Below are 72089 nucleotides of genomic sequence, written 5' to 3'. Positions count from 1 at the left end.
ACGGTTATGAAATTCAAAAATCTGTTGAAGATTTCAGTGAGGGTTGCTCTGACGATGATACCTGCCAATTCTGGGGAAGATTGGACAAAAATTGTAGGAGAAGTAGCAAAAAAACTTGTTTCCTAAATCTTTATTGTACAAAAAAATCCAATATGGTGGCCGTTATAGGTTATTGAGGCTTTTTTGTTCCTCATGAGAAATAAGGCATATATAATGAATTTCAGAATTTTGGGACAAATGGGATGCGAATGGCATCACTTTGTAAATGGAAAATTGGGGCTTGGCCGTAGCGCCACCTATGGATAATGGTGCGTCATTTGTGGTGTGGTAGTTACTCCTGGCCTATACTATCGGAAACACACTAGATCTAGTGATAACAACTGGACTAAATATCAATAATATTTCAATAACTGATCTACCCCTCTCAGACCATCATTATATACTTTTTAATGTGGAAATTATCCTAACAAAAACCAAAAAAGAATTCTTAGTCCATAGAAGATATTTAGACGATACAGCTATGATGACATTTTCTGAACAATTTGCTCTACATGAGCCGACTTACCATGATTGCTCTCTGAATGAAATGGTAGAGAACCTCAATTATGCACTATTATCTGTGTTAGACTCTGTTGCACCACTGAAAACCAAAAAGAAGTGCACAAGCAGAACCTCCCCATGGCTGAGAAATAAAAATGTTAGTGAAACGAAAAGAAAATGCCGTGCAGCAGAGAGAAAATGGAGGAAAACAAAGATCACTATCCACTACAATATCTACAAAGATACACTAACCACCTTTAACAAAACCATCCGTCTAGCAAGGAGAGAATATTTCTCCAACATTATTACAGAAAATGCCAGAAATTCCAGAGTTCTTTTCTCCACCATTGACCAGCTGCTAAACACTGTCCCTGCCCCACCTCCATCCTCAGCAGTTAAATGTGAAGAGCTTGCTTTGTTCTTCAAGAACAAAATAACTTTGATTAGAGCGAGTATTATTAATAGTGGGGTCGAAACTGACATCAGTAGATTCTGCAACATAACCATGAGCACATTTACCTGTATCACACTTAGTGAACTTTCCAAAATTGTCAGCGAATCTAACTCCACAACCTCAGATATTGATCCTATACCCACAACATTCTTTAAGCGAGTGTTTGATAGTGTCTCAGGTCCGGTGCTAGAGATTATAAACACATCCCTTAGAACTGGCGTCTTCCCAGATGCCTTCAAAACAGCTGTTGTAAAGCCCCTATTAAAGAAACCCAAATTGGATAACAGTCTACTTGCAAATTACAGACCAATATCAAACCTCCCATTTATTAGTAAAGTACTGGAAAAGATAGTTTTAGTCCAATTAAATTATTTTCTTGAAGAAAATAACATCCTGGAAGTCTCGCAGTCAGGTTTCAGGAAATATCACAGTACTGAAACTGCTTTCACCAAAATAATTAGCGACCTCAGACTAAACTCTGATGCAAATAAAGTCTCTATCCTTATCCTGTTAGATCTCAGTGCAGCATTTGATACAATTGATCACGACATCCTAATCAATAGACTGGAAAAGCTTATTGGGTTCACGGATAGTGTATTGAACTGGCTGAAATCATATATCACAGGAAGGAAGTTTTATGTTAGTTTAGGTGACCATAGGTCCAAGAAACATCAGAACTGCTACGGGGTTGCTCAAGGAAGCTGCTTAGGTCCATTACTTTTTTCTCTTTATATGTTACCACTCGGCGACATAATCAGAGAACATAACATAGATTTCCATAGCTATGCGGATGACACACAACTATATATATCCACTGAACCCAACGATGCAACGGCCATCAATTCCATTACAAACTGCCTGTTGGCAATAAACAAATGGATGAATGATAACTTTCTTAAATTAAATGAAGACAAAACCGAAGTCCTACTATGTGGCCCCAAATCCAAAAGAGAGATGCTTATTAAGAATCTTGGAGGCTTAACCCCCTGTCTTAAACCAGAGGTGACGAGTCTCTGCGTAATCCTGGACTCAGATTTGAATTTCAACTCTCACATTAATAAAGTGACCAAAACAGCTTTCTTTCACCTGAGGAATATAGCAAAGGTACGACCATTCATAAACCAAAATGATGCAGAGAAGTTAATTCATGCTTTTATATCCAGCCGGCTGGACTACTGTAACGCACTTTTCACTGGTCTTCCCAAGAAAACCACTGAAAGACTACAGCTCATTCAAAATTCTGCAGCTAGATTATTAACCAAAACTAAAAGGAGAAAACACATTAGTCCTGTCCTAGCTACTTTACACTGGCTCCCTGTTACCTTCAGAATTGACTTTAAGGTCCTTTTTCTCACATACAAAGCTCTACACGGACAAGGACCTAGCTACATTGCTAACTCCTTTATAAACTACACACCAGCTAGAACACTGCGATCATCAAATGCAGGCCTATTAGAGGTCACCAGAAGCAGTCATAAGAAGATTGGTGATTCGGCCTTTGTCAATTACGCCCCAAAACTATGGAACAAATTACCCATAAATATTAGGGAAGCTAACACTCTAGACATTTTTAAAAGACAGCTTAAAACCTACCTTTTTACCGAAGCATTTAAGTAATTTTATCTCAAAAGGGTTTTCCTACTTTTTAAAGTTGTTTTCTCTCTTGAACAGAGATCTTATTGGGATTTTTATTATTGTTTGAATTATTTATCACTTGTATTATTGTTTTTATTGATTTTATGTAAAGCACCTTGAGCTACAATTCTTGTATGAAATGTGCTATATAAATAAAGTCTTACTTACTTACTTACTTACTTACTATCAATGTTTCAGGATTTTGAGAACATTTTCTAAAATGCATTACCATCAAGATCCACAAGGGCCTTCACTTCAAGCCAAGGAATGAGTGGGGGCTTGGTCAGCCCACAATTGCCTGAAATGTTGTGTATGCGTCTCGCCAAGCCCGCGCGTGTGTCAAGGGAAAGGCTGAGTGTGTGAGAATGTGGAGCACGCGCGCGCTGAAGAGCAGGGGAGACATTTCATTGAAAATTTCGTTAGCAATTAGCCAAGCATGCATGTTTCAAATATTCACATAAAATCGACTTTTCATGTTACAGTCAACTTTTCCTCAGATTTGTGTACTAAACATTCTCAAGAGTCTTCATATGAACTTGTGATTGAATCAAAGTATCAGTTTTTGACCGGCGGATGTGTAAAGCATTATTTTAGCGTTAGCGATAAATTCGATTTGCTTTATATCAATCATTTTTTGAGATATGAAGTTGCCTTTGCACATGGTATCATGTTGTAGTGTCGTCCACCGATATACCAAGTTTAGTGTTGATATCTCAAAGATTTGCTGAGATTTGACCCAAGTTCCTGTTTGGTTACTTTTTTGCTGATTTTGATTGGCTGTGCCGGACAAACGGTTTAGAAAATCAAAACGCCATGGGATAACTTTTGTGATGCTTGGTCTGAAGATCATCTCTGGTCATTTTGAAGAAGATATGACAAAAATTGTAGGAGGAGTAGGCTTTCAAAGGTTTTTGATACAACCGGAAATAGCGGAAAATCTATATAACCGGAAATTGACGTCATAGGTTGCGTTGAACTCGTCTTGATTCATGGAATCCAATGGTACCTCATTTTTGAAAATCAGTCATACGGGTCAAAAGTTGCGTGTGTAAACACAAGTCCAACTTTGACCCATTGGTGGCGCTAGAGTGGTCTGATGGGATACATGAAACTTGGTGTAGGTATAGAAGGAACTGTCCTTAATGAGTGTGCCAAATTTAACAAAAAGTTATCCAAGGGTTCTAGGGGCTGCCATTGACTCCCATGGAACTAGAATAATAATAATAATAATAAAACTAACAATAACAATAGGTTTCCTCCTTACGGAGGAATCCTAAATATAACTGCAAGCAGCAATGGCGGATTCCTCCAAACATTGCAAACCACTGAAAAATGTATATTCTTTACAAATAGTCACTGTAAAATTCCATGCCGCAGACTTACCAATGGGATACCAAATATGAAATGCAATACCATCAAGATCCACAGGGGCTTTTATTTAAAGCCAAGGAGTGAAGGGAGGGGGCTTGGTTGAGCCTACCCATTCCAGAAAGCCTTGTATCTTTGTGTATCAGGGCGTGGCCTGTAGCGTCACTTATGGGTGATATTGGGCCATTTGTGGTGTGGTAGTTACTCTTGGCCTATACTATAAATGTTTCAGGATTTTGAGAACTTTTACCATTGCATACAAAATCGGAAATGCAATACCATCAAGATCCACATGGGCCTTTGCTAAAGACCAAGCAATGAGTGGGGGCTTGGTCAGCCCACAATTGCCTGAAATGTTGTGTATGCGTCTCGTCAAGCTTGCGCGTGTGTCAAGGGAAAGGCTGAGTGTGTGAGAATGTGTAGCGCGCGCGCTGAGGAGCAGAGGGAGACGTTTCATTGGAAATTTCCTTAACAATTAGCCAAGCATGCATTTTTCAAATATTCACCAAAATTCAACTTTTCATCTTACAGTCAACTTTTTCTGAGATTTGTGTACTAAACATTCTCAAGAGTTTTCATGAACTAAAGGCAAACAAATCAACAGTTATTGGCCAAAAAACATTTTTGGTTCCTGCGGCCACGCCGATCACATGACACGATCACATGACACCAAATTGATTGGACATCCTCAGAAGACGGTTCCGAGTCATCTTACCAAGTTTGGTGTTGATATTTCAAAGATTTGCTGAGATTTGATCCAACTTCCTGTTTGGTTGCTTTGTTGACGATTTTGATTGGCTGTACCGGACAAACGGTTTTGAAATTCAAAAATCTGTTAAAGAATTCAGTGAGGGTTGCTCTGACGATGATACCTGCCAATTCTGGGGAAGATTGGACAAGAATTGTAGGAGAAGTAGCAAAAAAACGTGTTTCCTAAATCTTTATTGTACAAAAACATCCAATATGGCGGCCGTTATAGGTTATTGAGGCTTTTTTGTTCCTCATGAGAAATAAGGCATATCTAATGAATTTCAGAATTTTGGGACAAATGGGATGCGAATGGCATCACTTTGTAAATGGAAAATTGGGGCTTGGCCGTAGCGCCACCTATGGATAATGGTGCGTCATTTGTGGTGTGGTAGTTACTCCTGGCCTATACTATCAATGTTTCAGGATTTTGAGAACTTTTTCTAAAATGCATTACCATCAAGATCCACAAGGGCCTTCACTTCAAGCCAAGGAATGAGTGGGGGCTTGGTCAGCCCACAATTGCCTGAAATGTTGTGTATGCGTCTCGCCAAGCCCGCGCGTGTGTCAAGGGAAAGGCTGAGTGTGTGAGAATGTGGAGCACGCGCGCGCTGAAGAGCAGGGGAGACATTTCATTGAAAATTTCGTTAGCAATTAGCCAAGCATGCATGTTTCAAATATTCACATAAAATCGACTTTTCATGTTACAGTCAACTTTTCCTCAGATTTGTGTACTAAACATTCTCAAGAGTCTTCATATGAACTTGTGATTGAATCAAAGTATCAGTTTTTGACCGGCGGATGTGTAAAGCATTATTTTAGCGTTAGCGATAAATTCGATTTGCTTTATATCAATCATCTTTTGAGATATGAAGTTGCCTTTGCACATGGTAACATGTTGTAGTGTCGTCCACCGATATACCAAGTTTAGTGTTGATATCTCAAAGATTTGCTGAGATTTGACCCAAGTTCCTGTTTGGTTACTTTTTTGCTGATTTTGATTGGTTGTGCCGGACAAACGGTTTAGAAAATCAAAACGCCATGGGATAACTTTTGTGAGGCTTGGTCTGAAGATCATCTATGGTCATTTTGAAGAAGATATGACAATAATTGTAGGAGGAGTAGGCTTTCAAAGGTTTTTGATACAACCGGAAATAGCGGAAAATCTATACAACCGGAAATTGACGTCATAGGGTGCGTTGAACTCGTCTTCATCCAGGGAATCCAATGGTACCTCATTTTTGTAAATCAGTCATACGGTTCAAAAGTTGCGTGTGTAAACACAAGTCCAACTTTGACCCATTGGTGGCGCTAGAGTGGTCTGATGGGATACATGAAACTTGGTGTAGGTATAGAAGGAACTGTCCTTAATGAGTGTGCCAAATTTAACAAAAAGTTATCCAAGGGTTCTAGGGGCTGCCATTGACTCCCATGGAACTAGAATAATAATAATAAATATAACTGCAAGCAGCAATGGCGGATTCCTCCAAACATTGCAAACCACTGAAAAATGTATATTCTTTACAAATAGTCACTGTAAAATTCCATGCCGCAGACTTACCAATGGGATACCAAATATGAAATGCAATACCATCAAGATCCACAAGGGCTTTTATTTAAAGCCAAGGAGTGAAGGGAGGGGGCTTGGTTGAGCCTACCCATTCCAGAAAGCCTTGTATCTTTGTGTATCAGGGCGTGGCCTGTAGCGTCACTTATGGGTGATATTGGGCCATTTGTGGTGTGGTAGTTACTCTTGGCCTATACTATAAATGTTTCAGGATTTTGAGAACTTTTACCATTGCATACAAAATCGGAAATGCAATACCATCAAGATCCACATGGGCCTTTGCTAAAGACCAAGCAATGAGTGGGGGCTTGGTCAGCCCACAATTGCCTGAAATGTTGTGTATGCGTCTCGTCAAGCTTGCGCGTGTGTCAAGGGAAAGGCTGAGTGTGTGAGAATGTGTAGCGCGCGCGCTGAGGAGCAGAGGGAGACGTTTCATTGGAAATTTCCTTAACAATTAGCCAAGCATGCATTTTTCAAATATTCACCAAAATTCAACTTTTCATCTTACAGTCAACTTTTTCTGAGATTTGTGTACTAAACATTCTCAAGAGTTTTCATGAACTAAAGGCAAACAAATCAACAGTTATTGGCCAAAAAACATTTTTGGTTCCTGCGGCCACGCCGATCACATGACACGATCACATGACACCAAATTGATTGGACATCCTCAGAAGACGGTTCCGAGTCATCTTACCAAGTTTGGTGTTGATATTTCAAAGATTTGCTGAGATTTGATCCAACTTCCTGTTTGGTTGCTTTGTTGACGATTTTGATTGGCCGTACCGGACAAACGGTTTTGAAATTCAAAAATCTGTTAAAGAATTCAGTGAGGGTTGCTCTGACGATGATACCTGCCAATTCTGGGGAAGATTGGACAAGAATTGTAGGAGAAGTAGCAAAAAAACGTGTTTCCTAAATCTTTATTGTACAAAAACATCCAATATGGCGGCCGTTATAGGTTATTGAGGCTTTTTTGTTCCTCATGAGAAATAAGGCATATCTAATGAATTTCAGAATTTTGGGACAAATGGGATGCGAATGGCATCACTTTGTAAATGGAAAATTGGGGCTTGGCCGTAGCGCCACCTATGGATAATGGTGCGTCATTTGTGGTGTGGTAGTTACTCCTGGCCTATACTATCAATGTTTCAGGATTTTGAGAACTTTTTCTAAAATGCATTACCATCAAGATCCACAAGGGCCTTCACTTCAAGCCAAGGAATGAGTGGGGGCTTGGTCAGCCCACAATTGCCTGAAATGTTGTGTATGCGTCTCGCCAAGCCCGCGCGTGTGTCAAGGGAAAGGCTGAGTGTGTGAGAATGTGGAGCACGCGCGCGCTGAAGAGCAGGGGAGACATTTCATTGAAAATTTCGTTAGCAATTAGCCAAGCATGCATGTTTCAAATATTCACATAAAATCGACTTTTCATGTTACAGTCAACTTTTCCTCAGATTTGTGTACTAAACATTCTCAAGAGTCTTCATATGAACTTGTGATTGAATCAAAGTATCAGTTTTTGACCGGCGGATGTGTAAAGCATTATTTTAGCGTTAGCGATAAATTCGATTTGCTTTATATCAATCATCTTTTGAGATATGAAGTTGCCTTTGCACATGGTAACATGTTGTAGTGTCGTCCACCGATATACCAAGTTTAGTGTTGATATCTCAAAGATTTGCTGAGATTTGACCCAAGTTCCTGTTTGGTTACTTTTTTGCTGATTTTGATTGGTTGTGCCGGACAAACGGTTTAGAAAATCAAAACGCCATGGGATAACTTTTGTGAGGCTTGGTCTGAAGATCATCTATGGTCATTTTGAAGAAGATATGACAATAATTGTAGGAGGAGTAGGCTTTCAAAGGTTTTTGATACAACCGGAAATAGCGGAAAATCTATACAACCGGAAATTGACGTCATAGGGTGCGTTGAACTCGTCTTCATCCAGGGAATCCAATGGTACCTCATTTTTGTAAATCAGTCATACGGTTCAAAAGTTGCGTGTGTAAACACAAGTCCAACTTTGACCCATTGGTGGCGCTAGAGTGGTCTGATGGGATACATGAAACTTGGTGTAGGTATAGAAGGAACTGTCCTTAATGAGTGTGCCAAATTTAACAAAAAGTTATCCAAGGGTTCTAGGGGCTGCCATTGACTCCCATGGAACTAGAATAATAATAATAATAATAATAATAATAATAATAATAATAAAACTAACAATAACAATAGGTTTCCTCCTTACGGAGGAATCCTAATAAATATAACTGCAAGCAGCAATGGCGGATTCCTCCAAACATTGCAAACCACTGAAAAATGTATATTCTTCACAAATTGTCACTGTAAAAATCCATGCAGCAGACTTACCAATGGGATACCAAATCTGAAATGCAATACCATCAAGATCCACAAGGGCTTTTATTTCAAGCCAAGGAGTGAAGGGAGGGGGCTTGGTGAGCCGACCCATTCCAGAAAGCCTTGTATCTTTGTGTATCAGGGCGTGGCCTGTAGCGTCACTTATGGGTGATATTGGGCCATTTGTGGTGTGGTAGTTACTCTTGGCCTATACTATCAATGTTTCAGGATTTTGAGAACTTTTTACCATTGCATACAAAATCGGAAATGCAATACCATCAAGATCCACATGGGCCTTTGCTAAAGACCAAGCAATGAGTGGGGGCTTGGTCAGCCCACAATTGCCTGAAATGTTGTGTATGCGTCTCGTCAAGCTTGCGCGTGTGTCAAGGGAAAGGCTGAGTGTGTGAGAATGTGGAGCGCGCGCGCTGAGGAGCAGGGGAGACATTTCATTGGAAATGTCCTTAACAATTAGCCAAGCATGCATTTTTTTAATATTCACCAAAAATCTACTTTTCATTTTACAGTCAACTTTTTCTGAGATTTGTGTACTAAACATTCTCAAGAGTCTTCATGAACTTGTGATTGAATCAGAGTATCAGTTTTTGACTGGCGGATGTGTAAAGCATTATTTTAGCGTTAGAAATAAAAAAGATTTCCTTTATTTCAATCATTTTTTAAGATATTAATTTGCCTTCTCACATGGGAACATGATGTAGTGTCTTTCACGTGACACACCAAGTTTGGTGTTGATATTTCAAAGATTTGCTGAGATTTGATCCAACTTCCTGTTTGGTTGCTTTGTTGACGAGTTTGATTGGCTGTACCGGACAAACGGTTTTGAAATTCAAAAATCTGTTGAAGAGTTCAGTGAGGGTTGCTCTGACGATGATACCTGCCAATTCTGGGGAAGATTGGACAAAAATTGTAGGAGAAGTAGCGAAAAAACGTGTTTCCTAAATCTTTATTGTACAAAAAAATCCAATATGGCGGCCGTTATAGGTTATTGAGGCTTTTTTGTTCCTCATGAGAAATAAGGCATATCTAATGAATTTCAGAATTTTGGGACAAAAGGGATGCGAATGGCATCACTTTGTAAATGGACAATTGGGGCTTGGCCGTAGCGCCACCTATGGATAATGGTGTGTCATTTGTGGTGTGGTAGTTACTCCTGGCCTATACTATCAATGTTTCAGGATTTTGAGAACTTTTTCTAAAATGCATTACCATCAAGATCCACAAGGGCCTTCACTTCAAGCCAAGGAATGAGTGGGGGCTTGGTCAGCCCACAATTGCCTGAAATGTTGTGTATGCGTCTCGCCAAGCCCGCGCGTGTGTCAAGGGAAAGGCTGAGTGTGTGAGAATGTGGAGCACGCGCGCGCTGAAGAGCAGGGGAGACATTTCATTGAAAATTTCGTTAGCAATTAGCCAAGCATGCATGTTTCAAATATTCACATGAAATCGACTTTTCATGTTACAGTCAACTTTTCCTCAGATTTGTGTACTAAACATTCTCAAGATTCTTCATATGAACTTGTGATTGAATCAAAGTATAAGTTTTTGACCGGCGGATGTGCAAAGCAATATTTTAGCGTTAGCGATAAATTCGATTTGCTTTATATCAATCATTTTTTGAGATATGAAGTTGCCTTTGCACATGGTAACATGTTGTAGTGTCGTCCACCGATATACCAAGTTTAGTGTTGATATCTCAAAGATTTGCTGAGATTTGACCCAAGTTCCTGTTTGGTTACTTTTTTGCTGATTTTGATTGGTTGTGCCGGACAAACGGTTTAGAAAATCAAAACGCCATGGGATAACTTTTGTGAGGCTTGGTCTGAAGATCATCTATGGTCATTTTGAAGAAGATATGACAAAAATTGTAGGAGAAGTAGGCTTTCAAAGGTTTTTGATACAACCGGAAATAGCGGAAAATCTATACAACCGGAAATTGACGTTATAGGGTGCGTTGAACTCGTCTTGATCAAGGGAATCCAATGGTACCTCATTTTTGAAAATCAGTCATACGGTTCAAAAGTTGCGTGTGTAAACACAAGTCAAACTTTGACCCATTGGTGGCGCTAGAGTGGTCTGATGGGATACATGAAACTTGGTGTAGGTATAGAAGGAACTGTCCTTAATGAGTGAGCCAAATTTAACAAAAAGTTATCCAAGGGTTCTAGGGGCTGCCATTGACTCCCATGGAACTAGAATAATAATAATAATAATAATAAAACTAACAATAACAATAGGTTTCCTCCTTACGGAGGAATCCTAAATATAACTGCAAGCAGCAATGGCGGATTCCTCCAAACATTGCAAACCACTGAAAAATGTATATTCTTTACAAATAGTCACTGTAAAATTCCATGCCGCAGACTTACCAATGGGATACCAAATATGAAATGCAATACCATCAAGATCCACAAGGGCTTTTATTTAAAGCCAAGGAGTGAAGGGAGGGGGCTTGGTTGAGCCTACCCATTCCAGAAAGCCTTGTATCTTTGTGTATCAGGGCGTGGCCTGTAGCGTCACTTATGGGTGATATTGGGCCATTTGTGGTGTGGTAGTTACTCTTGGCCTATACTATAAATGTTTCAGGATTTTGAGAACTTTTACCATTGCATACAAAATCGGAAATGCAATACCATCAAGATCCACATGGGCCTTTGCTAAAGACCAAGCAATGAGTGGGGGCTTGGTCAGCCCACAATTGCCTGAAATGTTGTGTATGCGTCTCGTCAAGCTTGCGCGTGTGTCAAGGGAAAGGCTGAGTGTGTGAGAATGTGTAGCGCGCGCGCTGAGGAGCAGAGGGAGACGTTTCATTGGAAATTTCCTTAACAATTAGCCAAGCATGCATTTTTCAAATATTCACCAAAATTCAACTTTTCATCTTACAGTCAACTTTTTCTGAGATTTGTGTACTAAACATTCTCAAGAGTTTTCATGAACTAAAGGCAAACAAATCAACAGTTATTGGCCAAAAAACATTTTTGGTTCCTGCGGCCACGCCGATCACATGACACGATCACATGACACCAAATTGATTGGACATCCTCAGAAGACGGTTCCGAGTCATCTTACCAAGTTTGGTGTTGATATTTCAAAGATTTGCTGAGATTTGATCCAACTTCCTGTTTGGTTGCTTTGTTGACGATTTTGATTGGCTGTACCGGACAAACGGTTTTGAAATTCAAAAATCTGTTAAAGAATTCAGTGAGGGTTGCTCTGACGATGATACCTGCCAATTCTGGGGAAGATTGGACAAGAATTGTAGGAGAAGTAGCAAAAAAACGTGTTTCCTAAATCTTTATTGTACAAAAACATCCAATATGGCGGCCGTTATAGGTTATTGAGGCTTTTTTGTTCCTCATGAGAAATAAGGCATATCTAATGAATTTCAGAATTTTGGGACAAATGGGATGCGAATGGCATCACTTTGTAAATGGAAAATTGGGGCTTGGCCGTAGCGCCACCTATGGATAATGGTGCGTCATTTGTGGTGTGGTAGTTACTCCTGGCCTATACTATCAATGTTTCAGGATTTTGAGAACTTTTTCTAAAATGCATTACCATCAAGATCCACAAGGGCCTTCACTTCAAGCCAAGGAATGAGTGGGGGCTTGGTCAGCCCACAATTGCCTGAAATGTTGTGTATGCGTCTCGCCAAGCCCGCGCGTGTGTCAAGGGAAAGGCTGAGTGTGTGAGAATGTGGAGCACGCGCGCGCTGAAGAGCAGGGGAGACATTTCATTGAAAATTTCGTTAGCAATTAGCCAAGCATGCATGTTTCAAATATTCACATAAAATCGACTTTTCATGTTACAGTCAACTTTTCCTCAGATTTGTGTACTAAACATTCTCAAGAGTCTTCATATGAACTTGTGATTGAATCAAAGTATCAGTTTTTGACCGGCGGATGTGTAAAGCATTATTTTAGCGTTAGCGATAAATTCGATTTGCTTTATATCAATCATCTTTTGAGATATGAAGTTGCCTTTGCACATGGTAACATGTTGTAGTGTCGTCCACCGATATACCAAGTTTAGTGTTGATATCTCAAAGATTTGCTGAGATTTGACCCAAGTTCCTGTTTGGTTACTTTTTTGCTGATTTTGATTGGTTGTGCCGGACAAACGGTTTAGAAAATCAAAACGCCATGGGATAACTTTTGTGAGGCTTGGTCTGAAGATCATCTATGGTCATTTTGAAGAAGATATGACAATAATTGTAGGAGGAGTAGGCTTTCAAAGGTTTTTGATACAACCGGAAATAGCGGAAAATCTATACAACCGGAAATTGACGTCATAGGGTGCGTTGAACTCGTCTTCATCCAGGGAATCCAATGGTACCTCATTTTTGTAAATCAGTCATACGGTTCAAAAGTTGCGTGTGTAAACACAAGTCCAACTTTGACCCATTGGTGGCGCTAGAGTGGTCTGATGGGATACATGAAACTTGGTGTAGGTATAGAAGGAACTGTCCTTAATGAGTGTGCCAAATTTAACAAAAAGTTATCCAAGGGTTCTAGGGGCTGCCATTGACTCCCATGGAACTAGAATAATAATAATAATAATAATAATAATAATAATAATAAAACTAACAATAACAATAGGTTTCCTCCTTACGGAGGAATCCTAATAAATATAACTGCAAGCAGCAATGGCGGATTCCTCCAAACATTGCAAACCACTGAAAAATGTATATTCTTCACAAATTGTCACTGTAAAAATCCATGCAGCAGACTTACCAATGGGATACCAAATCTGAAATGCAATACCATCAAGATCCACAAGGGCTTTTATTTCAAGCCAAGGAGTGAAGGGAGGGGGCTTGGTGAGCCGACCCATTCCAGAAAGCCTTGTATCTTTGTGTATCAGGGCGTGGCCTGTAGCGTCACTTATGGGTGATATTGGGCCATTTGTGGTGTGGTAGTTACTCTTGGCCTATACTATCAATGTTTCAGGATTTTGAGAACTTTTTACCATTGCATACAAAATCGGAAATGCAATACCATCAAGATCCACATGGGCCTTTGCTAAAGACCAAGCAATGAGTGGGGGCTTGGTCAGCCCACAATTGCCTGAAATGTTGTGTATGCGTCTCGTCAAGCTTGCGCGTGTGTCAAGGGAAAGGCTGAGTGTGTGAGAATGTGGAGCGCGCGCGCTGAGGAGCAGGGGAGACATTTCATTGGAAATGTCCTTAACAATTAGCCAAGCATGCATTTTTTTAATATTCACCAAAAATCTACTTTTCATTTTACAGTCAACTTTTTCTGAGATTTGTGTACTAAACATTCTCAAGAGTCTTCATGAACTTGTGATTGAATCAGAGTATCAGTTTTTGACTGGCGGATGTGTAAAGCATTATTTTAGCGTTAGAAATAAAAAAGATTTCCTTTATTTCAATCATTTTTTAAGATATTAATTTGCCTTCTCACATGGGAACATGATGTAGTGTCTTTCACGTGACACACCAAGTTTGGTGTTGATATTTCAAAGATTTGCTGAGATTTGATCCAACTTCCTGTTTGGTTGCTTTGTTGACGAGTTTGATTGGCTGTACCGGACAAACGGTTTTGAAATTCAAAAATCTGTTGAAGAGTTCAGTGAGGGTTGCTCTGACGATGATACCTGCCAATTCTGGGGAAGATTGGACAAAAATTGTAGGAGAAGTAGCGAAAAAACGTGTTTCCTAAATCTTTATTGTACAAAAAAATCCAATATGGCGGCCGTTATAGGTTATTGAGGCTTTTTTGTTCCTCATGAGAAATAAGGCATATCTAATGAATTTCAGAATTTTGGGACAAAAGGGATGCGAATGGCATCACTTTGTAAATGGACAATTGGGGCTTGGCCGTAGCGCCACCTATGGATAATGGTGTGTCATTTGTGGTGTGGTAGTTACTCCTGGCCTATACTATCAATGTTTCAGGATTTTGAGAACTTTTTCTAAAATGCATTACCATCAAGATCCACAAGGGCCTTCACTTCAAGCCAAGGAATGAGTGGGGGCTTGGTCAGCCCACAATTGCCTGAAATGTTGTGTATGCGTCTCGCCAAGCCCGCGCGTGTGTCAAGGGAAAGGCTGAGTGTGTGAGAATGTGGAGCACGCGCGCGCTGAAGAGCAGGGGAGACATTTCATTGAAAATTTCGTTAGCAATTAGCCAAGCATGCATGTTTCAAATATTCACATGAAATCGACTTTTCATGTTACAGTCAACTTTTCCTCAGATTTGTGTACTAAACATTCTCAAGATTCTTCATATGAACTTGTGATTGAATCAAAGTATAAGTTTTTGACCGGCGGATGTGCAAAGCAATATTTTAGCGTTAGCGATAAATTCGATTTGCTTTATATCAATCATTTTTTGAGATATGAAGTTGCCTTTGCACATGGTAACATGTTGTAGTGTCGTCCACCGATATACCAAGTTTAGTGTTGATATCTCAAAGATTTGCTGAGATTTGACCCAAGTTCCTGTTTGGTTACTTTTTTGCTGATTTTGATTGGTTGTGCCGGACAAACGGTTTAGAAAATCAAAACGCCATGGGATAACTTTTGTGAGGCTTGGTCTGAAGATCATCTATGGTCATTTTGAAGAAGATATGACAAAAATTGTAGGAGAAGTAGGCTTTCAAAGGTTTTTGATACAACCGGAAATAGCGGAAAATCTATACAACCGGAAATTGACGTTATAGGGTGCGTTGAACTCGTCTTGATCAAGGGAATCCAATGGTACCTCATTTTTGAAAATCAGTCATACGGTTCAAAAGTTGCGTGTGTAAACACAAGTCAAACTTTGACCCATTGGTGGCGCTAGAGTGGTCTGATGGGATACATGAAACTTGGTGTAGGTATAGAAGGAACTGTCCTTAATGAGTGAGCCAAATTTAACAAAAAGTTATCCAAGGGTTCTAGGGGCTGCCATTGACTCCCATGGAACTAGAATAATAATAATAATAATAATAAAACTAACAATAACAATAGGTTTCCTCCTTACGGAGGAATCCTAAATATAACTGCAAGCAGCAATGGCGGATTCCTCCAAACATTGCAAACCACTGAAAAATGTATATTCTTTACAAATAGTCACTGTAAAATTCCATGCCGCAGACTTACCAATGGGATACCAAATATGAAATGCAATACCATCAAGATCCACAAGGGCTTTTATTTAAAGCCAAGGAGTGAAGGGAGGGGGCTTGGTTGAGCCTACCCATTCCAGAAAGCCTTGTATCTTTGTGTATCAGGGCGTGGCCTGTAGCGTCACTTATGGGTGATATTGGGCCATTTGTGGTGTGGTAGTTACTCTTGGCCTATACTATAAATGTTTCAGGATTTTGAGAACTTTTACCATTGCATACAAAATCGGAAATGCAATACCATCAAGATCCACATGGGCCTTTGCTAAAGACCAAGCAATGAGTGGGGGCTTGGTCAGCCCACAATTGCCTGAAATGTTGTGTATGCGTCTCGTCAAGCTTGCGCGTGTGTCAAGGGAAAGGCTGAGTGTGTGAGAATGTGGAGCGCGCGCGCTGAGGAGCAGGGGAGACATTTCATTGGAAATGTCCTTAACAATTAGCCAAGCATGCATTTTTTTAATATTCACCAAAAATCTACTTTTCATTTTACAGTCAACTTTTTCTGAGATTTGTGTACTAAACATTCTCAAGAGTCTTCATGAACTTGTGATTGAATCAGAGTATCAGTTTTTGACTGGCGGATGTGTAAAGCATTATTTTAGCGTTAGAAATAAAAAAGATTTCCTTTATTTCAATCATTTTTTAAGATATTAATTTGCCTTCTCACATGGGAACATGATGTAGTGTCTTTCACGTGACACACCAAGTTTGGTGTTGATATTTCAAAGATTTGCTGAGATTTGATCCAACTTCCTGTTTGGTTGCTTTGTTGACGAGTTTGATTGGCTGTACCGGACAAACGGTTTTGAAATTCAAAAATCTGTTGAAGAGTTCAGTGAGGGTTGCTCTGACGATGATACCTGCCAATTCTGGGGAAGATTGGACAAAAATTGTAGGAGAAGTAGCGAAAAAACGTGTTTCCTAAATCTTTATTGTACAAAAAAATCCAATATGGCGGCCGTTATAGGTTATTGAGGCTTTTTTGTTCCTCATGAGAAATAAGGCATATCTAATGAATTTCAGAATTTTGGGACAAAAGGGATGCGAATGGCATCACTTTGTAAATGGACAATTGGGGCTTGGCCGTAGCGCCACCTATGGATAATGGTGTGTCATTTGTGGTGTGGTAGTTACTCCTGGCCTATACTATCAATGTTTCAGGATTTTGAGAACTTTTTCTAAAATGCATTACCATCAAGATCCACAAGGGCCTTCACTTCAAGCCAAGGAATGAGTGGGGGCTTGGTCAGCCCACAATTGCCTGAAATGTTGTGTATGCGTCTCGCCAAGCCCGCGCGTGTGTCAAGGGAAAGGCTGAGTGTGTGAGAATGTGGAGCACGCGCGCGCTGAAGAGCAGGGGAGACATTTCATTGAAAATTTCGTTAGCAATTAGCCAAGCATGCATGTTTCAAATATTCACATGAAATCGACTTTTCATGTTACAGTCAACTTTTCCTCAGATTTGTGTACTAAACATTCTCAAGATTCTTCATATGAACTTGTGATTGAATCAAAGTATAAGTTTTTGACCGGCGGATGTGCAAAGCAATATTTTAGCGTTAGCGATAAATTCGATTTGCTTTATATCAATCATTTTTTGAGATATGAAGTTGCCTTTGCACATGGTAACATGTTGTAGTGTCGTCCACCGATATACCAAGTTTAGTGTTGATATCTCAAAGATTTGCTGAGATTTGACCCAAGTTCCTGTTTGGTTACTTTTTTGCTGATTTTGATTGGTTGTGCCGGACAAACGGTTTAGAAAATCAAAACGCCATGGGATAACTTTTGTGAGGCTTGGTCTGAAGATCATCTATGGTCATTTTGAAGAAGATATGACAAAAATTGTAGGAGAAGTAGGCTTTCAAAGGTTTTTGATACAACCGGAAATAGCGGAAAATCTATACAACCGGAAATTGACGTTATAGGGTGCGTTGAACTCGTCTTGATCAAGGGAATCCAATGGTACCTCATTTTTGAAAATCAGTCATACGGTTCAAAAGTTGCGTGTGTAAACACAAGTCAAACTTTGACCCATTGGTGGCGCTAGAGTGGTCTGATGGGATACATGAAACTTGGTGTAGGTATAGAAGGAACTGTCCTTAATGAGTGAGCCAAATTTAACAAAAAGTTATCCAAGGGTTCTAGGGGCTGCCATTGACTCCCATGGAACTAGAATAATAATAATAATAATAATAAAACTAACAATAACAATAGGTTTCCTCCTTACGGAGGAATCCTAAATATAACTGCAAGCAGCAATGGCGGATTCCTCCAAACATTGCAAACCACTGAAAAATGTATATTCTTTACAAATAGTCACTGTAAAATTCCATGCCGCAGACTTACCAATGGGATACCAAATATGAAATGCAATACCATCAAGATCCACAAGGGCTTTTATTTAAAGCCAAGGAGTGAAGGGAGGGGGCTTGGTTGAGCCTACCCATTCCAGAAAGCCTTGTATCTTTGTGTATCAGGGCGTGGCCTGTAGCGTCACTTATGGGTGATATTGGGCCATTTGTGGTGTGGTAGTTACTCTTGGCCTATACTATAAATGTTTCAGGATTTTGAGAACTTTTACCATTGCATACAAAATCGGAAATGCAATACCATCAAGATCCACATGGGCCTTTGCTAAAGACCAAGCAATGAGTGGGGGCTTGGTCAGCCCACAATTGCCTGAAATGTTGTGTATGCGTCTCGTCAAGCTTGCGCGTGTGTCAAGGGAAAGGCTGAGTGTGTGAGAATGTGTAGCGCGCGCGCTGAGGAGCAGAGGGAGACGTTTCATTGGAAATTTCCTTAACAATTAGCCAAGCATGCATTTTTCAAATATTCACCAAAATTCAACTTTTCATCTTACAGTCAACTTTTTCTGAGATTTGTGTACTAAACATTCTCAAGAGTTTTCATGAACTAAAGGCAAACAAATCAACAGTTATTGGCCAAAAAACATTTTTGGTTCCTGCGGCCACGCCGATCACATGACACGATCACATGACACCAAATTGATTGGACATCCTCAGAAGACGGTTCCGAGTCATCTTACCAAGTTTGGTGTTGATATTTCAAAGATTTGCTGAGATTTGATCCAACTTCCTGTTTGGTTGCTTTGTTGACGATTTTGATTGGCTGTACCGGACAAACGGTTTTGAAATTCAAAAATCTGTTAAAGAATTCAGTGAGGGTTGCTCTGACGATGATACCTGCCAATTCTGGGGAAGATTGGACAAGAATTGTAGGAGAAGTAGCAAAAAAACGTGTTTCCTAAATCTTTATTGTACAAAAACATCCAATATGGCGGCCGTTATAGGTTATTGAGGCTTTTTTGTTCCTCATGAGAAATAAGGCATATCTAATGAATTTCAGAATTTTGGGACAAATGGGATGCGAATGGCATCACTTTGTAAATGGAAAATTGGGGCTTGGCCGTAGCGCCACCTATGGATAATGGTGCGTCATTTGTGGTGTGGTAGTTACTCCTGGCCTATACTATCAATGTTTCAGGATTTTGAGAACTTTTTCTAAAATGCATTACCATCAAGATCCACAAGGGCCTTCACTTCAAGCCAAGGAATGAGTGGGGGCTTGGTCAGCCCACAATTGCCTGAAATGTTGTGTATGCGTCTCGCCAAGCCCGCGCGTGTGTCAAGGGAAAGGCTGAGTGTGTGAGAATGTGGAGCACGCGCGCGCTGAAGAGCAGGGGAGACATTTCATTGAAAATTTCGTTAGCAATTAGCCAAGCATGCATGTTTCAAATATTCACATAAAATCGACTTTTCATGTTACAGTCAACTTTTCCTCAGATTTGTGTACTAAACATTCTCAAGAGTCTTCATATGAACTTGTGATTGAATCAAAGTATCAGTTTTTGACCGGCGGATGTGTAAAGCATTATTTTAGCGTCAGCGATAAATTCGATTTGCTTTATATCAATCATCTTTTGAGATATGAAGTTGCCTTTGCAAATGGTAACATGTTGTAGTGTCGTCCACCGATATACCAAGTTTAGTGTTGATATCTCAAAGATTTGCTGAGATTTGACCCAAGTTCCTGTTTGGTTACTTTTTTGCTGATTTTGATTGGTTGTGCCGGACAAACGGTTTAGAAAATCAAAACGCCATGGGATAACTTTTGTGAGGCTTGGTCTGAAGATCATCTATGGTCATTTTGAAGAAGATATGACAATAATTGTAGGAGGAGTAGGCTTTCAAAGGTTTTTGATACAACCGGAAATAGCGGAAAATCTATACAACCGGAAATTGACGTCATAGGGTGCGTTGAACTCGTCTTCATCCAGGGAATCCAATGGTACCTCATTTTTGTAAATCAGTCATACGGTTCAAAAGTTGCGTGTGTAAACACAAGTCCAACTTTGACCCATTGGTGGCGCTAGAGTGGTCTGATGGGATACATGAAACTTGGTGTAGGTATAGAAGGAACTGTCCTTAATGAGTGTGCCAAATTTAACAAAAAGTTATCCAAGGGTTCTAGGGGCTGCCATTGACTCCCATGGAACTAGAATAATAATAATAATAATAATAATAATAATAATAAAACTAACAATAACAATAGGTTTCCTCCTTACGGAGGAATCCTAATAATAATAATAAAACTAACAATAACAATAGGTTTCCTCCTTACGGAGGAATCCTAAATATAACTGCAAGCAGCAATGGCGGATTCCTCCAAACATTGCAAACCACTGAAAAATGTATATTCTTTACAAATTGTCACTGTAAAATTCCATGCTGCAGACTTAGCAATGGGATACCAAATCTGAAATGCAATACCATCAAGATCCACAAGGGCTTTTATTTCAAGCCAAGGAGTGAAGGGAGGGGGCTTGGTGAGCCTACCCATTCCAGAAAGCCTTGTATCTTTGTGTATCAGGGTGTGGCCTGTAGCGTCACTTATGGGTGATATTGGGCCATTTGTGGTGTGGTAGTTACTCTTGGCCTATACTATCAATGTTTCAGGATTTTGAGAACTTTTTACCATTGCATACAAAATCGGAAATGCAATACCATCAAGATCCACATGGGCCTTTGCTAAAGACCAAGCAATGAGTGGGGGCTTGGTCAGCCCACAATTGCCTGAAATGTTGTGTATGCGTCTCGCCAAGCTTGCGCGTGTGTCAAGGGAAAGGCTGAGTGTGTGAGAATGTGGAGCGTGGGCGCTGAGGAGCAGGGGAGACATTTCATTGGAAATTTCCTTAACAATTAGCCAAGCATGCATTTTTCAAATATTCACCAAAATTCAACTTTTCATCTTACAGTCAACTTTTTCTGAGATTTGTGTACTAAACATTCTCAAGAGTTTTCATGAACTAAAGGCAAACAAATCAACAGTTATTGGCCAAAACACATTTTTGGTTCCTGCGGCCACGCCGATCACATGACACCAAATTGATTGGACATCCTCAGAAGAGGGTTCCGAGTCATCCTACCAAGTTTGGTGTTGATATTTCAAAGATTTGCTGAGATTTGATCCAACTTCCTGTTTGGTTGCTTTGTTGACGATTTTGATTGGCTGTACCGGACAAACGGTTTTGAAATTCAAAAATCTGTTGAAGAATTCAGTGAGGGTTGCTCTGACGATGATACCTGCCAATTCTGGGGAAGAATGGACAAAAATTGTCGGAGAAGTAGTGAAAAAACGTGTTTCCTAAATCTTTATTGTACAAAAAAATCCAATATGGCGGCCGTTATAGGTTATTGAGGCTTTTTTGTTCCTCATGAGAAATAAGGCATATCTAATGAATTTCAGAATTTTGGGACAAATGGGATGCGAATGGCATCACTTTGTAAATGAACAATTGGGGCTTGGCCGTAGCGCCACCTATGGATAATGGTGCGTCATTTGTGGTGTGGTAGTTACTCCTGGCCTATACTATCAAAGTTTCAGGATTTTGAGAACTTTTTACCATTGCATACAAAATCGGAAATGCAATACCATCAAGATCCACATGGGCCTTTGCTAAAGACCAAGCAATGAGTGGGGGCTTTGTCAGCCCACAATTGCCTGAAATGTTGTGTATGCGTCTCGTCAAGCTTGCGCGTGTGTCAAGGGAAAGGCTGAGTGTGTGAGAATGTGGAGCGCGCGCGCTGAGGAGCAGGGGAGACATTTCATTGGAAATTTCCTTTCCATGCATTTTTCAAATATTCACCAAATTTCTACTTTTAATGTTACAGTCAACTTTTTCTCAGATTTGTGTACTAAACATTCTCAAGAGTCTTTATGAACATGTGATTGAATCAGAGTTTTTTGACTGGCGGATGTGTAAAGCATTATTTTAGCGTTAGATAGAAATAAATTAGATTTCCTTTATTTCAATCATTTTTTAAGATATTAATTTGCCTTCTCACATGCGAACATGATGTAGTGTCTTTCACGTGACACACCAAGTTTGGTGTTGATATTTCAAAGATTTGCTGAGATTTGATCCAACTTCCTGTTTGGTTGCTTTGTTGACGATTTTGATTGGCTGTACCAGACAAACGGTTTCGAAATTCAAAAATCTGTTGAAGAATTCAGTGAGGGTTGCTCTGACGATGATACCTGCCAATTCTGGGGAAGAATGGACAAAAATTGTCGGAGAAGTAGCGAAAAAACGTGTTTCCTAAATCTTTATTGTACAAAAAAATCCAATATGGCGGCCGTTATAGGTTATTGAGGCTTTTTTGTTCTTCATGAGAAATAAGGCATATCTAATGAATTTCAGAATTTTGGGACAAATGGGATGCGAATGGCATCACTTTGTAAATGAACAATTGGGGCTTGGCCGTAGCGCCACCTATGGATAATGGTGCGTCATTTGTGGTGTGGTAGTTACTCCTGGCCTATACTCTCAATGTTTCAGGATTTTGAGAACTTTTTACCATTGCATACAAAATCGGAAATGCAATACCATCAAGATCCACATGGGCCTTTGCTAAAGACCAAGCAATGAGTGGGGGCTTTGTCAGCCCACAATTGCCTGAAATGTTGTGTATGCGTCTCGTCAAGCTTGCGCGTGTGTCAAGGGAAAGGCTGAGTGTGTGAAAATGTGGAGCGCGCGCGCTGAGGAGCAGGGGAGACATTTCATTGGAAATTTCCTTTCCATGCATTTTTCAAATATTCACCAAATTTCTACTTTTAATGTTACAGTCAACTTTTTCTCAGATTTGTGTACTAAACATTCTCAAGAGTCTTTATGAACATGTGATTGAATCAGAGTTTTTTGACTGGCGGATGTGTAAAGCATTATTTTAGCGTTAGATAGAAATAAATTAGATTTCCTTTATTTCAATCATTTTTTAAGATATTAATTTGCCTTCTCACATGCGAACATGATGTAGTGTCTTTCACGTGACACACCAAGTTTGGTGTTGATATTTCAAAGATTTGCTGAGATTTGATCCAACTTCCTGTTTGGTTGCTTTGTTGACGATTTTGATTGGCTGTACCAGACAAACGGTTTCGAAATTCAAAAATCTGTTGAAGAATTCAGTGAGGGTTGCTCTGACGATGATACCTGCCAATTCTGGGGAAGAATGGACAAAAATTGTCGGAGAAGTAGCGAAAAAACGTGTTTCCTAAATCTTTATTGTACAAAAAAATCCAATATGGCGGCCGTTATAGGTTATTGAGGCTTTTTTGTTCTTCATGAGAAATAAGGCATATCTAATGAATTTCAGAATTTTGGGACAAATGGGATGCGAATGGCATCACTTTGTAAATGAACAATTGGGGCTTGGCCGTAGCGCCACCTATGGATAATGGTGCGTCATTTGTGGTGTGGTAGTTACTCCTGGCCTATACTCTCAATGTTTCAGGATTTTGAGAACTTTTTACCATTGCATACAAAATCGGAAATGCAATACCATCAAGATCCACATGGGCCTTTGCTAAAGACCAAGCAATGAGTGGGGGCTTTGTCAGCCCACAATTGCCTGAAATGTTGTGTATGCGTCTCGTCAAGCTTGCGCGTGTGTCAAGGGAAAGGCTGAGTGTGTGAGAATGTGGAGCGCGCGCGCTGAGGAGCAGGGGAGACATTTCATTGGAAATTTCCTTTCCATGCATTTTTCAAATATTCACCAAATTTCTACTTTTAATGTTACAGTCAACTTTTTCTCAGATTTGTGTACTAAACATTCTCAAGAGTCTTTATGAACATGTGATTGAATCAGAGTTTTTTGACTGGCGGATGTCTAAAGCATTATTTTAGCGTTAGATAGAAATAAATTAGATTTCCTTTATTTCAATCATTTTTTAAGATATTAATTTGCCTTCTCACATGCGAACATGATGTAGTGTCTTTCACGTGACACACCAAGTTTGGTGTTGATATTTCAAAGATTTGCTGAGATTTGATCCAACTTCCTGTTTGGCTGCTTTGTTGACGATTTTGATTGGCTGTACCAGACAAACGGTTTCGAAATTCAAAAATCTGTTGAAGAATTCAGTGAGGGTTGCTCTGACGATGATACCTGCCAATTCTGGGGAAGAATGGACAAAAATTGTCGGAGAAGTAGCGAAAAAACGTGTTTCCTAAATCTTTATTGTCCAAAAAAATCCAATATGGCGGCCGTTATAGGTTATTGAGGCTTTTTTGTTCCTCATGAGAAATAAGGCATATCTAATGAATTTCAGAATTTTGGGACAAATGGGATGCGAATGGCATCACTTTGTAAATGAACAATTGGGGCTTGGCCGTAGCGCCACCTATGGATAATGGTGCGTCATTTGTGGTGTGGTAGTTACTCCTGGCCTATACTATCAATGTTTCAGGATTTTGAGAACTTTTTCTAAAATGCATTACCATCAAGATCCACAAGGGCCTTCACTTCAAGCCAAGGAATGAGTGGGGGCTTGGTCAGCCCACAATTGCCTGAAATGTTGTGTATGCGTCTCGCCAAGCCCGCGCGTGTGTCAAGGGAAAGGCTGAGTGTGTGAGAATGTGGAGCGCGCGCGCTGAGGAGCAGAGGGAGACATTACATTGAAAACTTTGTTAGCAATTAGCCAAGCATGCATGTTTCAAATATTCACCAAAAATCGACTTTTCATGTTACAGTCAACTTTTCCTCAGATTTGTGTACTAAACATTCTCAAGAGTCTTCATATGAACTTGTGATTGAATCAGAATATCAGTTTTTTACTAGCGGATGTGTAAATCATTATTTTAGCGTTAGCGATAAATTTGATATGCTTTATATCAACCATTTTTGGATATATGAAATAGCCTTTGCATATGGTAACATGTTGTAGTGTCGTCCACCGATATACCAAGTTTAGTGTTGATATCTCAAAGATTTGCTGAGATTTGACCCAAGTTCCTGTTTGGTTTCTTTTATTGCTGATTTTGATTGGCTGTGCCGGACAAACAGTTTATAAAATCAAAACGCCATGGGATAACTTTTGTGAGGCTTGGTCTGAAGCTCATCTCTGGTCATTTTGAAGAAGATATGACAAAAATTGTAGGAGGAGTAGGCTTTCAAAGGTTTTTGATACAACCGGAAATAGCGGAAAATCAATATAACCGGAAATTGACGTCATAGGGTGCGTTGAACTCGTCTTGATCCAGGGAATCCAATAGTACCTCATTTTTGAAAATCAGTCATACGGTTCAAAAGTTGCGTGTGTAAACACAAGTCCAACTTTGACCCATTGGTGGCACTAGAGTGGTCTGATGGGATACATGAAACTTGGTGTAGGTATATAAGGAACTGTCCTTAATGAGTGTGCCAAATTTAACAACAAGTTATCCAAGGGTTCTAGGGGCTGCCATTGACTCCCATGGAACTAGAATAATAATAATAATAATAATAAAACTAACAATAACAATAGGTTTCCTCCTTACGGAGGAATCCTAATAAAACTAACAATAACAATAGGTTTCCTCCTTACGGAGGAATCCTAATAATAAAACTAACAATAACAATAGGTTTCCTCCTTACGGAGGAATCCTAATAATTAGAGAGGATACAATTTCTGGGGAAATTGTAGGGTGTGCTTGCTTGCGTCGGTTGCACAGGGGTCTCTATATTTTATATAAAAATGCATCGGGCCTACTTATTATTTATAAAGATTACATAGATTTAAAAGCATCTTTTTTTTGCTGCTCATTTACAACTCAAAATACGAGTGAAGTGTCGAATGAAATATGATGTCTTCTCATTTCCCCTGCAAGAGGCAGCTGACAGGCTGAATCAAAACGAATACATTTGGCAGACCGGTGTAAAAATTGACCTAATCTCTATGACTTAAACGTCCTTTTAAGTTGTCCCTTCTCGTGATATTTTCAGGCATTTAGCCTACTCATATTGCATTCATTCATTAATAAAGAACCCCCTTTGAAGATTATTCTACGACTTTACCGGCAGAAGATAGAATCGCGATTCAAACAGTACCATCTGCTAACTGAAAATATGCCCCCAAAAACGTAAATAAGCTTGACATTTATTTAGTGGAAAATCGCTCATTCATAAAAAGCTCACTGGTAGCGATCATTGTCAGTAACAACGCAAAATGCGATATAGCCCTGTGTGGAGAAGCTGCCCCGGTAAATTGTACTACTACGGTACAGTACTAGACTACTGCTGTGTTCGTCTTGGTAGCGATTGCGTTAGTTGAATTGGATTTAACGTTCCGTTGTACGGTTTAGGCTGAAATTAATTATTTTCATGAACAGATTGACAACGTTTAGGCTGTGGCAATGAAGTTCAGGTTAGTAGTTAGATAGACTTTTGATTTAAGTAAGGGGAGTGCCGAACATTTTCTGTCGCCGTTTGACTTCCTAAACAGCTGTGTACTGTAGCTAGATGTTTTTGTAGTGTGTCTCGCGTAAGCTACAGCGTTGCAGTGAGCTACACTGGTTTGAAACCACAGGTAATGGTAATTTCACCAACAAATCGTTTACTAATGTCAGAATAAATCCTACAACGAAAATGTATATGTGAGGAATGTTTATTTTAACGATTGAAAACAGATACATCATAGACCACTGTAGTATGTGTTGCCCGGGCAACACAGGCTAATGTCATGATGCTAATATGTCAGTGAAATAGTAGACTACTGTTTCCGAAAGTAGATGTACTTCCTTAATAATATCAGCTTATATTGTACATTACACATCACAATTGTGTGTCATATCACAAAGTAAAATGAGTAAATATTTATCACCCTGGCCTCTTTGCTTGTGGCGTTTCTGCAGCTGCCTTGCAGTAAAGCTATAGTTAGCCTTGCTATCCCCCAAGTTAACAGATGCGAAACGAATGTTCTGCCGAAGGTAGTCACGCGTGTTTTCGTGACGTTAGTGACGTTAGTAACGTCAGTGACTGTGGCTAGCAAATTAGCCACCGTTAGCTTCACTTTTCGCCACAAAAACTTAACTGAAGCCCAAACCATGCAACGGAACGTAAATTCCAATAGAAGCAACTCAATCGCTACCAAGACGAAACTTTTGACACCTACGTTGTCTATGTAGGCTAAATATTTACTGAGTTTTAGGGGGGCAAAAAGAATAAAAATAATAATAATAATAATAATATATATGTGAGAGAACAAAGGTTGTGCCCTTGCCGAAGGCAAAGCACACCCAATAAAACTAACAATAACAATAGGTTTCCTCCTTACGGAGGAATCCTAAATATAGCTGCAGGCAGCAATGGCGGGTTCCTCCTCAGCATTGCAAACCATTACAAAATTGACATGACACAGACATGTATTTCATACATGTACACAACATTTCAAGACAATTGGATCAATGGCTGATTTGAAGTCATTTTTTGAAATTCTTCACAAATTGTCACTGTAGAGAAATATCCATGCTGCCAACATTATGGTTTCTTGAGACTTCTTTGTTCCCCATTGGCAATAAGGCATGCGTATCAACTTTTAGACATTTTGGACTGACAGGGTTAAAATGCCACCCTTTTGAAAGTGTCAACTTTGAAGCGTGTTCTGTCAGGCCACCTGTGCTCTGGTCAGGCCCATCATGCAGAGATCCATTCTTTAAAAGCTTTGATTACAACAATAACTTTATGAAAGTCGGAATACACTTGAGTAAAGGACATATGTAGTTTATGTACTACTACTGCTTGCTCTGCCCACACACTTTCCCCATCCATGCTGTTTCCCTCTCTTTGTTTTCAAAAGCCATTGGTTAATTGACATAAAATAAGGACTTAGAAACTAAGCAGAGCGTCTAGACAAGTTACAATCAATTATGGCGTATCCGTTCTTTGACAACCCTGTGGTGGATGAAGGTGCTCAGATTATACAAAGAGCGTTTATCCCACCAGCCCCAAGGGTCTTCAGAGACAGAAGTAATGGTTCCCTGACCAGTATCTGTGGAAGAAGTATAGGTTCAGCAGGCCCAGCATAGTTTATCTATATAAATGTAATTGTCATTCTTAAAAAAAAAAAAAAAAACATAAATATATATATATGAAATAACACTTTAGCAACTCTTAAGGATGGCAATGAACACATAAGAGCAGCCTACCATCCTTTGTAAAAAGTAATAGAAGAAAGTCGGGAGTCAGGTGGCGGTGAGGGAATCGGGCTGGTAATCCGAAGGTCATGCCAACTGACGTTGTGTCCTTGGGCAAGGCACTTCACCCTACTTGCCTCGGGGGAATGTCCCTGTACTTACTGTAAGTCGCTCTGGATAAGAGCGTCTGCTAAATGACTAAATGTAAATGTAAATAGAAAGGAGAGTAGACTATAATAGTAGAAAGGAGGGTAGTAGACTGCAGTCTATGTAGGTAGGCCTAGACTATGTAGTCTGCTGGAATCACACACCAGGAAGCAAACCCACTGTAGCCAAGCTTTGACACTGTTCAGTCTGTCTGCATCTGTCTATGTCTTTGCATGTGGGACATTCTTGAACGGGCAACTATGCCAGGAAATATGAAGGGTATACCTTGCTTCAAAGCAGTACCTGAATATTATCATCAGTTTTTCAGGTAATCTTGAAACACAAAGAATCAAGGAGGACTTTTTATTCAATTGTATAAAGTATTTTCATTGTTTAAAGTAGCCTACATGTTGACAAGCCTGTATATTACCTCTCCTCTGGCTTCCCCAATATTATAGGTGCAATATACTGTCCCCATGGGTATATCCAGGCCCATTGGAAGACTCAGGGGGTGACTGCCTGGTGCCCCCATGGTTGAAAGCGTTTCTAAAATGCCCAGAGTGGCAAATATTAGACCAAGTGCCCTACTGTCTGCCATTCACATTGTGAAATATGCTTGAGTGCACAGGATGCCCCATGCAATAAATGACAGTGTGCCCTCTATACATGTAAAAAGAGTTCCTTTATAGTATAGAAAATGTGATGCAGTACCCTATAAGGTGCCCTTACAATGGCCTAAATTGGACTGTTCCCATGCCCTTACTTCCAATGGAAAAAGGTGATATTATGAAGTGCCCTTTATGCTGCCCCTACATGACAGTGTCCCAAATGTTGCCCTTTCCAAAGAAGACAATTAGATTCTGTGCCCAACAGTCTCCCCTAATGTGCCCAGTAGGGCATGCTTTCCCAAAGTGAGGCTGTGACAACACTTGGCACAGCCACAGTCTGTCACTGTCCAAGCCCCCTCTGGATCTGTGGAGGCAGACTATGTTAATTGGAAATACTCGTAATATAATAATGATAGTCATGCTGAGCAATTTTAAATGACTGTTCTGCCAAACAAAGTGTGCAGTTTGGGTCACCTTTTGATCTAAAAAGTCAGTGCTGGATCTGTGCAATACTAGTCATTTCAGTGAATCCCCATTTAAGTCATGGTTATCTTTCCCTTTTATCTTAAAGCTCAGCATTTAGCCTATTAGTTAATAAATGTGTGTGGCAAAGTTATTTTGAAGTAATTTTTGATTTTGTTCAAGATGTGAAGACAAAAACATTATTAGCCCACATCAAGTGCAATTAACCATGGCCTTCTTCAGTGTTTTGAATTTTATCCTACAATTTTCAATTGCTGCCACGTTCTTTTTTGGGCTATTATTCTCAATCTCCTGTTGAGAATATCGACCATAGGCTAGCCTGCCAGAACGGTTTCAGACAGCTCAGCAAATTACGCTAATTATCAGTAGGCCTAAATGCATATATATATATATATGTTAAGTAGATTTGGTAGATCTACAATTTACGCATTTTAACGGTCGTAATGGTTTGACAAGTTGTCTCCCTTGCCATGTTAATTGCGGCAACATTGCCCTTTTAGGGAACAAAAAAACTCAAAAAATCAATTTACGCTGCTGAAACAACACACCTCTGCTGCTTTACGCTATACTTTTTGCGACATAACTCCTCTTTTCGACGATCGCCTGATCTGGGCTGCACAGTCTAAGCTTATTGAGGTCTAGCTTGAATTAGCGTTGCCTGTTAGTGGAACGGGACGTTAGTGGAACGGCTTGAGGCTTAAGTCTAAGTTGACATTTACCCAAGTGAGACTTATTCGTGTTAGCGCGACTTGCGTTAGCGACGTTGATGGAACACCCCCCAGGTCTCTCCCCCGCTCCGAAAGCCGGAGGACCATCTTTTATAGGGCACAAGAATGTAAACATAGATTGTGACAGTCAGGCAGGAATGACGTTACAACAGTCTCCGAGAAAAAGATTCACTGCTCCCAACACATAACAGCTCTCACACTAGAGAGTTCATAGTTGGAGCTCTCCTTGTAGTCATGACAAGGACCGTTTAGCCAGTACTTTCTCCTGACCCCGAACATCTATTAACCTGACACATAGACACAATATACTGTTATTAATAGCAAGCTTACATGATAAACATTAGGGATGGGACATATGGCACTGACGCATCGATGCTTGTGTCGCAAAACCAATACGCACAGTTTCGAAAAAGTGGTTTGGAGCTTGTGTCAAATGACGATGCCACGTGATTGATGACGTTCAATGCTTCAGACGTCACGAACTGGTTCAAAGTTGTGGCGCACTTCTAAACCTTAAAAGAGGGAAAGAAACCAGTGCTTATCGTCTTAATAGGAGGCGAACACTACATTGGCAGAAGCGCAAACAGTCATTAGTAGAGTACATAGTTATTATTAGAAGACGATTAGAGAATTATCATTAGCAGAGGAGAAGTGGATTACATTAGCAGAATAGTATAGTTCATCAGCAGAAGAGAAGTAGGTTATATTAGCAGAAGAGCAGAAAGTAGAAGACGATATGGATGCTACCGGAGGAAGAAAGCGATCAAGAGTATGGGAACATTTTGATATGTTATCCCCCAAATGTGGCCAGGACGGAGGACCCTCTGGACTACTGGGTCACACGCAAGGCCCTTTACCCTCCGTTATTTAAAGTGGCCATGCAGTTTCTGTGCACACCAGCATCCTCAGTGCCTTGTGAGAGGATCTTCTCCAAGGCTGGAGAAATTGTGAGCCAGAGGAGAAGCCGCCTGAAACCCAGTACAGTCGAACAAATCCTGTTCCTGAATAAGAACTTATAAATGTTCTCAAATCAGACTGTTGCACAAACACATTCCCCCGAACCCCGTTATGGTACACTGCCTTTTCATATTGCACAAGCACATCCCCACTGTCCCCACAAATATTCCCCTGATTCACAATACATATCACAAATGTAAGGAAAGAGACAGCTATATAAGCAGAGTGGTCGTGTAGGCTACTACTCTGTATCAGCGGTCATTTAATACTTCCATACACTTAAGCATTCTACCGCCCTTATACTGTTTGCTGAACATTACAAAGTGTGGTGTAGACTAGTTGAACATCACAGTAAAACATATTTATTGTATGAAAATTACACAGTTCTCAAATACACATGTATGGTTTTAATGAATGAACACGAATATTAGACCACCACGTAGCCTTACAAAAATGAAGACATTGAATAATTAACAGGCGAAGTACCATCGAAACTACTGGTACATCTCATTCAGTTGAGATGGCTGCTATGATTTTAGCTGACCACTAGATGTCACTGTGCTCTCCAATTTCAATGCGCCAATAGTTCGGCTCTTTGGTTCGGCACAATCCGGAAGAAACCACCAAAGCTTCACAAGGCATCGTTTTCCCATCCCTAATAAACATACTAACTAGTATCCAATGACTAGTTCTATTGATTAGTGATTAATGTAAGCATACAGGAAATCCCAATTTCTTCCACAGTACCCAAGAGCGCTGACGCTGATTATCTAGCTGTGCTCCGACTGCGTGATATGACGAGATGCTAGTGGCACGCTGAGGTCTCAGAGTCTCCTGCCCGAGTTCAAGTTCTGCCCGATTAGCAAGCTATTTTTACTAATGTTTTGTTAGCAATTGAATGGTAATGCAAGCTAGCTAAAAACAATGTTAGTTAGCTTGGCTAAACTGGTTTTCATAGCAACAGAAATCAACAAATCAGATCAGTCGAACTTTATTCAGAAATGGGGGGATGGCGGGAACATTAAAGGTGTAGGTACAGTAAAAGTGAAATGGAACGCGTCTTTCTGCCTTGAAGCTGCGTGCGCATCAACAAGACCCCATCTATATGTAAAGATAACATCCAAGCTAACTGCAGCTTTGTATACCATATGTACCGTGTTATGGTTGTTTGAGTTAAACAACTTGCTAAATGAATTAAATGTCTGTTAAATGTCAAATCCAACTATAAATGTATAAAAGAGAGTTCCAATCAAATCTGAATTTGTTTTAAACCTAAGCTGGGTTGCACCAACAAGGATTAACTCTTAAACTAGGTTTAAACCAAGTTTGTCTTTTAATCCAGTTGCACCAAACTTTAAACCTAGTTTAACCTTAGTTTACAATTAATCCTGGGTAAATCTAACTCTTTGGCAATCTCTGTTTAATTTCCATTTAAATCTAGATTAAATGTAAATCTGTTGCACCAGTCATTTTAAACCTAGTCTAAACCTGGATTAGCAGTTATATTTAAACCACCCCTGGAGGACGTTTATCTCAGTTTTATTGACAACATGGCTGCATATCTTCGCTGGATGGGGTTAGAGGAAAGTGTTCCTCGCAGGAAAATTAGAGATAGGTTAAACCCAATTGAATTCTATGACAACAGCGAGTTTTCACAGCGGTACAGATTTACAAAGGAGTCTGTCATATACCTGAATGGGAAGGTTGGACCAGCAATCAAGCATGGAAGTGAGAGGAATTTTGCTGTGCCACCGCTTCTCCAGCTCCTAGTAGCTTTGCGATTTTATGCTACAGGGTGTTTTCAGATGGTTGATGGGGATCTTTTTGGAGTTCATAAATCCACAGTCTGCAGAATTGTCAGCAGAGTGTCCAAGGCAATTGCAAGTTTAAAGGCTCAGTACATTCACTTTGAACCAAGGAGAGAGACAACAGCTGGATTTTATGGGAGAGCAGGTTTTCCAGGAGTAATTGGGGCTATCGACTGCACCCACATTCCCATTACCAACCCAGGTGGTGGGAATGGGGAACTGTTTCGGAATCGAAAGGGCTACTGCTCAATTAATGTCCAAGTTGTGTGTGATGACCAGGCCCAGATCACACACGTTGTTGCAAGATGGCCAGGATCCACACATGACAGACGAATCTTTGACAACGGTCAACTTTGTGCACTGCTGGAGAGGGGAGATCCGTGGACACCTAGTGGGGGACAATGGCTATGCATGTCGCCCATACCTGATGACTCCACTTTTGAACCCTCAGACCCAGGCAGAAAAAAAGTACAACTACTCTCACATTCAAACAAGAGGGGTAATAGAGAGAGTGTTTGGGGTGTGGAAGCGGAGATTTCCATGTATACAGTTGGGACTCCGCACAAAATTGGACACTACCCTGACCATCATTGTTGCAGTAGCTGTTTTGTACAACTTTGGGAAGAGAGTAGGAGATGATCTACCCGAGGAGGATGAGCACCCACTTGAGGATGATATGGAAGATGCTCAAGTGCAGAATGCTGCAAATAAATACATTGCACAATTTCAGTTTCAGAATTCATTCAAAAATCTTTCTATTTCTTGTGACTGGCTTAGATCCAGTAGCCTCTGCTTCTGAAGAGTTAGGACCTCTTTCTGTAGCAACAGGACATCTTCGGTCCATCAGCACCGGATCACCTCAGGGCTGCGTCCTTTCTCCTCTGCTCTTCTCCCTGTACACCAACAGTTGCACCTCCAGTCATCCGTCCGTCAAACTCCTGAAGTTTGCGGACGACACCACCCTCATTGGGCTCATCTCTGGTGGAGGCGAGTCTGATTATAGGTGGGAAGCGGCCAACCTGGTGACCTGGTGCAGCCAGAACAACTTAGAGCTCAATGCTCTTAAGACAGTGGAGATGGTTGTGGACTTCAGGAGGAACACAGCCCCACTCACCCTCATCACCCTGTGTGACTCCCCAGTCAACACTGTGGAGTCCTTCCGCTTCCTGGGCACTATCCTCTCCCAGGACCTCAAGTGGGAACTGAACATCAGCTCCCTCATCAAGAAAGCACAACAGAGGATGTACTTCCTTCGGCAGCTGAAGAAGTCCAACCTGCCAAAGACAATGATGGTGCACTTCTACTCAGCCATCATTGAGTCCATCCTCACCTCCTCCATCACCGTCTGGTACGCTGCTGCCACTGCCAAGGACAAGAGCAGACTGCAGCGTATCATCCGTACTGCTGAGAAGGTGATTGGCTGCAATCTGCCTACCCTCGAGGACCTGCACACCTCGAGGACCCTGAGGCGAGCGAGGAAGATTGTGGCTGACTCCTCCCACCCTGGACACTCCCTGTTTCAGTCACTCCCCTCCGGCAGAAGGCTGCGGTCTATCAGGACCAATACCTCACGCCACAAAAACAGTTTCTTCCCTTCCGCTGTTGTTCTCTTCAACAAGGCCAAGGGACCACACTGACTCAAATGACTTCTTGCTTAAAACACTCTGCTTTTTGCACTGCATTACAACATGGTATCTTGTACATTTGTATTTTTTGTAATATTTGTATTTTTGTATTTTTATATTGTAATTTACGGCAACTTATATTTGATTGTATATTTAATTATATTCTAATCACACTTAGTACTGCTAGTTTATGTACCCTTAGTATAGTTAGTCCACTAATTTAAATTTTAGGTATATGTTTATTGTATGCACCTTCCTGCCAAAGCAAATTCCTTGTCTGTGCAAACTTTCATGGCGAATAAATCCCTTTCTGATTCTGATCTTTTTTCATTTTTGCATTTTATATGTCGAGCATGCATCTCTCCTTCTCTAATGTGAGAAGCTCCTGGTGAGAGCTAAGCTTAGGGTGCTTAGCAGGGGGCTTCACAGGTGATGCTGCTGCTTCGATGTTTCCATGAGGCTCCACTTGCTCCAGTACGATGATAGTGTCAGCTAGACAAAACAAAAAAACATAAAAACATTAGGAGGCTACCTACAACTATGCACAATGCACTTTACTCTTGATGTCTCTGACGTCCAATGACATAGGAAATAACTAATTTAATAAATTACCATAGGCTACTAAAGAGAACATGGAACTGTTATTTCTGTAGTATGATGTGCTATTCAATTAGAAAATTATTAACATCTGAGGTGTATGTACAGTAATACATAGGCTCTAACAAATGCTTTGTAGGCAAAATTATAGCCTATTTTCGTAATTTTTGTCACGTTATTGCTGCAACCAACGGCGTTGGAGTTCGTAGTTACTTGCAGCTTCTGTGGCTGTACTGTCATCTAATGCGCCGTCATCGTCGTAGGGGTTGGGGAGGGGGGAAATCTGCTGCGGGATCATATCAATGATCTTCTTTGACAGAGGATCCGTAGCATTGATTGGTGGTCCTCCGCCGGTTTGAAATTGGCTACGCCTCTCTTCCGCCGCATCTTTTTTGGCTTTAGTCTTGAGGTTTTTCCAGCAGGCTTTAAGTTGCGCCCTGTCCCTCGTCTCTTTAATACCGGTAGAGCCATTGAAGCACTCAGCTAACCGGACCCAGTTCCGCTCCTTCTTTTCTAGAGTACTGCTGTCAGTCCTCTTGTCCTAAATTATCACCCCAAACTCCTCCATCAATTCAGTCAGCAACATCTTTTCAAATGTTGAAAAGTTTGACCCTCTTTGACGTGCCATAGCTAGCTAGCTGGCTATTTGTAACGTAGTTTATTATAGCCGCTGTAGTGGTAGCCTAGGCTATAAACGGTAACTAACGGTATCAGTAACGGCATTTATTCAAAAAGCTGCTATAGGAAAAAGAGCGCATGCATTCATTTAGGGCTATTTAGTTCCGTAGGCTATTTGTTAAACATACGTTGTGAATTTGTTTACATTTCGTCGGAATCCATCATGGCGGACATTGAACATAAACTAATCCTGTTTTAACCCTTGTTTAAACTAGTTTCACTAATCCAAGGTTAAATTTAAGATGTGCAACACATCTCTGATTAATTATAAACCAGTTTAAACATAGATTTACTAAACCTAGATTAACTCTAAACCAGGATTAATTTAACCCTTGTGTTATCTTCGGGTCATTCTGACCCATCAGTCATTGTGACCAACCGTCGTATTGCGACAAATTTACCTCATACAAAAACAAAGTGAAGCATTTTCTTTTAACTGTCGGGCTGTCTCAGACCCCCCACATTGGAATGGTTAAAAGAAAATTATTTTTATTTGTTTTTGTATTGGGTAAAATTGGGTAAACACAACAATGGTTCGTTATGAACCTTTGGGTCATGTGACCCGAAGGCAGCACGAGGGTTAATCCATGTTGGTGCAACCCAGCCCCAGAGGTTTAAAAGGTTACCTTTGCCTAAACTGACATGCACCAACTCGGAGAACTGAGTTTCAACAGCCATTTAGTCTCTATTTGTTACTCTACTCTTAAGGCATGTTTAACTTAATGTCTGCACCTCTCTGTCACCAACTGTCTCTGGAGTGGGGGGTGGGGGCTTCACAGGGTGTCTACAGGTATAAACAAGTTAAATGTAAGACCTTTTAATACCACTTCCAAATGAAATTAAAGACCAAACTTACGATGGAAATACAAATCAAAAGTGGAAATATACAGTAATCTTTCCAAGTAAACACTGTCTGTTCAATATGAACAGTATGGTAAAATGACAATAATCGGTTGAGTTTAAGAACATTGACTAAATGTGTCTAATGCGGAAGGATAACACAAAAATGTAATTGCTGTCCTAAATTATACTTATTATTACACTAGGGTGGAAATGGTGGAGCAGAAACTAACAATTCCATGAATCCCATGGAAACAAAGGCAAATGTGTGAGATGTACTGATGTGGAGCACAAATGATCCAAGAAGCAGTACTTCTCTTGAGTGGTTTTTATTCAGATGAATAATCATTGGATTCAGGTCAAAAGTCTATCACTTGAACTAGTTTCATCACTTAAGACACAAAGTCAGCAGCTTGGCATACTGGCACATGGAAAGGATTAAACATTTAGACTTTCATCAAAGTAATGCTGGCTTGTCCTTTTTCATCAATGTCCTCAAAAAAGCAGGCTGCAGAGCTACTGTGTCTGTGGGGTGACTGTCTCTGGAGTGCTGGCAGGCAGGGGCAAGCAGGGCCTGCAGGCAGGCAGGCAGGCAGGCCAGCTGGATGAAGCTGTCCTGGGGTCAGGTCTGAAGAGAAGCTGTCCAGCTAGAGAGGGGTAGTCCAGCAAGGGGTCTGTGTGGATCTCACCATCCTCGAGTCTGTTGCGTCCTCTGTTGAACTCTGTTGAGCAGGCCTCTGCATGACCCTCCAGACCTGTCAAAGTGAAGAAAGGGTCCATGTCAGTTGTGAAAAATGAAGCTTTTCCCATCTACACTTGATACAGACTTCAGTTTTGACTATGAAAGGCAGTGTCATTACTTGAACTTGAATCCAAATGTGTTGACCTCATGGAGACCCATGCAGTCACTCAAAACACGGGTTCGATTCCAGGCTCTGGCAAGAGTATTTACCTCTAAACTGGTCAATATATACACATCTGACAAAAGACCAGCTCGACCTTTGCTTGTAAACAGTGATTCTGACTGTCAGAGACCTTTAAATAGCCTGACTTACCGAAATTGGCTAAACTAGCTACGACATATTGGGGTGTGGCCTGTAGCGCCACCTATTGTCTCACATGGCCCATGTTTGGTATGGTAGTTAGTAATGGTCTGCAGTTTCAACATGCCAAATTTCACAACTTTTTATGGTACTGGTCTAGGGGCTGCCATTGACTCCCATGGGTAAAACATAATAATAATAATAATAATACCACCAATAACAATAGGGTTCTCCTACCGGAGGAACCCTAATAATAATAAAACTAACAATAACAATAGGTTTCCTCCTTACGGAGGAATCCTAATAATAAAACTAACAATAACAATAGGTTACCTCCTTACGGAGGAATCCTAATAAAACTAACAATAACAATAGGTTTCCTCCTTACGGAGGAATCCTACTAATAATAATACCACCAATAACAATAGTTTCCTCCTACCGGAGGAACCCTAATAATAATAATTATAAGAAAAGGTAGAAACACTCGAGGTGGCTGCGCCGCTTCGCGGCTCGGCCACCAATTAAAGACAAACCCCTATGTGACACGAAAAGCAAGTATTTAACTAGCGAGGGTACAATTTCTGGGGAAATTGTAGGGTGTGCTTGCTTGCGTCGGTTGCACAGGGGTCAGTTTTTGAATGACATTTTTACAACTGATATTTCTGTATATTTTATATAAAAATGCATACTTATTATTTATAAAGATGACATAGATTTAAAAGCATTTTTTTTTGCTGCTCATTTACAACTGAAAATACAAGTGAAGTGTAGAATGAAATAGATGTCTTCTCATTTCCCCTGCAAGAGGCAGCCTCATCGTTGAAACAAAACGAATAAATTGGGCAGACCGGTGTAAAAATTGACCTAATCTCTATGACTTAAACGTCATTTTAAGTTTTTCCCTTCTCATGATATTTTCAGGCATTTAGCCTACTCATTGCATTCATTCATTAATAAAGAACCCCCTTTGAAGATTATTCTACGACCTTACCCAGCAGTAGAAGATGGAATCGCGATTCAAACAGTACCATCTGCTAACTGAAAATATGCCCCCCAAAACGTAAATAAGCTTGACATTTATTTAGTGGAAAATCGCTCATTCATAAAAAGCTCAGTGGTAGCGATCATTGTCAGTAACAACGCAAAATGCTATATAGCCCTGTGTGGAGAAGCTGCCCCGGTAAATTGTACTACTACGGTACAGTACTAGACTACTGCTGTGTTCGTCTTGGTAGCGATTGCGTTGGTTGAATTGGATTTAACGTTCCGTTGTACGGTTTAAACTGAAATTAATTATTTTCATGAACAGATTGACAACGTTTAGGCTGTGGCAATGAAGTTCAGGTTAGTAGTTAGATAGACTTTTGATTTAAGTAAGGGGAGTGCCGAACATGTTCTGTCGCAGTTTGACTTCCTAAACAGCTGTTTAGTGTAGATGTTTTTGTACAGTAGTGTGTCTCGCGTAAGCTACAGCGTTGCAGTGAGCTACACTGGTTTGAAACCACAGGTAAGGGTAATTTCACCAACAAATCGTTTTCTAATGTCAGAATAAATCCTACAACGAAAATGTATATGTGAGGAATGTTTATTTTAACGATTGAAAACAGATAACGCTACATCATAGACCACTGTAGTATGTGTTGCCCGGGCAACACAGGCTAATGTCATGATGCTAATACTTCAGTGAAATAGTAGACTACTGTTTCCAAAAGTAGATGTACTTCCTTAATAATATCAGCTTATATTGTACATTACACATCACAATTGTGTGTCATATCACAAAGTAAAATGAGTAAATAGTTATCACCCTGGCCTCTTTTCTTGTGGCGTTTCTGCAGCTGCCTTGCAGTAAAGCTATAGTTAGCCTAGCTATCCCCCAAGTTAACAGATGCTAAACGAATGTTCTGGCAAAGGTAGTCACTCGTGTTTTCGTGACGTTAGTGACGCAGTGACATTAGTAACGTCAGTGACTGTGGCTAGCAAATTAGCCACCGTTAGCTTCACTTTTCGCCACAAGCTTAACTTAAGCCTAAACCATGCAACGGAATGTAAATTCCAATAGAAGCAACTCAATCGCTACCAAGACGAAACTTTTGACACCTACGTTGTCTATGTAGGCCAAATATTGACTGAGTTTTAGGGGGGCAAAAATTAAAATAAAAAAATAAATAATAATATATATGTGAGAGAACAAAGGTTGTGCTCTCGCCGAAGGCTTGAGCACACCCAATTAAAGCTCAACCGACTGACCATTATTTCGGAGCCGAGGCTTGTAGGCTAGCTTCTTGATGCATGGTCACAGGTTGTTTTTAGTATCAGCTGATCCTGTTACCAGCAATTCCATTAGGTAACAAGATGATACACGAGTTCTGGTTGGTTGGAGAGTTTAGGTAGTTGAGAGGATTGCCTGATAAAGTTGCTAACTTTGAACTAAGGTACAGAAAGAATGTGCAAGAATGAAATGTTTTAAGAAAAAAACGATGTTGATAATTATAAAAATCCAGCTCCTCCATCGATGGGGACAGGCCATTTAAAAAACTAAAGCAGATACGCGTGCTCGGCCCACCACCTAATTCTCTGGACACACGTTTGAAATGATTTCAGTCAGAGCCATATAAAAAGTTTGATCTGATTTCAGTGACATACAACATAGAGTGCGTCCCATTTATTTCAAAACAGGTTCCCCATTTAATTTAAAATATTGAATGCGCAATCACTTCTCAAGATTTATGAAATTACGAATCTCCCAGTCCGAAGATATGCATATCAGAATTACATACATGCCAACTTTAGTTTACAGACGTGAATCTTGCGCGACTACTTCAGAGCCCCACGTGCTTGCGTGACGGCTCAAACGCAGCCAGTGGTCTAGCTTCCAATGTTAGCGAGTCGACGCTAAAGCTATGGCAGTCGTTTGTGTGGGGGGAGAGTGGTATCTTTCAAGCTGTGACAAATTATTACTTGCAGTACATACCAAACATAACAGGTAGGGTAGAGTTTTCACTGCATGCTTGCTTTTATTTGTATTTATTTTTACATAGCAGATGACAATGTGGCCATATAGCTAAGATGGCTAGCTAGTAGCAGGATGCCTCCATTGAGTGTTTTCTGCCCTTAAATTTCAGAGACCCGTTTGTTTTTGACTGCAGCACAGCGGAAAACAAGCCAAAAGGCACAAGAACTGACAACAAAGGGTAGTATTAGTTATAGTTGGCTAATCCCTTGTATAACCCCTGTCGAAGTTATATATTGATCCCAATAAGAACATCTTAAAGCGATGCACCCACATTATGATATAGCTAGCCTAACTACTAAATTGCAGAAGTTGGCTCGCATTGTTTTAAATAATAAAATGTTTTCCCTCATTGTAAGTATAATGTACTTGGACCAAAGGAATCATCACGATGCCTCACCTTTAAAGCATTTATTTTTTGATGTGTATGTATCCTTATTTTTGTAGGCATAGTTGTGCTTCGGAAGAAAAAGGAAGTGATAAAATTTTGGCGCTTGCAGTTTCCTTGTCTGGGAAGCTGGTGGCGTTGACAGATGACAACAAAAGGCTTGTACTTTTTGGGACCGAACCCTCCTGGCAGTGTATTAGTACAAGGTATATGAAGTCAAAACGCATTTTACTCAGTGTGCTGTGTGAACGTGTAAAATGGCTGACATGATGTGTTTCCAGGAGGCTGGTGAGACGGTGCACCTCTCTGGTGTTCACACAGACTGAGGAGGAGTTACTGGCAGCTGACAAGTCAGGAGATGTCTATTCCCTCTCTGTGGTGGAGCCCAGAAAGGCAGGGGAGTTGAAGCTTGGGCACCTGTCAATGTTGCTGGCCATGGTAAATACGCACCCCTTTCACCAAGTTTACTTGAGTGGCATGCTGAAGACTTTCTTTTAGTAATTTTTATTTTGGGACTGCTTACTTCCAGACTTTGAGCCCCAATGACAAGTATGTCATCACAGCTGACCGTGATGAGAAAATCCGGGTCAGCTACTTGAAGTCACCCTACAACATCCAATCATTCTGCCTAGGACATCGAGAGTGAGTATGGCGACTTGGATTCTGTTCAAATCCATGCTGAACCACCTAGTATTTTTTTATTATGGTATTTTATCCATGTTTAATGATGGGAACTTGGAGCACTTATCAGATTGTTTGTACATTTTTACATTTAGTCATTTAGCAGACGCTCTTATCCAGAGCGACTTACAGTAAGTACAGGGACATTCCCCCGAGGCAAGTAGGGTGATGTGCCTTGCCCAAGGACACAACGTCAGTTGGCATGACCGGGAATCGAACTGGCAACCTTCGGATTACTAGCCCGACTTCCTCACCGCTCAGCCAACTGACTCCCTGTTGTAATGATCGCGATGATGTCGGTGACACACGCAGATCTTTGGAATTATAGATGGTGCAGTATTTGTTATGCAGCTGGTGATGACAGTACTTGTCAGTGGTTTTGGTACCTATTGATTTGATTCACATGACGTCACTGTAGCTTTGCGCCGTCATCTTACCTACATACTCTGCCTTAGAAATGCCTGCAATATGCCTGCTTTTTCCCTCTGTTTCGGTGAAGTTCATCTCGGTGAATTCTGCTCAGGTCGAGGAGGACAGCCATTAAGAGAGAACGCGATTCCCCATTGATCTGTCGCATCAGAATTTTGATTTGGGTCACGAAAGTCTTGCAATTTGAGTGAGAATGCGTCGCCCGCATAGTAGTAGGCGGCAGCCATGCCTTGGTCCCCCGGTTTTGACGTTAGCCTCAGTCAGACTCGGGCGCTCACTGGCAGTGTTCACAATGTTGTATTTAACTCCATTCTACACCACAAATGTCAGGGAGGACTGCTTTTGGTAGATACAAGCCTACCGAAGATAGCGAGAATATTGGATTTCTTTAACCAAGCCTCTTTCATTCGTCATTTGCCTGAGAAAGCGACCTCCGTTAGCCAGGCTAGTTTTGACCGTTTCACTAGGTCAGGCTATTTAAAGGTTCCGGACAAATGACTTTTGTGCATAGAACGTAAGTGCCTCAAAATGTCAAGCCCTGCATCTTGATTTAAAGGGGTGATTGACTGGGTTTTTGGGGTATTTCACACTGTTCCTTAAGGTCTCCCAATAGGGTATGTAACATTAGTTGGGTTGAAAATGGCCCGGGTGCTGTTCTATGCCCCCTGATAGATCCTCTGAAAATTTCCCGGGAAAAAACACTAGCTTTTCTCCTTTTATGATATGCTCATTAATATTTAGATGAGCTGCGCGCTGATTGGTTGGTTTTCAACGAGTGAAGCTGGGGAGAAAAAAACACAACACGGCCAACAGCACTCACTGAAACACCGAAGGTGGAGACTTACTAAAAAAATTAAAAAAACGTGCAAATAAATCTATTGTGTCTACACAACACTGTTTTCAACCGATTGACTAGATATCATTTGAAATGATAACGTTAGTTGTTTCCACTTCTGTTGTCGAAGCAGACTGGTTTGACTTAGGTGGGTAGAACGTTACAGCTTATAGCAAACAAACTAGATCGTGATTCAACTCAGCTTCAGTTAGCTAGCTCTAGACATCTTGCTGAAAAATAACCTGACAAAGATCTGGACAAACATGCATCGTGAATTGTAGATTTACATAACAACATGGGTTATTTATTTGAATGGAACAGTCAGGAACATGAAACAACGTTAGCCCCATTGCCAATAAACTAGGCTAAATCATCACACATTCTACCTATGCTCTTGCGTTAGCAAGCTAAACTAGTTTACATGCCTACAGTCTAGGTGTCTAGACTAATCGCTATCTAGCTGTTCTTGCATTCCTTTCAAATCAGCGTTAATAAAAAGCAGATGAGCTAGAGTCTAGCTAACATTGACTAGACGGGCATGCTGATGTTTGTCTATACCGTAGCGTAGGAGATCCCTGTGCAGTTCGACCCTCGACACATTTGCGTGAACCATTTCACCAAGGACGGTTTTGAAAACCTGGGACAATGTAGCTAAAGCAGGATTTGCTATGAAGCTGTTGCTGAAAAGAGGTGCGTTAGCCTTACGTTCATCACAACCGCAAGCTGTAGTATGATTTTGTCGGTAACAGTTATTAGCAATGCTAACGTATCCTGTATCTAGCACCTGCCTTTCTCCAGTTCTTTCAAATAGATAATCTAGACAGGCGTTAGCAATAGGCCAGACTGCTATTTGTTTTCTGGCTATTTTTTCGGAAGCTTCCCTTCTAATGCCGACTACAGCTAGTCTAGGTAGAGTCATTTGCTAAGTAAAGTATGTTGATGTGTTTAGAAACGTATTTAGCATTCTACCTATGCTAGATACAGGAGACGTTAGCATTGCTAATAACTGTTACCGACAAAATCATACTGTAGCCTGCTTACAGCTTGCGGTTGCGATGAGCGTACGGTCGGAACAGCACATCTTTTCAGGTTCAGCTTCTTAGCAAATCCTGCTTGAAATTGTCCAAGGTTGTCAAAACTGTCTTGGGTGAAATGTTCAGAGCAAATGAATAATTGAGTGTCGAACTTCGCCGGGATCTTCTCATAGACAAACAGCAGCCATGCCTGTCGAATGCACACAGCATTTACGACCGTGGTCCATTTTCAATATCCTTGTTATACTTCAAAACATTATTCTTTGTAATTGCTTAGTAGCCTACACAGAGCAGCGCGCAGCTAAACTAGCATCGGAGATCTATGCTACCTCGGACTGGGCAAGAACACCAGTGAGTGAGTGGGCTGGTCTGGATGTAAATTTTGGGGCGTGACAAAGATGCAGACCAGAGCCAAAAAAGGCGGTCCCCGGACTGAAGGCGGTCCCCGGACTGACGTCAGTCCGGTGGCTTTGTTGAAAAGCTAGCGTTTTACAGACAAAGTTTTTCATTTTGAGATTTGCATAGGAAAGAGGTGTCAATGGACTTTGAGGTTCACTGTATGTTCATTTTACCCACCGAACTGTCGTTATTCAACTAGGACAAGGTAAAATTGGTTTTGCAATCAATCACCCCTTTAAAGAACATTGTCAAGATTAATGACAGCTAGCCGTGAGCTTAAGTGGCACTAAGATGAGTGCTAGCTAGCTCTTAGCCACTTAGCTAACAACTCGCTACCTAGTCAGAGTAAACTACCACCAAAAACACATTTGATTTCTTTCAAATAATAAATAACTTTCCCATGATTAAATATAAGTCCTTGGTGGCCATGTGCCGCACTTTCACGTCATTCACCCATCCAGCCACAGCATATTGATAAACATCCGTACTCTTGAAAGCCTTCAAGCTATCCCCACTGTATGGGGAGGGTTATGTACAAGATAAATGTTTATAGCTAGCTCTTTCATGGAAAGCCAATTGGGACAAGCCTGGGGCAGATAATAAGGAACCAAAGAAAACTGGGGGTAACAAATAGGCTAAGGATCGGAGCTTAAAATAGATTTTTTTTTTGTTGACAAATCTCTCTCACTTTCTCATTGAAATCGGCAGTGTGGGCGAGATCGGTAGTGCATATGGCGGCGGTCTGTTTGGAAGTGATGTAGGTGGCATCTATGAATATTTCCCAGATCACAATTTAAATTAATTATATCCTGAAGTACTTGTTCAACCTCCACATCATCTATTCTCATCAAATTGACAATGCTGTGGTAGCCTACATTCATGCAAATGATTATGTAGCCTTCTGTCTGCTGTTTTCTACGTTATCAATTTGTTGATCAAAATGTATTATATTGGTTCTGTGTTAAATTGTCTTACCACCACAAACATATAGACATTTAGTTCATAACAGAAGTTATTACATGGACAATGGTTGAGCTAGTGGTCAATTGTAGGCCTAACCTCCCATTGCTTCTCCTACCACTGCTACACTGACGAAACGCAGCTGTACCTGTCGTTCCCCCCGATCGATCCGGGGATCTCAACTAGGATTGAGGCCTGCCTCACAGACATCTCCGTCTGGATGACCGAGCACCACCTCCAGCTGAACCTCGCCAAAACAGAACTTCTCATCATCCCGGCTAAACCCTCCATCTCCTACGATCTCTCAATCACCCTGGGATCTGCGACGGTGACCCCTTCATCCTCTGCCAGGAACCTTGGGGTTACCATGGACGACGAGCTCTCCCTCACGGCCCACATTGCTGCGGTCTCCCGGTCGTGTAGATTCACCCTCTACAACATCCGGAAGATCAGGAGATACCTGTCTGAGCACTCCACCCAGCTGCTAGTCCAAGCACTTGTCCTCTCCAAGTTGGACTATTGCAGCTCGCTGGTCTCCCAGCATGTGCAACCCGCCCTCTTCAGAGGATTCAGAACGCAGCAGCCCGCCTGGTCTACAATCTACCCAGACGCTCCCATGTTACCCCGCTCCTCATCTCTCTCCACTGGCTACCTATCATGGCCTGTATCAGATTCAAGACCCTGGTATTGACCTTCCGAGCAGTGAACATGACTGCACCCGTCTACATAAAGTCTCTCCTGCAGCCTTACGCCCCCACCCGTCACCTACGGTCTTCTTCAGACAACCGCCTGGTGGTCCCACCGCTCAAGACCGCCCGGTCCCAACACAAGCTCTTCTCCTGTCTGGCCCCCCAGTGGTGGAATCAACTCCCCACCTCCATCAGAGATACTGACTGTCTCTCCACCTTCAAGAAAAGGCTCAAGACACACTTGTTCCGGGAGTACAACGGTACTTAGGAATGGTTCGCTTGACCCGATGTTAGTTTCCTCAAGGATCACAATGACTCTTGCTCAGAGACTTGTTGCTCTTGTGGTTAGTGGTAACTGATTTAAATTGTTCTCGCTGTGATATATTGTTTTTATTAGTGTTGCTTGCTTTTTTCCACAGGTACACTTGCACTTATAGCGGTTCATGTTGTTTAATTGTAACTTGTTTAACTACATGCTCTTATGGTTCTTCCCTTTGGCACTTACTTTGGTTGTTCACAATGTGTGCTTCATGTTTTGGCTACTCGCGATGTTTTTTGGCTATCTTGTTGTTATGATCAGTGACCTATGCACTTTGTAAAGCTCTCTTGGAAGTCGCTTTGGATAAAAGCATCTGCTAAATGAATAAATGTAATTCACTATACAGCGCTTGCATGTACAGTTCTGCCGCCTAAGGAGTTCTTTGAAAGCAGCTGATTCAGTCAGCACTATTCGGCCATATCGATTGTAAAAACATATTTTCTTCTAAATAACTAAACAGAATTTCCCCATTTTCCTTCTCTACTTAATAACTCCGGTGCTTTAAGCACTTAGTTTCATTTAATTGCGAATGCCTTGCAATGTGCAGGCAGTTTTGACATTATTAAATGGCCTACATTAAACTGGTGCTTAATTGAACATGCCTTTATATTATTGCTCTGAAGGCATGTTTCTGTATAAATTTTGTTTAATATTAGCCTACGTATTGATAGGCTAATCTTGGGCTACTATGTATATAACAAACCAATAATTCTGCACTGAAAGTTACCGATTTTGCTCGGATCTTTCACACACTGTAAGAATACTCTGAGGTGGAGCTAGTTGCATTAATTAACAAAGCTAAATTTCCCTTACTCTGGTGCGTTAAGCGCTTAGTTTAAATTGTGAATACCTTTGTTAATCACATTAGTTCATGAACAGAACAAAATATAGCCGCAAGCAGTGATGCGGGTTCTCTTCAAAATGGCAAAATATTATAAAAATGTACATTGTAGAAGGTCAAGAGTTGGACAACGAGAGCAACATTAATTTATGCTTTGCAAACAGGCTGAATGGAGATTCAAACTCAGGAGCATGTGGTTGCAAGTCAGCTTCTCTATTCTCTCTGCTACATATCAACTGTTTAGTTGTATGCTTAGAAAGGGCAGAGTATTAGCTTTGGTTAGCTTTAGGACAAAGTTTAAGCAGTTGTAATTCAGTCATCTTTCATATCAAGGTGAAATTGCGCATGGTACTTCAGAATGTCATCTGTAAGCCATATTGTCTTGTATTCATTTTTGCTAAATATTGCTTTGAAAGACATGTATCCTACACATCTACAACAAATGTAGGTTTTCTACACACAGTGCAAGAAATCCGATGCACTGTCTAGATGAAGCGGGATCTTATCTACAAAAGACAAGTTTAAAAAGGGCCAGACAGTTCTGGCTCTTCCGGTGTAGTAATCCCCTCAGAATGAAACATTGGTACCCTTTATGATTGTGCAGCTAGACAGCTACTGTGGTGTACCTAGATACCTGTTTCACTAAATATATAATCACTATCATGACAGGCTCGATGGCTGTGGCTGGATTTGAACCTATGACCTTGCACTTTGCAGTTCACCGTCTCAGCCCATTGTGCTATTCTCAGTGTTTGGAAGCAATGCAGTTACTATAGAAAAAGTTGTTTCTCCTGTGGCACACATTTGAACGTAAACCTTTTTAGCAGGGGCGGCTGGTATAGGCTAACGGGGATAAGCCCTCCCTATCTTTTACAATAAAGTTCAGAAAATTGTTTTTTCGTTTTTTTTTTAAACTTTTTTTTAAAGATTGTTTACAATTTTGGTGGCACCTAGAGCAGCAACACCAAATAATCACGAAAAGCTAAAGATATCTAAAGGGGCTTCCTTTTTCCTGCCCGAAGGCATCAGCTACCATTCATCATGTGTGTGTGTGTGATAAGTTTTGAGGCAAACTGATTTGCTGCTAGTTTGGACTAAATTAATTTAGCCCACAGGCTACTGACTTTTGACCAATGACAGCCGGGGGTGCTACTGTACAAGAGGGGGGACTTGTGAGGGACAGGTGTCTGGCATGCCCTCGTAATTTGTTGCCCATTTGGGCTAAATTCATTCAGCCACACAGGCCATTGACTTTTAGACCAATGACGGCAGATGTATGACAGTACAGTCAGGTGGTAGTGGTTAGTGTGTGAGAGTGGGGAATGTGATCGTTGACATGGCTGAAGCGACTTGGGACACCGTTCAAATTACACAAAAGACAAAATTGTATGTTTTCTGAAAGTTGGTTTGAAAGAAAGGACTGAATTCGCTTTTCTGTGGTTGTAACTTTGTGGTTCCATCAACGTCGCTAACGCAAGTCACGCTAACACGAATAAGTCTCACTTGGGTAAACGTGTCATAAGCGTGGGTAAACGTGTCATAAGCGTGGGTAAACGTGTCATAAGCGTGGGTAAACGTGTCATAAGCGTGATTTGATGAGCTGTCTGAAACCATTCTGACAGTAGCATATGGCCAATATTCTCAACAGGAGATTGAGAATAATAGCCCAAAAAAGAACGTGGCAGCAATTGTAGGATCAAATTCAAAACACTGAAGAAGGCCATGGTTAATTGCACTTGATGTGGGCTAATAATGTTTTTGTCTTCACATCTTGAACAAAATTAATACATTTGCCTACTTCAAAATTACTTTGCCACACATTTATTAACTGATGAATGATAAATTCCGAGCTTTAGATAAAGGGGAAAGATAACCATGACTAAAATGGGGATTCACTGAAATAAGTATTATTGCACAGATCCAGCACAAACTTTCAGATCAGAAGGTGACCCAAACTGTAGCACACTTTGCTTGGCAGAACAGTCATTTAAAATTGCTCAGCATGACTAGTAATATATTATTATATTACACATGCATATTTAATCAAAATCCAATTATTACTATTCTAGCTGACAGTGTATGGACAGCCGACCCATATTTCCAATTTACATAGTCTGCATCCACAGATCCAGTGGGGGCTTGGACAGCGGCAGACTGTGGCTGTTTGAAGGGCAGGGGCGGAAAAATTAAAAGGGCACCTACTGCACGACATGGGCTCTCACCAGTGTAACAATGGGAATGGGACAACCCCCCAAGTGTCGTCACAGCCTCACTTTGGGAAAGCATGCCCTAGTGGGAACATTGTAGGGGAGACTGTTGGGCACAGCATCTCATCGTCTTCTTTGGAAAGGGCACCATTTGGGACACTCATGTAGGGGCAGCATAAAGGGTACTTCATAACAGCGCCCTTGTCCACGGGAACAGTCAAATATAGACCATAGTAAGGGCACCTTATAGGGTACTGCATCACATTTTCTCTACTATAAAGGAACTCATGTTTTGTATTAATTTATAGAGGGCACTCATTTATTGCGTTAAGGGGCACCCTGGGCACTCAAGCATATTTCACAATGTGAATGGCAGACAGTAGGGCACTTGGTCTAATTTTTTCCACTCTAGAGAGCACTTTAGAAACGCTACTTCAACCCTGGGGGGGCACCAAGCAGTCACCCTCTGAGTCTTCCAGTGGGCCTGGATACACCCATGAGGAAAGTACATTGCACCTAACATTGGGGAAGCCAGAAGGAGAAAAATGAAGTAATATAGAGGCTTGTCAACATATAGGCTACTTTAAACAATGAAAATGCTTTATACAATTGAATAAAAATCTCCTTGATTCTTTGTGTTTCAAGATGACCTGGAAAAGTGATGATAATATTCAGGTAGGCTACTGCTTTGGAGCAAGGTATACCCATCATATTTCATGGCATAGTTGCCTTTGCTAAACCTTTTTAAGTCACCAACCCTGTTCAAGAATGTCCCACATGCAAAGACACACAGAGATGCAGACAGACTGAACAGTGGTCAAGGCTTGGCTACAGTGAATTTGCTTCCTTGTGTGTGATTCCAGCACACGACAAAGTCTAGGCCTACCTACACAGACTGCAGTCTACTACCCTAATTTCTAATATTATAGTCTATTACTCCCCTTTCTACGAAGGATGGTAGGCTGCTTTTATGTATTCATTGCCATCCTTGAGTTGCTAAAGTGTTTTTCTATGTATATATTTTTTAAGAATGACAAAATCTATCTAGATAAACTATTCTGGGCCTGCTGAACCTATACCTCTTCCACATATACTGGTCAGGGAAGCATTAATGTCTCTGAAGACCCTTGGGGCTGGTGGGATAAACGCTCTTTGTATAAGCTGAGCACCTTCATCCACAGGGTTGTCAAAGAACGGATACGCCATCATTGATTGTAACTTGTCTAGACGCTCTGCTTAGTCAATTAACCAACGGCTTTTGAAAACAGTTAGTGACATTATTTCTTAACTTGTGTATTTAAATTAATAAATTTTTTGGAGATGAAGTTAACACGTAAATTGATTCATGTCTGCACTTCAGAAAGTTTGCACTTATGTTTCCGAACAAAGTGCTTTGCGCGCAGAAATTTAGTTGACGGAACTGTCTTTTGACATTGTGTTTCTGCCTGTTTGAGATTATTTGCAACACATTTTAGTTAAGCTCGACTTTTAGCCTGACACGGAGCAGACTACTTCCGAAGTATAAATAGCCTTGGTTATGTAGCTAGAACTAGAATAAGCCACCTTAATGGAACGGAACTCTCGCTGAAGTAAGCGAGATTTGCCGAAATAAGTATTGTTTACTTAATCGACGTTGATGGAACACCCCCCTGGCATAATTTTGCCTATTTTTACAGTAAAAATAAATAAAAATACACTGCTATGGACGTTGTTTACTTAATTAATGTGTTTACTGTGTTAATGGATGGGAGTAGGATTCGGTTTCAAATTCGGCCGAATCTTGACCAGTGGATTCAGTATTTGGCGGAACCCCAAAAATCTGGATTTGGTGCATCCCTATGGAAAACTGGCTAATATAACAAGTTTACTAACAGGGAGTCTGGTGGTTGAGCGGTTAGGGAATCGGTCTACAAATCAGAAGGTTGCCAGTTTGATTCCTGGCCGTGCAAAATGATGTGTCCTTGGGCAAGGCACTTCACCCTACTTGCCTCGGGGGAATGTCCCTGTACTTACTGTAAGTCACTCTGGATAAGAGCGTCTGCTAAATGTAAAATGTAAATGTACTAGAAGTGATCGTTGTCAATTACAACTACAGGCAGGGCTGTAGTTGCAGTCTCCCTGCCTGGAGAAGCCAGCTGTGCTCTGTTTTGCTCCTAGTTTCAGACTTCACCCCCGGTAAGTTGTACAGCTGAGCTACCTTACTACTAGACTACCGCTGTGTGGGAATCGCTGGAGCTAACCAGTCGAAGGGCGTACAAAAATACAGGGTGTTGAAATCAGTCTGTAAACACAGCTAGCCACATGTTATCACCCTGGCCTTTGCCTGTGGCGTTTCTGCAGCTGTCTTGCCATTTTAGGTAGCTAGCACAGCTATCTCCCAGAAGTTAACAAGCTGCTAAACTAGTGTTCTACTATAGGTAATTGTGAGTGCATGTCTGACTGGCTGGCTATTTAGCCACCGTTGGCTTCACTTTTCTCCACAGAAAAAAACCCTAAACCGTGCAACGGAACGTAAAAGCCAATCCAAGAAACGCTTAAGGAATCCGTGTACCCTTCGTTCTTTAATTTTTCAGTTTCTAAACCAAATCGGAAAAACTGAAAAATATTGTTTTTTTTCTGTTTTTAAAACCAGAATGGAAAAATGGGGATAAAGAAAAACAGAAATCACTAGTTCTGTAGCGGTTTTTCTGTTTCAAAACTAAAGGGAAAACAGAAAATCAAGGCATATAAATTCACTTCAAGTATGGTTTTCCCATGAACGCAATGCGGAAGTGCAACATTTTCCGCCAAAATTACGAAATTATGTAACATCACATTTAATAATCAGGCCCTAATTTACTAACTAGGGCTGTCCCCACTCAGTCGACTAGTCGATTTTCTGGTCGATATGCTCCTGGTCGACTAAGATTTTTTTAGTTGAGCTGCTGTATGGCAGTGTGAGATCTGATTGCCGCTTGTGCATCATTGCTGAATTAACTAAATTTTCGACAGAAATTGTAGATTATATTATTCAAGACAAATAAAGCAACTCTAAAAATATATAATTTTAAAGAAAAGGTGTTACTGTTTTCCCTTTCGTTAATCTGCGCTTTGTTTTGGTATTTTGCACACGGCACAGGCACAATTGGCTGCCGAACTACAAACTCTGCCATAGCCTACTTTGTCGGTGTTATTAGTCAAAATGGCAAAGAAATCAGTGGTATGGCTGCATTTCATTAAAGTACATTTACAAGGTACCGGGTGACTCGAAAAACGTTGAATGCAAACTCTGCCAACAACGGTTTATTTTTCATAGTTCGACGTCGAATATGATGTAGCCTACCACCTGAAAACGTAAGTTGGCCTAGCCCTACTTCGCTCATGCTAACGCGCTGGGTTGAAAAATGAATATGCCTATTATAAGAATCACATCCAAATCGAATGACATTATCTTCTCCGGCCAAGACAACAAAATCTTTCTCTGTTGCATCGTTCCCCACTCAGCTTCTACGTAAGTTTGCATGCTGCAAGTTTTCAGGCAGTGATAAGCGCACTCTGATGATTTGCATGTTAAACAAACAATATTTGTAATTTGTAGTACATTGTAAGAGATACTAAATACCATCGGCATTCGGTTACAACAGGACTGGTGATACGAGTCTTATTATTAGTAGGCTATTAGCGGCTGAATGCAATGTCCAGCCATTGAGTCAGATCGTGAAAATGTTTGCAAAAAAAAAAAAAAAAAAAATTCAAATTTCGATTAGTCGATTTTCAGACGTTTTAGTCGAGTATTGGTCGACTAAAACGACTGGTCGGAGACAGCCCTATTACTAACACATGCGCAGTTTACGCTGCGTCTGTTTATGCGAGTTTGGTAATATCGCCCACTATGCTTCCTCATTTTGCGTCGTATTTATCAAACCTGACTCATCAGGCTATCAGCGCATACTCCGCCCTCAAGCGCAATTATCGCGCCTCTAAAAGAACAATGGGCCCGCATGTTTCTATCATGGATCTTCCTACGGGGAAAAGAAAGCGCAAGCTTAAATTTAGTGACGTGCAGTAACCGCAAACCTGAACATATTACAGTGCAAAACATTTACATGTACATTTACTCATTTAGCAGACGCTTTTATCCAAAGCGACTTCCAAGAGAGAGCTTTACAAAAGTAGGTCAATGATCATAAACAACGAGATAGCCCCAAAAACATTGCGGGTAACCAAAACATGAAGCTTACGAACATGAAAAACATCCACACTCAGAAAAAAAAATTGGCCTGTCTTCGCCTTAGCCTACTCGGATCACTGCTGCCATTGAATAAGGTACATTTGTACACACAGGAAAAAGCGCTCCTGGTTTACACCTGCTTTTAAGAGGCGGTAAATTTCCCCCGCAAAAGAGGCGCACTCTTACTGGCAGTCTTTGTATATAACGCAGAATATATAATTAGGCGCACTTTACACGTATCCTCCCACGTTTTTTGGGTGGAACTCCCACTTTCCCAATGACCCTCCCACAAACGCATATTGAAAGCGCAACTCGCTCATGTGGCACGCAATCAGCGATTCTATGCAAGTGCGCCCTGTTTGTAAATAGCCCGCATCGCTTAAGTCAGTCTTTGCGATTAATTTACGCCTGGAAACAGGCGCAAAGGTCTTGGTAAATGAGGCCCTTAGTGTTTGGGAACAAAGGATTCTAGTAGGATATAAGCAGTTTGTATTCCTTCCTTCAGGTTGGAATATAGGTTGCACCTTGCCAAGGGCAAGCACACCCAATAATATATATATTTTTAAACTATTGGTCACCAAAAGGTTTAGAGGTTATTCATTGTTCTTGTCGTTGACAGATCAAGAGAAAAGGGGAAATTACTTCTTACTTCACAAAACAAGCATGACATGAAGTAGCGAGGTGAACACATTACGACAGTGCAAGTGGGAGGGAGGGGGGAGTGGTGTTAGACGACCCACAACCTAAGCCATTTTTTGAGCCAGGAAAACCTCTGATCATGTCTCATGCCTGTTTTTGGCTCGCTATATCCATATCATTTCGGCTACCAAGAGCTAGCTCAGTGCAGCTCAGTCAACTCAAGATGGGAGTCCAGAGCGAAGAGAGCAAGCCAAACTAGCTGCAAATTATTTGTTTTATGTCGATGCTTATCCAAACAATGTAAATCGCGGCACTGCACTCTGATGGATTATAAAGAGGACACATGCAGAATATGAACTTTGCAGAGTGGCCGGAGCTGATCGTGGGAAACTAAACCCATTCTAATTTGTGTACACACACAGATTTCTGGTTATTAGATGTGTCAAAATGTATGAACTCGTCCACTGCAAACAATATCTACAAATAAGTAACCTGAACCTCACTGTTGGAAGCTGTCCTCTGTCTCCTTATAGGTTTGTCAGCTCTCTGTTGGTCCTACCCATGCATCCTCATTGGCTACTGTCTGGATCAGGGGTAGGGGTCTCTAGCTTTTATCCAATTTATGTCAGGTGACAAATGGATGCTGTCTACCAGCTTGTTGCACCATTGATTATTTATTCCTGATTGAGGTCCACCCATCCTAGAAAGTGCACATCATTTGAGTGCGGTTTGTTGTCAGGATGGGACCATGAAGCTGTGGGAGTACGAGTCTGGTCGTAGGATCCAGAGCTGGGACCTTAAGCAGCTGAGGGACACGCCGAGTACTCAAGCTAATGAAGAGGTGAAGACTTGTTGGGGTCTAATCATGTATGCCCATGTTGCTGATGCATAAAAGGGCATTTCTGTAAATGATTTGTCCAAATACACATTCTAATCACATTTTTTTCTCTTTTACAGTGCTCAGTGCGGTCGTATATTTATTATATTTGTCTTGTTTCCCAGAGGTCTGCTGTCAGCAAGATTGCCACCTCCCCGGACGGTTGTCACGTTGCCGTGCAGTGTGAGAGGTAGTGTTATCACAATGAACACCGACCATCCAGCTTATTTCTTTGTGTGGATTGTATTTTACTTTTGTTACCAGTGCAATGCCCACAGGTGGCTCAGGCTAGTGCAGTGCCTGTTGGAGCCATGGATCTTGCAAGCCCCCAAAATCAGAATCAGAATGGGATTTATTCGCCATGAAAGTTTGCACAGACAAGGAATTTGCTTTGGCAGGAAGGTGCATACAATGAACATATAGGGACCTAAAATTTAAATATGTGGACTATCTATACTAAGGGTACATAAACTAGCAATACTAAGTGGGATTAGAATTGAATTAAATATACAATAAAATAAAATATAAATTGCCGTAAATTACAATATAAAAATACAAATATTACAAAAAATACAAATGTACAAGATACAATTTTGTAATGCAGTGCAAAAAGCAGTGTGTTTTAAGCAGGAAGTCATTAGTCAGTGTGGTCCCTTGGCCTTGTTGAAGAGGCCAACAGCAGAAGGGAAGAAACTGTTTTTGTGGTGTGAGGTATTGGTCCTGATGGACCGCAGCCTTCTGCCGGAGGGGAGTGACTGAAACAGGGAGTGTCCAGGGTGGGAGGAGTCGGCCACAATCTTCCTCGCTCGCCTCAGGGTCCTCGAGGTGTGCAGGTCCTCGAGGGTAGGCAGATTGCAACCAATCACCTTCTCAGCAGTGCGGATGATACGCTGCAGCCTGCTCTTGTCCTTGGCAGTGGCAGCAGCGTACCAGACGGTGATGGAGGAGGTGAGGATGGACTCAATGATGGCTGAGTAGAAGTGCACCATCATTGACTTTGGCAGGTTGAACTTCTTCAGCTGCCGAAGGAAGTACATCCTCTGTTGTGCTTTCTTGATGAGGGAGCTGATGTTCAGTTCCCACTTGAGGTCCTGGGAGAGGATAGTGCCCAGGAAGCGGAAGGACTCCACAGTGTTGAATGGGGAGTCACACAGGGTGATGGGGGTGAGTGGGGCTGTGTTCTTCCTGAAGTACACAACCATCTCCACTGTCTTAAGAGCTCTAAGTTGTTCTGGCTGCACCAGGTCACCAGGTTGGCCGCTTCCCACCTATAATGACGGACGGATGACTGGAGGTGCAACTGTTGGTGTACAGGGAGAAGAGCAGAGGAGAAAGGACGCAGCCCTGAGGTGATCCGGTGCTGATGGACCGGGAGTCAGAGACTTGTGTTCCCAGCTTAACGCACTGCTTCCTGTCAGACAGAAAGTCTGTGATCCACCTGCAGGTGGTTGAACCCTGTTCCTGGAGACCTACCTGCCTGTAGGTTTTTGCTACAACCCCAGTTGTAACTAAACTGATTTAACACATTGGTCTGCTAATTATTAGAATTTAGTGTGCTAGATTAGGGTTGGAGCGAAAACCTACAGGAAGGTAGGAACGGGGTTGGATACCTTAAGTGCGTACTTGTGTAGTGCCTATTGGTGGCTCGGTAGGTCCATGGCTCCATCGCTTGGTGCAACTAATCATGACGGTGAATGCGTGTATACTAGGGATGGGAAGATTCACCGGTTCGCATCGATGCATCGGCATAAAAGCTCACGATGCGATGGCCCGGATCAAAAAAGTGTGCACCGGATACAATGTGGGATGAATCGCGATGCATCGTTTCTAACATTTTTGCATCGGTATAATCCGATGTATTTATATAGAATCGTGTGTAGGTGAACAACATTTAGTATTTAGAAATGTGACCAATGATTTGTGACCAATCATTTTATATTTAGATAGATTCCTCCTCTCTAACTGTTTCTTAAGCGCGCTCTCATCTCCACTGCTGTCAGTGGCCTATTTTCATCACGTCTCTCAGCCAAGTTTCGCGCGAGTTGGAGGCGTGTTCGGGCGAGTGTTATCATGGTGGGAGGGAGTCAGGTGGCTGAGCGGTGAGGGAGGGGGCTAGTAATCAGAAGGTTGCCAGTTCGATTCCAGGCCGTGCCAAATGACCTTGTGTCCTTGGGCAAGGCACTTCCCCCTACTTGCCTCGGGGAGAATGTCCCTGTACTTACTGTAAGTCGCTCTGGATAAGAGTGTCTGCTAAATGACTAAATGTAAATGAATTACACGTCCCTACGAATTGCAAAAATCCAAAGTTTGGCAACATTTCGGATTTTACAAGAAAGATGGGCAATTTGACAAGACCAATGCAATTGGCAAGATATGTCGTGCTGCTATAAAGTACACAGGGAGCACGGCTAATTTAGCTAATCACCTGAAGAGGCTACATGGTATTTGTGTGGAGATGTCTGCCTCCCCCTCGGATTCAGCTATGGCTACAGTCAGTGGCTAGCTCCACCGGTACCCCTATCAATAATAGGATTGCGCTACAGACTCTGCGCTACAGCTAGCAGGTTTCAAACGGCTGAGAGCGGATCGTGACCCTGTGCTCTGTGGCAAAACGAAAGGCGATGGTATTTGTTTTTACATTAACAGTGGCTGGTGTGAAGATGTGAAAGTGATTCTGCAGCACTGTTCTCCTGATCTGGAATCATTTTTTATTAACTGTAGATCGTTTTACTCGCCACGAGAGTTTGCATTATTCATTCTGGTTGGCGTCTACATGCCTCCGCAGGCTAACGTCAACGAGGCTCAACGTGTGCTTGCCAGCCAGATACTGAGTGTGGAGCATGAAAATCCGGATTCCTTGGTTATTGTGCTAGGCGACTTAAACAAAGGCAATCTCACTCAAGAACTCCCAAAATATAGACAATTCATCAAATGCCCTACCAGAGAAGGAAACACCTTGGATCACTGCTACTCTACAATCAGCAAAGCATACCATGCAGTCCCCCGAGCAGCACTGGGTCACTCTGACCACGCCATGGTCCACCTGATTCCTGCATACAGGCAGAAGCTAAAGCGCTGTAAGCCTCCTGTGAGGACATCAAAACAGTGGACCAGTGAAGCTATGGAGGATCTGCGGGCGTGCTTGGACTGCACTGACTGGGACATGTTCAAGACTGCTACCAATAGTCTGGATGAGCTCACAGAGGCTGTGACATCATACATCAGCTTCTGTGAGGACTGCTGTATACCAACACGCACCAGGGTGAGCTACAACAACGACAAACCCTGGTTTACAGCTAAACTCAGAAGGTTGAGGTCAGCGAAAGAAGCTGCGTTTAGGAGTGGGGACAAAGACAGTTTCAAGGAGTCGAAGAACAGGTTTAGCAAGGCGGTGAGGGAGGCTAAACAACTGTACTCTGAGAGACTAAAACACCAATTCTCTGCAAACGACTGCTTCTGTCTGGAGAGGGCTCAGGCAGATTACCAACTACAAGCCCAGAGCCCCCCACTCCACTAACAACTCCCGCCTGGCCAACGAATGAGTTCTACTGCAGATTTGAAAGACAATTGGACAGTCCTGAACTACCCCTTCCCACCCAGGAGGCCTCCCACCTCCCCCCCTCTACTGTGACGACTCTCTCCATTCAGGAGGGTGAAGTTAACAGACTTTTCAAGAGGCAGAATCCCCGCAAAGCAGCTGGGCCGGACTCTGTCTCTCCAGCCACCCTCAAGCACTGCGCTGACCAGCTGTCTCCGGTGTTTACCTACATCTTTAACACCTCCCTTGAGACATGCCATGTGCCAGCCTGTCTCAAGTCCCCCACCATCATCCCTGTGCCCAAAAAGCCAAGGCCAACAGGACATAATGACTACAGACCCGTCGCCCTGACCTCTGTGGTAATGAAGTCTTTCGAGCGCCTGGTGCTGGCACATCTTAAATACATCACTGACCCTCTACTGGACCCCCTGCAGTTCGCCTACAGAGCCAACAGGTCTGTGGACGATGCAGTTAACATGGCCCTCCACTTCACCCTACAGCACCTGGACTCCCCAGCATCCTATGCCAGGATCCTGTTTGTGGACTTCAGCTCTGCCTTCAATACCATCATCCCCGCCCTGCTTCAGGACAAGCTCTCCCAGCTGAACGTGCCTGATTCCACCTGCAGGTGGATCACAGACTTCCTGTCTGACAGGAAGCAGTGCGTTAAGCTGGGAACACAAGTCTCTGACTCCCGGTCCATCAGCACCGGATCACCTCAGGGCTGCGTCCTTTCTCCTCTGCTCTTCTCCCTGTACACCAACAGCTGCACCTCCAGTCATCCGTCCGTCAAACTCCTGAAGTTTGCGGACGACACCACCCTTATTGGGCTCATCTCTGGTGGAGACAAGTCTGATTATAGGTGGGAAGCGGCCGACCTGGTGCAGCCAGAACAACTTAGAGCTCAATGCTTTTTAGACAGTGGAGATGGTTGTGGACTTCAGGAAGAACACAGCCCCACTCACCCCCATCACCCTGTGTGACTCCCCATTCAACACTGTGGAGTCCTTCCGCTTCCTGGGCACTATCCTCTCCCAGGACCTCAAGTGGGAACTGAACATCAGCTCCCTCATCAAGAAAGCACAACAGAGGATGTACTTCCTTCGGCAGCTGAAGAAGTTCAACCTGCCAAAGACAATGATGGTGCACTTCTACTCAGCCATCATTGAGTCCATCCTCACCTCCTCCATCACCGTCTAGTACGCTGCTGCCACTGCCAAGGACAAGAGCAGGCTGCAGCGTATCATCCGCACTGCTGAGAAGGTGATTGGCTGCAATCTGCCTACCCTCGAGGACCTGCACACCTCGAGGACCCTGAGGCGAGCGAGGAAGATTGTGGCCGACTCCTCCCACCCTGGACACTCCCTGTTTCAGTCACTCCCCTCTGGCAGAAGGCTGCGGTCCATCAGGACCAATACCTCACGCCACAAAAACAGTTTCTTCCCTTCCGCTGTTGGCCTCTTCAACAAGGCCAAGGGACCACACTGACTCTAATGACTTTCTGCTTAAAACACACTGCTTTTTGCACTGCATTACAAAATTGTATCTTGTACATTTGTATTTTTTGTAATATTTGTATTTTTGTATTTTTATATTGTAATTTACGGCAACTTATATTTTATTTTATTGTATATTTAATTTAATTAGAATCCCACTTAGTACTGCTAGTTTATGTACCCTTAGTATATATAGTCCACATATTTAAATTTTAGGTCCCTATATGTTTATTGTTTGCACCTTCCTGCCAAAGCAAATTCCTTGTCTGTGCAAACTTTCATGGCGAATAAATCCCATTCTGATTCTGATACAACAGGAAAGAAGGACTGGTTTAAGGCAAGGTCCAGGCCTGATGTTATTTTATCTTTTGTCAGAGACTTTGTTTAATATGTGAAGTAAACCTTTCACTTGTTTAGTTAATTGATGATTTGCTGTCTGACAAAGTAAATCATTATGTACCATATTAAATTGCATAGCATCATATTCTTTTGCATCTCATTGAATCGCATCATGTCGAATCGCACTGCATCGCAATAGGGGTGTATCGTATCGCATATGTATCTTTAATGTATCGGATCGTTGGCAGTGCATCGAGATGTGTATCGCATCGTTCTCAATGATGGAGATGCACATCCCTAGTGTATACATGTTATTTTGCTAACTTGCTCATCAAAACAACTTTACATGCGACACATTTTCTGTTTTTCCAGAGTTCCCATAGTTCAGTTTTTTGGGATGGACCAAGGGGTGGAGGAGCATTTAACTCCCTGTAGTAGGCTGACCCTACCTCACAGTCCCCTGGATCTGACCTTTGACCTCCAAGGCAGGCTCTTGGTCCTGCTGGATAGCCAGGTCACACCATTTCAGATTTACATGTGCATGCAGGACCGCTGGGAGGTAGGCTTTTATGATAGTATGTGCATACTTTACCCAATCTATAAAGGCATAGGACTCTTAAATTGATGTGAATGAATACCAGCATGTAAGTGGTAGTCTTTAAAACTCACGTTATTTTGATTTGTCTGTGGGTTCTTACTAGTGTGACAGTCATTGCCTGGAGCTGAGCAGAGTGTCCGAGGCCCTCAAGCCCCACTGGAAGGCTCTTCAGAGTGAGTCGGCATAAAAAACATGCACTCATAGCAGTTGTAGGTGACATTATACCCTCCTATAAGCCTGGCCCCTCTGTAACCTCCCACTCTAAAACACTACTCAGCCTACTCTGCTACTTGGGTATATAAATGCATTTTAGTATTTTGTGATCTCTAAGTTGTTTTTGAAGCCCTTGCTTACACTGACACAGGCAATACATGCGTACTCTATAGGGGACTGGTTTGGGGAATTTCACTTAGACATTAAGGTAATTGGCTGAGGCACACCCAGTTACTAGTTATTAGTTAAATACTAAACACTCATGGCTACCTCTCCTCAGCAGCTTTTGGTGCAGCGGAGAGCCGTTTCCAGCACCTGTACAAGGTCAACTTCGACAACATGTCTTCCTACTTGGAAAAGAAGCAGCATAGGCTACAGCAGCAGAATGAAAACTGGGGGAAGAAAAGAAGAGCAGGCAAAGGACTGCAGATCAAGCAGGCCAGAAAGAAGGCCAAATCAGAAGACAAGGGAGGAGACGAAGCCTCCAGCTGAAACCACCAACTGGAAAAATGATTACATTATTCTACTGTCCTATTTTGTGTTTGTTAGCAAGCTGATTTTCAGTCCAATGCAACTGCAGTTAAATGCATACTATATCTAGGATTGATCTCAACACTCTTTCCTCAACAAGACACAAGAAAATTATGTATCTGATGAATTCTATAAATTTCATTTTGTTGTACAAAGTTTTGCTTCCTTTTATAATGAAACTTAATGTGATCCATTAAACATGTGGGAAGCAACTCGACCGATTTCGCTTGGTTCTTGAGGTGATCGTGGGAAACTAAACCCATTCTGAATTGTACACACACAGATTCCTGTTAGTTTAAAGTACTGAGATGTCATGCTATAATGTAGACTACTGCTACCAAAAACAATGGTTAAGAGGTTACTGTAGTCTAGCGAAACTATCAGTTATGAGCTAGCCTGACGTTGTCATACTCATAATTCTAGTCAGAATATGAGTCTGATACCGCTCCGTTGGGCTGTGAGTATGGGGGGTGTTTCAACCGAACCCGGAAAAAAAATGCCTCTTCGCTCAATTGGATAAACCTACAACCAATCAGAGCAACGTAGTATGTTGTTTGTTGAAAACAAATTCAACCCAAGCGCTCTTTGGTGATGTGGTTGATTACGTTACTGTTGATCATCTGTCCATCATCGTATAAAGCCCGCCCTGACAATTTGATTGGTACGAACAGCTCTTGTTCGGGCATAGTTTTTCCTCAACCGAGCAACCCCACACCGAACTTCCCGACCAAAAATGTTGTGGGCGTAGCTAAATTCGGCTGGCACCCAGGCTAGTTATGAGCTATTATGTAGGCTAATGTGTAGTGTAATTTAGTGCATTATTTAGAACTATAATTATGGAGAGACAATTGTCACAAAAATATGTATTTAATTGTTCCAACTGTAATCGCTTTGCACGAATAATCTGGGAGTTTGTAGGTAATTAGATGAGATTATACACAATGTCTAGGAACCATCAAAGACCAGAGTACAAAATGATTAATCTATTTTGAAATTAAATGTTTAATGAGCAATATTGGAGATGTGAATAGCTACACGTTTTAGCTACCAGGATGAGTAGCCTACATGGGACATTTGCTAGCTAACTATTTACACATTTGTGTTAGTTTACCATAACTCATGAATATTACAGAGATCCCACAATTCGGCCCACATCTTTAGCTACCAATTCGCATATTATTTTGTTTAGTAGTTACCAAAATACTGTTTTTGTGGAGATCCGCAATCACTTTGGTGAGTCTTTCCATTCATTTAAATCCCGCTCTGCTTTGTTTGGAACCACATGGCCACCTAGCTTTCTGACCCTCAGTTGAAGCAACTCTTTCTCTATGGCTCTGGGTTTGTATGGAAGGCCATTAAAGATCCTGTAAAGCAAATTTACATTCATGCATTTAGCAGACGCTTTTATCCAAAGCGACTTCCAAGAGAGAGCTTTACAAAAGAGCATAGGTCACTGATCATAACAACGAGATAGCCCCAAACATTGCGAGCAGCCAAAACATGAAGCATACATTGTGAAAAACCAAATAAGTACCAAAGGGAAGAACCATAAGAGCATGCAGTTAAACAAGTTACAATTAAACAACATTAAACTCAAAAAAAGTGCAAGAGTGTACCTGTAGAAAAACAATCAACAGTAAAATATTTCACAGCGAGTACAAGAATTTAAAACCGTTACAACTAACCAACAAGAGCAACAAGTCTCTCAATACGAGTCATTGTGATCCTGGAGGAAACTAACATCAGGTCCAGCCAAGCATTTCTGCAAATTCCATGATTTGCTAGAAAAAGAGGGGAGTCGCAGTAATGTTTGTCAGCCATACTGACAGTTTTAACATTCTGAGTGGCGGTTTCGTCATTACACTTCGAGCTGTACAAATTGCTATAAAATTTGTATGTCCCAATATATCATTAGACAAAGGACTCACTTAATAAAGGCAAACAAATCAACAGTTATTGGCCAAAACACATTTTTGCTTCCTGCGGCCACGCCCAGTGATCACATTACATCAAATTGTTTGGACATCCTCAGAAGAGAGTTCCGAATCGTCATACCAAATTTGGTGTTGATTTCTCAAGGATTTGCTGAGATATGACCCAACTTCTGTTTGGTGTCTTTGCTGCCGATTTTGATTGGCTGTACCGGACAAACGGTTTTGAAAATCAAAAATCCTTTCGAAATTTTTAGTGAGGGTTGCTGTGATGATGATGTGTGCCAAAAAGCGAAAAAACTTTTTTCACTAATTTCAAAATGGCAGAAAATCTATATAACCGGATTGACGTCATAGGGTGTGTTGAACTCGTCTTGGTCCAGGGAATCCAACGGTACTAGTACCTCATTTTTGAAAATCGGTCATACGGTTCAAATGTTATGTGTGTAAACACGAGTCCAACTTTGACCCGTTGGTGGCGCTAGAGTGCTCCAATGGGAGACATGAAACTTGGTGAATATAAAGAGGGGACTGTGCTTAATGAATGTGCCAAATTTCACAACTTTTTACCATACGGTTCTAGGGGCTGCCATAGACTCCGACGGGAGAAGATGTGTAATAATAATATTAAGAAAAGGTAGAAACACTTAAGTGGCTCCGCAACTTTGCTGCTTGGCCACCAATAAGAAAAGGTAGAAACACTTAAGTGGCTTGGTCCAAGTGGTCCAAAAATGAACGAAATTATTCGAAAACACTGGAAATTTCACTGAACGAGATTCAAAGACGCGTCAACAAAATGTTCTTAAATTCCCATCACTAGGTGGCAGTAATGGAACGTAGTGGATGCCAACTGCCGTCAAAATTCACAAAGGAAGAAGAAAGGTAATCGTCATCTGTTTGCGCCGCTCAAAGTAACGCTCGTTAACTAAAAGGACGTCAGTGATAAGCGTTCCACGTGTAGTGTTGGGAACATGGCGCCGATACAACAAGAACCCGAGATCCAGTTTGCTCAAAGATTAGCATCTAACGAGAAACATATCAGGACAAAAGCAATAAAGAAGCTCAGAAAATATATAAATGTAAGGTCCCAGAGAATCAAAGGTAAGACGAAGGTCAACTCGTTATCGTCGTTAGCTGGTTATAAGGCAAATCCTAACCTTCACCATCATGCTTTAGTGATGGCATGAACTAGCTTTCCTTTTGCCATGCTGCTTCCTAAGCTAATTTACTTAGCTTAGTTTAGAACATGCACAACGAGTGTTTGTCAATTTGGTTTAGCTGAATACTGCACACATTGTATCTGATTTACCAAGTTGACTTTATACTTGCATGCAACACCTTGCTGATTGGTTGGTAAACAGTCGCACGCGCAGACACACTGCTTTGGCATCAATGTATTACTTTCAAACCTTTTGAATGTAGGTGGTTTCAGCGGGGATGAGTTACTTAAATTATGGAAGGGCCTTTTTTACTGTCTGTGGATGCAGGACAAACCACTTCTTCAGGTGAGTGTTTCTACGTTATTTTTATATGGCTCCACATGGGCAAGTGACTGCATTCACATTTTCAAATCTTAACTTTTGAATTCTTAATGGACACTTTCTGTCCCAGGAGGAGCTGTCAAATCAAATTGCAGGATTTCTGCACAACTTTCAAAGTGTTGACAGCCGTAAGTCCACCATCTGTCAGATTTTATAAGCAGTCATGTAGGCCATATTAACATTGTATATACCTTATAATAATTTACATTTGATTTGCACAGCCCTGACTGAATCTTCCTGGCCACACACTTATGATAATTGTTTTGTTTCTATAGAGTTTCAGTATCTGGAGACCTTCTTGCAGACCATCAAGAGGGAGTGGACTGGCATTGACAGACTGCGCATGGACAAGTTTTACCAGGTCAGTGTCTGTGGAATATGGTAGGAGAACCTTTATCTGAATAAAAAAATAATAATGGCACACTTAACAATAGTTCTGTATTTTTGGGATTATTACAAATTCTTATGAGTCCCATTCATCTGTCAGCTGGTTCGCTTGGTGTTCAGGCAGACTTTTGAGATGCTAAAGAAGAAAGGATGGGAGACTAGGTAATGGCTGAATCAACCATTTTACCTCAAACTTTTTAGTTAAATTGAATTTGATCGTTAAGACTAGTAGCTTGTAGTATATATGGTCCTTTTTTGGTTGTTTCTTATGTAATCCTGTAAATAAAAATATCTGGATAGAACTGCCTTAATGTACTTAACAATGTCACTAGACTTTTCTGATTGAATGCCGTTTGTTCTTCCACAGCGTACTTGCCAGGTTTTTGGAACTTCTCACAGCACAGGTCCTCCAGAGCACCAGTGGAGCACCTTGTGGACTTCTGTTTCACATTATGGACCTCTACATGACAGAGCTGGCTGGCGTGGGGTCAGCTGAGGTACGAGTTGTGGCTATTTCAACCCTGTAACTGCTGACTTGGGTTGTGTTTTTTGTGTGTTTTTAACCTGTGTTTTTAACCTTTTTCTGTTGTCCTCACAGCTCACTGCAGAACAAAATTTGACCTTCATCAAACCATTCTGCAAGTCAGCAGCCAAAACCAAGGAGTAGGTAGCTTAACAAGTCTGCGACCCACTCTGCCCCCCCAAAATGCTTTAACAAACTGTCACCCTCCTTTTATTCACCCATCTTTCCTTCCTTCCAGTCGCATCCTGCTTAGAGCCATCTGCAACAGCATATTCAGTGTCATTGTAGATCAGGCTCCATTTGCTATTGAGGATTTAATGAAAGAAATGAAGAATGCACAAACAGAAGATTCAGATTCAGGCCAGGCATCCGAGGAAGAGAATGTGAAAACCAAACCAACTGTCAAAAAAACCAGCTTGAAATCTTCAGGAAAGCCAACAAATGGTAGGCTTTGCACAACTACAAACAATTTATAAAATACTTGAGGCCTGCACCCGTGTCTCTCAGAACTGCCAGCATTTTTTCCCTCTGTTCTGTCCTTGCACTTGCGCACCTCATCAACTGAATATGAAGATGACGAAGAGGAAGACGAATTGTTCAACCTGGAGGATGGCTTGGACATTGAGTTACCAGATGACGAGGGAATTGGACCGGTTCTCCAGGTGATTGTTTAACGCACTGGCATGGTTTTATTGCAAACAATTGCACCTACAGAATTCAAGTTACCTTGTTCTGACAGCTGTTTTTTATTTCAGTTTGATTATGGTGCCTTGGCAGATGAGCTGTTTCAGCTCGCCAGTCGTAACAACACTCCTAGCTTTAACCGCCAGAAACTCTACAAAGTTATCAAAATGTCAGTATCACCTCCTGATCCCTCATATTATGAGTAATATATATATACTGTTACAATGCTACACACACACATGAGCCATCTTTTGAATTGTAATGTATTCTGACTGAGGATTTATGCGCTTTTCTCCTTTAGGCTGCGGGATCTCAGCGAAGGTAGTTCTCCATTAATTTATCGATATTCCTATTGATTAATGACCATGGCATCTGAGTTTGCTCTTATTCTCCATCTCCCCCACTTTTTTAGGAGCCTTTCCACAAGATGAATACCCAGAGGAGGTATCAACGGACGAGGATGACGATGAGATGTTTGGAAGCAGGAAGAGGATGAAGAGGGAGATGGGCCTAGGGGAGAAGGAGGAAGAGAATGGTGTGAAAAAACTCAACGGTAACTCAAAATAGTGGCCTGTATAAGCATTTGTGGCAATTTAGTTTTGGTTCTCTACTCCAGTACTTATAGATTCTTTGTAGGGGTATAACTATCCAATCTGTAATCGATTCATCGACCAATAGCAAACAAATTGGTGACATCAATGTGACGTATAAATGCATTTGTTAATTTTCACACCCAACATCCGTGAGATTACTGTCGACACTACTATGCAGTAGGTGGCGAGATGCGGTTTAAGATTGTTGCAGTCTGCCAATTAAAGCCTTGCTTGGGTGATCTACCAGTTGTCGAACGACAATGAACATGCCCAGACAAAATGAGACAGTACCATGGAGTGAAAAGGAGCTTTAACAGTGCTAAAATAATCTGTCAAAATAATGTATTTATGCTTATAATTGTCTTTTATGCACTTTCTTAGGAAAAACTAAGAACAAGTCAGAAAATTCTGAAAAAGGCAAACCAATAGAAGCCAAGAGTGATGCCACCAGAATGAAGAAAAAGAACAAGGAAAAAGAAAAGGGACAACATGCCGAAGAGCATAATCAAGAGGTAGAAGAGTCAGAGGTTAAAGCATCTGAAGACTCAGTCCTGCCCGCTTCATCAGTTTCACAAAGAACGAGTGATAAAGACGTAAAGAAACTAGTGCCCTTACTGAGCTCTACTGAAGTAAAGACTGAAACCACTGCCCTATCAGAAGCCAGAGAGACTGATACTACCATGGATAACCAATCAGAAACACCACTGGCCACCACAATAGTCGTGGGGAGCAGATTTTGTGTGACATTCACTGAGGCAGCTGAGGGCAATCAGAAAGACCAATCAGAAATTATGGCTATAATGGAAGAGCCACTGAACAAGTTAGAGACTGTGTTTGTAGCCACTGCTTCTTCAAAGATTAGAAGGAAGAAAGCCTCTGACCCAAAGGTGGAGGAACTTAGTGTGGAGGTTGCCGAGGCAGCGGAAGGCCAGTCTGGTACCCAGGAGGAGTCCATCACGTGTGCAGCAGAGCCACAAACTGTTACTCAGACTCCTATAGCCAACATCCCTGGAGGCAAGAAGTGCAGAAGGAAGAGTAACAAACAGCAGGAATCTGAGAAAACGACAGCAGAGAGAGAAGAGAGTCTAGAAACTGAACTCCAATCTGCTCCAACTAACACTGAGGAACCCCAAACAGAAGAAGCTCCACTGAAAACCAGAAAGAGAGCTAGAAAGCAGAATGTAGTGACACAAGAGGAGAGTGCAGAAACAAATATAACACCTGCTGAAACATCAGGGGACATAGACAGGACACATACTGAGGAGACAACTGTTAATGCTGTTCATTTGAAAAAGAGGAAACGGGTGTCAAAGGCTAACTACCAGGTGGCTGATGAGGATGGTGAAACACCGCCAGAATCAGAAACCACCTGCCCAAGGGGTTGGGTCACAGCGATGACGACCATTAAAAACACACACAAACACCAGTCCACCATCCAGAAACGAGAGACCAAAGATCAGGATCAGCCAGCTGTTGACAAGGGCTGTGTTGGTGATGGTGAGGTACCAGCAGAGAATGAGCTGCTTGTGACTCTGAAGAAGGTCAAAAAGAGAAAAACATCTGTGATGATGGAGGTGGCCAAAGAACTTGAGGCAGTGGGGGAGGAGGCTGCTCACCTGAGCACTCAGCCTGAGGTGGAGCCAGGAGACAAAAAGCCCAAATTGAACAATGTAAGCATATGTGTTTGCTGTAGTAAACCTGTCCTCTATTTTACACACTCTTGTATTCTAAGTGATAAATTGATTGCAGCAAATTTAACTTAAATACGGTCAATTTATTAAAACTTTCAGGACGGACAGGAGCCGACCGCCACAATAAACACCAAGAAGCTGCAGAAGACTATAAAGGACAAAGCTGGCTCAAGGAATGACTTCATTATCTTCCAGAATAACGCCACCATCCCAACACCTCTCTTTTATAAGACTGCCAGTGGAGGCTCCAGCACAGATTCAGCCAGTAAGAAGGTAAATAACTCATGGCTAGTATGTTGGGCTTCATCTGCTTAATAATTAGGATATTGTCTTAATTATTTGGTACATTATTTGTTATATAAAAGGAAGAGAACCCTTCAAAAGTCTTCTGGATGTAATCACCAGAAAGTCATTTTGGAACAATTATGGAATGTTCTTGGCTATGATTCTTATTCTATGCCAGTCTTATTCAAATAAATATCTTAATTGCTGCTAAGTTTAAAAAATACATTAAAGAGCAAACTTCAGGGGCTTGCATACATGTCTTACAGAAGTGTCAGATACCAAAATCTGAATCCAAGAAGGTAACATTTGGCCTGAAAAACAACAAAACTGCAGGTAAGACGCCATTTACAAGCAGCTTTATTTTTACATTATGTCCAATAAGACATGGACATCTGTCCAATATAATTGTTTTCCTTGACTGACTTATGATCCATAGTCTGAGGTTTTGATATTCTTTACCTTTGACATTTCACTGATTTCTTCACAAACGTGTCATACAGAGTTCAGGAAAAATGATCGCAGCCTGCTATTGAGTCCAGAAGGGCCATCTCGAGTGCCCTTTGACCCCCAACAGAAGCCCCTGTTTGGAGTCTTAAAGTCCCCTGCATTATCTTTTACCGGCAGCACCAAGAGCATCCCTAACGGACGTCCCACTGCTGCTGACTTTTTCTAGTTCTTGGGTGGGCATGACTGACCATGGATTAAAATCCCAGCGAAAATAAAACATTTTACAACCATGTCTTTCATCGAGTTTGACAAACAGGTTTTTATAGGGTTTATGTTTCGATGTTTTTTGGCTGTTCTAAATTAGCAAACATTTGAATAAAACTTATATATTGATAAAACCAGACTCATAATCAGAAAGGGTTGAACAGCAGTTTTACAGAGTGGTACATGTAGGCATAGGTCCTCCAGTGATGATTCTATAAATCATTTTGGGCTTTATAATGTTTTGGGAATCAGGGGTGTTGCTAGACATAAAGCTTTACTGGGGCACAGGCCCTTCATTACTCAAATCAATTTTTCTTGTGCTTGCTGTGTGCAGGAAGTGTACAACACAATGCACTATACAAACTTGCCTTGCTTAACCCAGTATACGTACAGTTAAGGGGCTTAAGTTTGATATTAGCGTTGTCAGTTACATCAATAGGTAATGCGAGCGTGCCAGCCAATTATTTGTTTTTTGAAAGGTTTGAGCGCGAATACTGTTTTTGTGCTTCATGTAATATGTTAGATTCATGTTTGTCAAAATAAGGTGATCGGTAGGCCTTTTATTTAGAAACTTTTAGTTTCGTAATGTTTTCTTAGCTTACCTCAATTCTGTGTGCCGCTGCAGTGGCTATCAGTGTGTGGACATGGAATTCTGTGGCCACGCATCAGTTTGTATTTTTAGTTAAACTGTTGATTTTACATGTGTTGATTGGGATACTGAGCTTATAAATCTAAATTAATGCACCGACTAATAAAGTAAATTGTTCAAACGCTTTTTTTTTTTTTTTTACTGGGGCCAGCAGAAATATACAGGGCAGCGTCGGAAATACACGAGGGCAAAGGGCAAAAATGCCCCTAAGAAATATCATTTTGCCCCTGATATCACTAGGAGAGGGGCAAAAATTGCCCCTGTTACACACTCCCCTTCTGACGGAGGAGACCGAAATAAGCCTCTGCGTCTCCGTTTACGGATGGGCGGGCGCACGGATACGGACGGATAGATTTCGTTTATGGTTCTCCATAGGCTGTGGGTGCTGAAAACAATTCACCGCCAGAAGAGTAGGTGGCGCTACGTTTTTTTGTAAGTCGTCGAGTGTTTATTTACCTAGGTTATCGAGAAGTCGGAGCAAATTTACAAATTTGCCGTTTCATCAATAAAATCTGCACATTTTCAGCAACTACACTGCCAATTTCTCGTCACATTTTAATTCAGATGCTGATTTACATGTACTGTTTAGCTGAAATATGAATTGTAAAAACTCAATGGCGGTCAAAGGATTTTGTTCTCTTGTTGGTCACGGCAACCGCGCCCCTGACGCAAGCGGTTCTTAATACGGACCAATCACAGCCAAGGGGTATCTATAAAATGACAGACGGACGGATAGTCAGGAAAATCAGGAGGTGCACGTAGAGCTCTCCGAGGGGCTCGGAGAGGGCGTTCCCTGTCTCCGTAAAAACGCAGAAGTATAAATCGGCCTTTAGAAAATTCAGGAGGTGCACGTCGAGCTCTCCGAGGGTTGACGGAGAGCTCGTAGAGGGCGTTCCCATGTGTCCGTTTTTCGAAAAACGCAGAAGCATATATCGGCCTTAACGCGCCGCCACACGTGGGCACTACAATGTGGTTGAGGAGGTGAGGTGGTGTGGGAGACCAAGCAGACAAACAAGGGGGTACCGTTCAGAACTAGGTTTATTACAAACCAAAACAGGTAAATAGG

General features: G+C 41.5%; 2 protein-coding genes and 1 pseudogene across 5 annotated transcripts; all 3 read left to right on the top strand.

Annotated features, from left to right (window-relative positions):
* Window positions 1–30984: 30984 nt before the first annotated feature.
* LOC136960654 (putative nuclease HARBI1) lies at window positions 30985–34272 on the top strand (annotated as a pseudogene).
* A 6368-nt stretch (window positions 34273–40640) lies between these two features.
* Window positions 40641–62245, top strand: wdr4 (WD repeat domain 4). Of its 3 annotated transcripts, none has more exons than XM_067229380.1 (11): window positions 40641–40778; window positions 40918–40986; window positions 41253–41399; window positions 41475–41631; window positions 41723–41835; window positions 54970–55030; window positions 55176–55277; window positions 55439–55503; window positions 61059–61245; window positions 61388–61457; window positions 61781–62245. In XM_067229380.1, the coding sequence occupies exons 1-11, from the start codon at window positions 40696–40698 to the stop codon at window positions 61987–61989; spliced, it is 1263 nt and encodes a 420-aa protein (XP_067085481.1). In that variant the 5' UTR covers window positions 40641–40695; the 3' UTR covers window positions 61990–62245. The 3 variants fall into 3 exon arrangements, with proteins under 3 accessions (XP_067085481.1, XP_067085480.1, XP_067085482.1); XM_067229379.1 differs by having other exon boundaries at window positions 61778–62245; XM_067229381.1 differs by lacking the exon at window positions 40918–40986 and having other exon boundaries at window positions 40666–40778; window positions 61778–62245.
* Window positions 62246–64920: 2675 nt separating this feature from the next.
* Window positions 64921–71442, top strand: LOC136933349 (ribosomal RNA processing protein 1 homolog B-like). 2 transcript variants are annotated; one of them, XM_067228665.1, is made up of 16 exons: window positions 64921–65060; window positions 65382–65464; window positions 65571–65628; window positions 65776–65861; window positions 65988–66049; window positions 66255–66384; window positions 66486–66550; window positions 66649–66854; window positions 66984–67072; window positions 67166–67263; window positions 67396–67415; window positions 67507–67647; window positions 68069–69357; window positions 69478–69651; window positions 69930–69996; window positions 70164–71442. In XM_067228665.1, the coding sequence occupies exons 1-16, from the start codon at window positions 64931–64933 to the stop codon at window positions 70334–70336; spliced, it is 2871 nt and encodes a 956-aa protein (XP_067084766.1). In that variant the 5' UTR covers window positions 64921–64930; the 3' UTR covers window positions 70337–71442. The 2 variants fall into 2 exon arrangements, with proteins under 2 accessions (XP_067084766.1, XP_067084775.1); XM_067228674.1 differs by having other exon boundaries at window positions 65024–65038; window positions 70164–71436.
* Window positions 71443–72089: the final 647 nt, after the last annotated feature.

This window comes from Osmerus mordax, chromosome 2 (assembly GCF_038355195.1).
Source record: "Osmerus mordax isolate fOsmMor3 chromosome 2, fOsmMor3.pri, whole genome shotgun sequence".
Lineage (NCBI taxonomy): Eukaryota > Metazoa > Chordata > Actinopteri > Osmeriformes > Osmeridae > Osmerus > Osmerus mordax.
This window is presented reverse-complemented; position numbering and strand designations above follow the sequence as displayed.

What these genes read in the sequence shown, in the direction of transcription:
- wdr4 (XM_067229379.1), top strand. Translation starts at nt 40,696, where the DNA reads ATGGCAGTCGTTTGTGTGGGGGGAGAGTGGTATCTTTCAAGCTGTGAC. An exon ending in GCATGCAGGACCGCTGGGAG is followed by an intron (nt 61,246 to 61,387) that starts GTAGGCTTTTAT and finishes GGTTCTTACTAG; the next exon opens with TGTGACAGTCATTGCCTGGA. An exon ending in CCACTGGAAGGCTCTTCAGA is followed by an intron (nt 61,458 to 61,777) that starts GTGAGTCGGCAT and finishes ACCTCTCCTCAG; the next exon opens with CAGCTTTTGGTGCAGCGGAG.
- LOC136933349 (XM_067228665.1), top strand. Translation starts at nt 64,931, where the DNA reads ATGGCGCCGATACAACAAGAACCCGAGATCCAGTTTGCTCAAAGATTA. An exon ending in AGGACAAACCACTTCTTCAG is followed by an intron (nt 65,465 to 65,570) that starts GTGAGTGTTTCT and finishes TTTCTGTCCCAG; the next exon opens with GAGGAGCTGTCAAATCAAAT. An exon ending in AAAAGCCCAAATTGAACAAT is followed by an intron (nt 69,358 to 69,477) that starts GTAAGCATATGT and finishes TAAAACTTTCAG; the next exon opens with GACGGACAGGAGCCGACCGC.